This window comes from Chroicocephalus ridibundus, chromosome 1, assembly GCF_963924245.1.
Source record: "Chroicocephalus ridibundus chromosome 1, bChrRid1.1, whole genome shotgun sequence".
In the NCBI taxonomy this organism is placed as follows: Eukaryota; Metazoa; Chordata; class Aves; order Charadriiformes; family Laridae; genus Chroicocephalus; species Chroicocephalus ridibundus.
This window is the reverse complement of record NC_086284.1, coordinates 191,216,319-191,288,407: the sequence shown is the minus strand read 5'-3', so window position 1 is coordinate 191,288,407 and position 72,089 is coordinate 191,216,319. Positions and strand designations below refer to the sequence as shown.

General features: G+C 40.7%; 2 protein-coding genes across 5 annotated transcripts; both read left to right on the top strand.

Moving 5' to 3' along the window:
• The first annotated feature begins 33,151 nt into the window (after nucleotides 1-33,151).
• On the top strand, nucleotides 33,152-36,487 carry SMIM30 (small integral membrane protein 30). The gene is made up of 2 exons (XM_063323199.1): nucleotides 33,152-33,399; nucleotides 33,771-36,487. The coding sequence occupies exon 2, from the start codon at nucleotides 33,843-33,845 to the stop codon at nucleotides 34,026-34,028; it is 186 nt and encodes a 61-aa protein (XP_063179269.1). The 5' UTR covers nucleotides 33,152-33,399; nucleotides 33,771-33,842; the 3' UTR covers nucleotides 34,029-36,487.
• Nucleotides 36,488-53,384: 16,897 nt separating this feature from the next.
• On the top strand, nucleotides 53,385-66,106 carry GPR85 (G protein-coupled receptor 85). Of its 4 annotated transcripts, none has more exons than XM_063323197.1 (2): nucleotides 53,385-54,414; nucleotides 56,094-66,106. In XM_063323197.1, the coding sequence occupies exon 2, from the start codon at nucleotides 56,244-56,246 to the stop codon at nucleotides 57,354-57,356; it is 1,113 nt and encodes a 370-aa protein (XP_063179267.1). In that variant the 5' UTR covers nucleotides 53,385-54,414; nucleotides 56,094-56,243; the 3' UTR covers nucleotides 57,357-66,106. The 4 variants fall into 4 exon arrangements, with proteins under 4 accessions (XP_063179267.1, XP_063179265.1, XP_063179266.1 ...); XM_063323195.1 differs by having other exon boundaries at nucleotides 56,069-66,106; XM_063323196.1 differs by lacking the exon at nucleotides 53,385-54,414 and adding an exon at nucleotides 54,890-54,974 and having other exon boundaries at nucleotides 56,069-66,106.
• The last annotated feature ends 5,983 nt before the right edge of the window (nucleotides 66,107-72,089 follow it).

Sequence of the window (72,089 nt, the reverse complement as noted above, 5' to 3'; positions counted from 1 at the left end):
TGGAGGAGGAACGATGAGCACTCTCACCATTGGCTGGGTGACTGTTTTCCTCACAGGTGCACAAGTTAGGAGTTATGAATTGCGAATTAGGAATTAGGGATCTTGTGAGTTAGAAACCTCATGGATTAAGGAATGAATTAGTGAATTCATGTGTTAGACTAGTCTGTACAAAGGGGTTTGAGCCCTTGTTTGTTTTCTCTCCTAATGAGCTCATAAAATTAAGTTACAGAGTATGTTGTTCTGTAAGTTTGAGAGATCCAAATGGACCGTGACAATAGTCGTCCTCTGGGTTTTAACTGCTTATGCTCAAGGTCTGCGTTGAACTGGTGCAGCCACGTAAACTGGGATACAACCGCGCAGAAAGCAGCTAAGTTGTGACAAAGGGCCATGAAAAAATTCATCTGGGGCCTTCCCAAAAGTGAGCCCAGGCCCCCTCCTTTGGTGGTTGCTGGAGGCACCTTGCAGCTCTGCCTGTGTCCAGCCTTGTGCCCTGATGGTCTTGATCCTGACCCTGATTTGGCTCCTGGGCTTCCCAGTGGGGCCTCAGACCTACCTTGTGGCTACAGCTCCATGGGGCACTGGGCTTCCCCAACAGCAACCCCAGCCCCACTCACCCACCAGCCACCTCCTGCCCAGCCCTGGCATGACCCAGATCGAGAATATGTGTCCTGAGGCTGAAAGGCTGAAGGGTTGGGGTGAGGCAGGAGTAGGTGCACAGTCAGGAAGACAACGTTGTCAGGACTTTGTCATTGTCCTTCCATGGTCGTTTTCCCTGTGATGCCAGGCAAAGGCAGCATCTTTGTCATGTCACCCCCTGTTGTGAAGGAGTTGTGACAAAACACAAGAGCAGTAGCATCAGCCTTGGGAAAGGTCTAAACTCAGATGAAAAAGTTAATCCTATCCATCATAGGGTATAGGAAAAACACAGAGAGAGAGGATGGTGAGTCGATCTGCTAAATATCCTACATGTCTGCGTGTCATCGCCAGAACTGTGAAGCTAAATAAAAAGAGCCGGAAATCTTAATATATGATTAAGGATGTGACTAAATAGTCATAGCATATATTTTCTGGAAAGTCTCACACGATTCACTTGTCAATATTAAAGGATATAAGTTTTTCACTAAAAGTAGGCAAATAATGAGATATTACCCTATATACTCAGCACCAAGTTACCAGCTTGTAGACTCAGAATATGGAGAAAGTTGAACCAACTGAAGGAAGGTTTATTCAAGGTTAAGAAAATAAAAGGCCGCTGGTACAGTCATGGGGAGCAGTTGATTACAGACAAGGCAAATTACACTAAGGGAGTTTCTTATCTGCAGGAGGTACAAATATGGGCCCTTTAGGTAATGGGAAGTCTCAGCCTGCTGAATGTCTAGGGAAAGCAATCTAGCAGGACAGACTTGTCGTACTCAAGTTAGGGAAATAGGGTCTTGCTCAATCTCCAACTACATGATACAAAACTGGTTAGACAACCAGAGGCTAGATAGTAGCTGACAGTAGATAGCTGTCAAAAATAGATGGATGTATGGAAGCTCCACTGTAGTCTGTCCGGGTTTTAGTACTAAACAACATTTTCATTAAGAGTCTGAAGATTAAATAGAAAGGCTTCTTATGCTCTTTTTATTGCATTATTATAATTATTATATTTGTGAAATACAAAACTAAAAGGGGCTGCAAATATCTTGGCTAGCATCGTTAGAGTTCAAATATTCTAAGCAAACAAGAAATAATCTACTGAAGAACAGGAAACAATTCACCCTGAATAAATGCACGTTTCTATTCTTGGCAATAATTGACTGCACAAATGCAGGACGTACAATATCTGATTTAGGTAGTAGTTCTTCAAAAATTGGTCTTAGGGATTACAAACTGAACGTGAGTGAACAATGCCCTACTCCCAAGAAAAAGATAACCAGTCATGGCAGAATTTGTAATTCAGAATACATGAAGACAAGTGAAGTAGTCTTGCTCTGTCTAGCATGGATTAAGTTTCAGTTGGAATATGGGATCCATTTCTGGGCACAGGATTTCAACAAAGTTGTAGCAACCTGAGCATACAACATAAGGTATGAAGAAAAATGGAAAAGTGTGGTTATTTAATCAAATAATACATGACTAGTTTGGAAACGCGATAACAGTCTTCATGTACATTGAGAGTTGCTGCAGAAAGGAACGAAAGACTTTGTTCATGATGCACAGGACAAGAAGTAAATGGCTTAAGCTGCAGCAATAAATATTCGTGGTAGATTCTGGGAAAATAACAGTGGAGGAGCAAAGCTCCTAGACAGATTGCATGGGGATGTTCTGAAATCCTCCATACTGGAAGTATAGCAAAAAGGGTTGTATACATGCTTCTGTCAGAAAAGATATGATGCATGTTACAGAACCCATCTAGGAAGTGGCAGGTCATTCTAGCCTTTTCCTATGATTACAAATAAAGTACCGCAAGGCCGCAGGGGAAAAGATATATTTTTAATTATTCTTTTTCTCATTGTTGTAGCTCTTTATTTGGATTAGAAAAGCAGCATTCGTCATTATGATGTTTGTTCACTTTTCATCCATTTGCGATCTTTTTCTAAAGTCTATTTCTTCTTTAATGAAGCAGGTTTTTTTTTTAAAAAAGTTACATAGTCTAAACATTATCAGACAGATAATATATCTTGTAGTTAAGTAAGACATATCTTTACATGCAACAGGAAGATTTTTAAAAATACATTAATAAGCATATATGAGATTCAATATTTAATCTCCGAACAAGACCACAAGTATATTTTATATCCTTGTAGTCTTAAAGCTGTATATCATCAACATTATTAGGTTATATATTGTGTATATTCTCAGTATGGTTTCCTCAGCAACTATATTTTGGGTAGCTTTGCTATGGCAACCAAAGATGATTGCTTATTTTGCTGTTTCAATTAATAATCCGTGGCCTGAACCATAAAAGCAATAGTTAGATAATACATCTACAAAAGGCTAAATAAACATATGTTACACAAGTGCAAGCCTTCTGTAAGAGTTATTTCTCTGGTGTAGGAATAATACATAAGTACATCACTAATTAGACTCTGTATTTCAGTGCTTAAAATAGAAACACTGGGCTCAATGCTAGCCTTACATAGAGGAGGGCACAATAGTGGGTTTTGCAACATATGTGACAATCATCTATTATGTGAGAATCGCATTATGTCAGAATCAACTCCCTATTTGTGAAGGCAGGAGAATAAATTTCCGAGTATGCCCTCCTGCCCCAGTCTGGCCCTCAGTTACTTGGGAACAAATCTATTAAGTCAAAGGAGTCTCTCTGTAAAGCCGACAAAATTGGGCCTTTGTCGGTTTTGCTTGCAGAATTTCTAACCCCACTTAGCTGATCCACTGCTTTTGTTATATAATGGGCAATGTAAGTTTCTGTAAGACTTCATAAAACCGGTGACAAAATAATCAAAAGCATTTCAGATTTCAGGATGGTAAGCGCAAAAGCCAAACACATCTCTAAGTGAACATGATTTTCTGTCTTTAGTTTGGACAAATATAAAGAGTATACAGATGATCTTAACCCTTTTGCAATTTCCACTTATATAAGAATTATTATTTTTTTTTTGCAGCTCTCCACATTTCAGCACTTTGTCATCTGACTATGAAGAAGCTCCCAGATTTAATTATAAATGCAAGTCTAGAAGCCTGGTTTATGTTACCAGTCTGGATTTAAACATTGCTTTCATAAGCCATGTCTACACCATTTTTCCCTCATGTCAGCAATGCCCTTACATTGCATGCAGGTCACATCACCCACACTTTAGAAGTGCATTCTCGATCTGTGTAAATTAACTTATGCAATGTCTGGAAATTAAAATATAAATTTTGAGACTTGTGCAAGTCTTAGTATATGGTCTTACGATAATAATTCTGTCATCGTTTGATATGTATTATGTTATGTCATAGCTGTGCACTTGGTGAACAGGTAGCAAATGCATGCAATGCATAATTTCATTGCATGTAGAGAGCTAGGTTCTGAAGGCAGTACCCCATGGTAGACCATAGAAATCCAATGGAAAAAACACAAGGATCTATGCAACTATACAAATTTATTTTTTTTTAGGTCTTGGCCCCATCGTCCTGTCCCTCAATTTATCCACAGGAACCACTTTCCTACCTCAAAATAAGATTTTGAGCTAAACATGTGGTACAGTAGTATCGGAAGGTATGATGTGGTTACAAAAGTAGCTATATTATTCTCTATGTCATTCAATATTTGACTGTTCCAGCTCTCCCAACTGAGTTAGATGGGAACCCATGATCAACAAAATCACCCCTTTCCACATAAACCAGGGTTCCATAGTTTTAATTACCTTTCATGCTTGGATCCTAATGGAAATGCTTCAGTTATTCCGTTTACTTGGAAAACTGAATAATCCTAAACCAGCCACGCTCACCTAATCTTTTTTTTTTTTCTATAGCAACTTTGCTAGCTGATGCACTTTTCTACAATTACCCCATCTCTTTTTATAGGAGGTCAAACTGGAGCTGTCATTTTCTGAAGAGAACACAGGGATTTCTGAAAAGAACATTACCTCCTGAGTAATCTAAATGAAGGTGGAAATACAAATCAAAATCCTTATGTCTGGGTGCAGAAGTACCCATTGAATTTTCAAAATGCAACACCTATCTATACATTCCATGAATGAAAACAGAAGCTTTCACTGGTTCATAGCACCATCATGTTCAATGTCAAGATGACCTTATTGTTTATCATCAAATTTTCCAAGTGCTCTAAAATCCATATGCTGACCTAGATTGCCTTGAAAATCTCCAGACCTTAAGACATTCAGAAAAGAATGTCTGAGCAAGGCACAAAACAGACAAATACCACACTAAAAAAAAAAAAAACCAAATACACCACATTCATCTTTTTTTCTTCCATACCCCAAGAAACTATGTCTCTGATATGTCTCAAACAAGTATGTCAAGCTTTTTTGGGGAAAACAATCCTCACAATTTTTTTCATGGTGAAAATTTGAATTTCTGCAAACTCCAGGTGAAGCTGATAAGATTTTTCCATGAGCAAAGGGCTGTTTTAAAGGTAGCCTGGTGATGCTATAGCAGTGTGTCTCCCGTTAATGTGCATTAAGCACAGAATACCTGTCATATCCTATGAGTCTGAATCCCCAAAAGCCTGTTTGCTAGGACCACGTTATTCTCCATCTGTACTTTACAGCAGTAAATTTCTCCCAAGAGCAAAACTTCTGATTTAAGAGATGATGGGTAAGATTCATTTGCCCTAACTTAAGACATTTAAAAATTCGGACATCAACGTTTGAGTTACTCATCCAATGACCAACAGAGAGAAAAAGATAGTTAAAAAAGGTGTTGTCTAGTATTCCAAAAAAGCGTCTGAAAGAGGATAAATAACTTACAGAGATGCTCACTTCCTCACTTGTGAGTAATTGATGACAGAGTCAAGCTGATACATGATTGTGACACTGGGGGTGGTAAGAGGAAGAGGAAGACACAGAACAGAGGAAGGTGGAAGAAACCAGAAGTGGGAGCATCCATTATATAAGAAGTTATGCCCAGCAGGACAAAGCTGAAGTGTTGTCAAGTGAGATGCAGCTACAATAAATCTGGAGGTTCTTGCCTTAAAGAAACAGTATCGACCAGTGAATTTCCTTGTCCAGATACCGTTCTCCATTAAACAGCGCTCCAAGATTAGAACTTCTCCTGGACACCAGTTTTACATCCTGGCCTTTGCAGATACCAGCACAACAGTAGATACTGTTTTATACTTAAATTGTTTAATTTTATTTTCATGGCATTTTCCTTGGGATTTTACCAAGAATATTTTCCTTCTATTTCAAGATAAAATGCTTCCACTTTTACTTTGTAAATGCGTGTCATCTTTCATAATAAAAAACCTTTACCAAATTGTAAATGGTTGTTTTCACTGAAATTTCTGGACAGAATTACAATTAAATCACTGAAGACAAAAACAAAAGGAAATTCGTCCAAAAAATATGATAGCAGTATTAGTTATGAGAAGGGAAAGGGATAGGAAGCAATTTAGCAACAAATGTAGCTGATGAAGACCTCCTACACATACTGGTTACCTTATTTTGAAATCAATTTTAAGACTTTTTAGATGTTTCAGCGGTAGATATTACAAATTCTAATTTTATTTTTTGTGTTAAATAGCGCAACTCTGGCTTCTAGAATCCCTTCCAAGAGGAATGCATAACTGTAAATGTGGTTTGAGACTGAACTCCCTGCATAACGCATGTATTTATGTTGGTTTTCACACTCTAATAATTATCAAGCAACTTGCCAATGTTAAGCTTAATTCTTGCCAAAAGCCCCGTTCTTGTAGTAATCAATCAACACTTGCTTAACAGTAGTTTAAGTTCCACAGAAAGATTCAAAATACGCCACAAAATGTAGAATTACTTGTGAGGAAAATGCTGCAGACACTGTTTTCGTAGCTGACTGCATGATTCTTTTCCTGTTATGACCTCAGTAAATATGATAATGGTAAAAATACTGCTTTGAATTCTGCATTTAAAAGATATTGCAAAGTGTAATAGGTTGTAAGCAGGCAATTAAGCCTTTGAAATCAATTCCCTCATAGTGAGGAGGTAAAAACAAGGGTGAAAATCAGCAAATACTTTCCAGGCAACAAAAGAAGTGTTGCCAGCTGAACAATGACCTCTTTAGGGCTACGGAGATTTGGACTTACCAAAGGTAAAAGATCTGGCTCAGAGAGAAAATGCTGAGGAAGAAGCTACAAAAAAGGAGGTCACCGACTTCCAAATTAATTGTTGGACAAAGGAGCACTGAGCTGAACGTTGAGGAGTGTAGTTTCAAATAGGGATCCTATAGCTGGCAGCCTGGACTAAGCCATTTATGGCCTTGATACAAAATGCCAGTGCATGTTGTTTCTTGAGAATTATGAAGAAGGATGAGAATTTGAGATTGGGTTATGAATAGTGGGGATTTCTTCCTGATGATACATAATTATATAAAACCTACCAATTAAATGTTGGTTTATCGACAATTATGATCCTGGGGAAAAATAAATATAAGAAATAAATATAGGCTAGGAGGGATTTTTTTTTGTGATCTTATTGACAGTTAACGAACCACCACTAGGAAATTCAGAAAGGTTGACGTAACTTCTATAGGAGCTTATTTAAATGTGTTGATGATTTCTAGGTTATGCAGAGAAGTGACAGCTTGATGGTATTCAGAACTGGCTGAGCTTAATAAGCAAAACTTAAATTAAGGAAGAACAAGGTAGTTTCTATTCAATTTATTTGGCAACATGTAACACGAGGAGTACCATGGAGAAGTTCTCAAAAAAACCCTAAGAAATAGGGTACACATGAATATTCAAAAGCATACGTATACAAATTTCAGAGAATGAAGGAGAACAGGAAAGGAAATGCAGAAAGTCCCAGAAAGTTCAAGAGTTATTCCAAGCCAACTTGAAATGGACACAGTTCCCCCAAAGACTCAAGGCAGTAGGAGAAAATAAACAAACTTTAAAACTTTTTCAGTTTCTAAGAGAGCACACCGATAGTGGTGTCTATGTCAGAACTGCACGTCTGAGGCCCCCACCTTCAGCAGCTGTAAATTAGTCTGAAAAAATAGCCCTATTATTGCCTCTTTATGTGTTCTGAATTTAACAGCAACAATGAACAAGACTGAAAGAAGATCTCTGTAATGTTGTGATTGCTGAAATAAAACCTATTTCTTATACTCAGTCTTAAGCTATTACAAGCGCAGTGGGAGGAAATGAAGCTGTTCCATTGAGAAAATTGGTACTGAAGATCTGGGATCCCTTCAGTGCGAACAATGACACCCTTACAGGGTGAGGTGGCTCCTGGCCATGATACGCCTGAACTTCTGCTGCCAAAACGTATTTCTAGGAGCAGTTTGTCACTCTTATAATCTGCAGCTAAAGTGTGTGTGTGAGGCCCTGAGTGACAAGTGCAGATATATTGGCTTTTCCTAAAACATCTGCAGGTTGTGAGTTTTTTGGTGGGGCGTGGGCCTGCGGATGCCTGCAGGCATGTCCACACCTGACAGTGTGATGCTCTTGGTGTGCATTGCTGCTGTCCCTGCTACGTCTAGCATCACACTCGAGTCAAGCTGCCGCCTCTGGCATGCAGTGGTCCTTCTGGCACATACAATACGACCCCATACCCTTCTGTACAAAGCTCCGTAGCAAAGCCAGCGTTGTGTACAGGTGTGAACAACTGCGCCAGAATGTCTCAAAGATTCGCTGTCCCCTGTGAATGAAGAGGAGAATTTTTCTTTCTCATAAAAGACATTTCAGAAGGAAATAAAATATTTATCCGTCTTACTGCAACAGTGTTATATGCTCTTACTGCATCACTCAGGAAGCTAAAGAACAGCATGATATCTTTAACCATGTTAGATCAGGGGGGAAACAATCTTGCCTTTTAAAGCAAGAAACTTTGCTAATACATCCCCCAATACTTCTGCACCCCATCCCTGTCCCCACGGTCAGGTACAGCCACAACCACAGTAAATGTTCCCAAAGGTGATATCTGGAAAACAAGAGCACTGAGTTTTATGAGGGCTGCTTACACACAGCTGTCTTCACGTTGTGGATCATGAAGACTGTCTTCAGATTGCTCTTATTTGGCCTTACCTCCACCACGCAGTATTTACTGTGACTGAAGTAAAAAGTGCCTGCACAGCTTTGCTCTCTGCAATATGTCTTCATTCACGCTCAGCAAGGCACTGACGTGAAGACTGGTACTGCCAGGGAAAGCTTTACACCTCCCCTTCCCTCACGCAGGGGCTTACTCCCTGACACTTGCTGTCATCGATGTCCCCAGCCTGTACTGCCCCTACTGCCCCCTCCAGCCCGCACTGGCATGACGGGATGGACACAGGCAGGGTCTGAGGAAGACAGTCAGAAAAATAAAGGCAAATTTGCAAGGGCAAAGCCGACACAAGAGGGAAGAGAATCAGGCCTATATTTGTGCTTCTCCACTTGTCTAAAGACATACATTAGAAAATGCGTTTATAGCACTTTGAGAAGAGCAAATGCAAACTTCTACAGAAGTACAAAATATTATTATATCATTATTACTGTATTCTTTGAAAAGTAACATGAAAAATGTCACTTCTAATATCCTCCAAGAGGCCCTTACTTCTTAGGAAAATATTTAATTTAAGGTATCTTGAAAATAAGAATAGCGGCAATGAAAACATGCTCAGAGCATCGTCCCTGTGACAGACCTGCTAATGGACATAGAAAAGAAAGGATGTTGCCTTTGCAGGGAGATAGCTGTGACAGATTAGCTTCAGGAGATGCCTCTGCAGTTGCTGATGCAAGAGACCTACCTGTGAACCTTTAACAAGGAAATATACAGGAAGTGCAAATCCAAATTATTCAGTGTGTGCATTTGTATTACCGGAACCGAATTAGAACAGAGGAAAAGGCATCCCACCACCACACGGCTATTTAGTGCGTGGTGATGCCTTTGACATGCAATTTGTCTTTCAAAAGGGGGAAAGCACCATCTGCATTTTAAAACTGTTTAAAAGATTATCCAGCCTGACATACCTTTGTGTTTCCTCTCGGATCGGAGGTAGCGGAGTCGACAGTAATGTTCCTCGGTGTCACAATCAGGCTGCAGTCATCAAGCTGCCCACTTCCAGAGAGGCGAAAATTTACCATGTTGACATATTCTTACTGGCAGTGTAGCTGTTTCATCTCACGCGGAAGGAACATACTGCCGTGTTAGGTTTTGACAGGTCTCCAGAAAAAACATGCACGTAGCTGGCAACTTCTGTGCAGAGACACTGCGATATCTAACCCACTTTCACGAAGACCAACAGAAACATTTTCATTATTATTGACAATATAATCAGCATGATATGGATTTTCATTATAGCATTTTCTTGTTACTAGTTTTTTAGAGAAGCTTTGAGATTAAAAATATTGTTTTACTAGTATCTAATCTCTACCAAGAAATTAAGGCCATCAATTCCAAGCTCAAGACTAACATTTTCTCACAATCATGAGTTCCTTCCTCTATGCCAGTAGCTGACTGAACGCAGTTTTGACGTTGTTGCTAACTCTGTAGAAGACATTGAAATCTGAAGTTTAGCGTGTTGCTGTATATGACCCCTTGTTTATCTGAGAGAAGTTAAATAAATAAAACCTCCTTTGTCTTCATTCCAGCATCCGATTAGGATTGCTGCACTGTTAAAAAGCAATGATCATTTATTGTTAACACAAACATATTCTCTCTTGGAAAAGACACGCATCCTATTTTGGCGTGGGTCTTATAGTCACCAAACTAAACAGCATGTTGCTGTAATTGAGGGATAAATATTCTGCCCCGCTGTGTGGCCTTTTCTCACTTTGTTGTTTTTCATGATGGTTTTCTCTGGGTCCTGAGCCAATTGTTTGTCCTGAGTTATCCTTGGTGTGATCTCTAACAGAATTTGCTCCCTGCTTTACTCTACCGCCTGTGCTCCGCTTCTGGTTACTGAGCAAGTGTGACTCTTGGGGGTTGTAGATGAAAGAACATATTGGTTATAAAGAATAATAATAATAATACGTGGGCCACATCAAAAACGGTGAACAAACATTACTAATTAATTATCTAAAGCAATTGGAAAGGCTTATAGATAAATATTTTGAATAGTAACTGGGCACAATTATCATCACTTTACAGTGAAGAAGCAAGAACAACATTGGGGATACAGGGATCTGCCCCAGCATATCTAAAAACTTGGTGGTGCTGCCAGGACCAGAACTGCCCCAGAGACAGCCTGCAAGGCCAGAATGAGGTGTATATTTGCAGTACCTGAGGAGGAGTCTTGGACCATTCAAAGATCTCAACATAGCAGGGGTGAGATGGGATTTATGGAAATAACCCTGTTAAGCTGGTAACACCCAAATAGCTTTTTTCTTGCGCTAAAAATTCCTATTTGCTCAAATAGTGGTGGATGAATCTTTCCCATCAATGACTTTTTCTACTTGGTGCTGTTCCTACCATGCAGGCTCATAATTCCAGTAGGATAGAACTGAATCTGTGGTACTTTTGCAAGATTATGTACAAAAATAATCTTCATTTTTAGAACCATCCATACCGAGGAGGAACATTACATCTACATTACACTGTCAGCTAGAGCAGCTAGGCCTTGGTATACTTCACACCAGTTAAAGAACCTGGTTTGCCATGCCCCAGAATGAGAGCTGAAGAGCCCATGGTAGACTGTGTAGGTAGAGATGAGAGTACGTTGGTTTGCTAATCAGGAAAGAAAACTCTTGTTAATCTCTGTTTAGGCCCTGCACTATCATAAACCTTCAAGTCATCCTGACAAAGCAGTGAAGAGAAAGGAAATTAATTATTTGTGATTCTAAACTGCAGTTTCTTGGTTTGTAAATGCTGCCTGGCACGTTCGTGGTTCATGGTTCAAAGAAGGTTTGGAGTCAGATCCAAAAAAACCACAAAAAACCTTTAAGCTGGGCAGACCGGAGCACCGCAGCATTTTTTAACCAGTCGGAATTGAAACTCCTGAACCAATCCCCTAGGCTTCCTCTGCAGCGAGCAGGGAGACCTACAGCCCAAGGACAGGGCTCTTCGTGGGAAGCTGGCTGAGAAAGGACTACCCCAATGCCAGCCCTCCAGAAAAATCTGCGGATGGGCAGATTTCAACCCCTATTCCTGCCCAGGAATGAGGCATTTCTGTGCTAGAGGAAAGTGCTTCCCCACACCATACAGAGATGTGCAGTCCTCCACCTTTTCACATGGCCTGCGTTTAATTTGTTTAACCCAGGTGTAATACATAGACACGTTCTTGTGCGGGCTCTAGACCAAGCGCTGCCTGCAAGAAGCTGGTGGAGCGCAGTGAAGGCAGCCTGGCCGTCCCAGAGCGGCACTAAGCCAGGGCTACACAGGCAGAAGCGGGAGCGTGGTGCCGGATGGTGGCTGTGTACGCACGTTTCAGTCTTGCCTTAAAAACTAGATGCGGGGGAAAGCCAGATATGGGCAAAAGACAGTTGGAGAAATACTACCTTAACACAACTCAAATATAACCCCCCACTGAACTACACTTCACATCCTAGGACTCTCCTGTACGCTTTCAAAAAATAGTCTGTAGCAAATTTAAATTGCAAATGAAGCTACTCTAATCTTAGCTACTTTAAATACCTTACTACATGGATCCTTCAGGGTGACAGATGACTAGATTTAGATTTCTTTCGAGTTAGTCTCATGACAACCATTTGTGAGATAATACAATCTCTGTTTTCCTGCAACTCTGAGGTAGGTTTTGGCTGTTCCACACGCACTAAGGGTGCTTTTTTCCGGCTCCTTGATACCCTGCCCAAAGGAAAGCTTAGCTACCCCTTCGTTCTTCGTCCAGGGTCTGTGTAAGCCTCTGTCTGTCAACAAAAAAACCCTTCTAATCACCAACATTGTGCAAACTATTGCTGAGCATATAGCAACTACATCATCCACCTGGACAATTACAGCATTTCTAGTGTGTAAACCTTTCTGGCAGAGCGCTTTGAGATTTCTAACACAGGGAAAATGTGGTCTAAAACTAAAGCCTATTGCACGCTGTTTATTGGTTAATCACCAAACAGTAAAGTTATTGGGACAATTTCTCAGTAAAACTATATTAAACTCAACTGAAACAATTTAGAGAAAGAGATAATGCCTTGTGCTCTAATGGTTTTTAATTTGAGTGTTTACTATTGCTAAATTTTGTGTGGACATGTAATTTCAAGTGACATATTTCAAGCCCACAAATCTCATGCCAACATCGCTAAGAAAAAATGTCCTCTATTATTCCACGTCTTGGTAGCTGCGGTGGGATTAAATCGAGGAGCAGACATCTAAATCGAACCATTACTATTCTCGTTGATGTAAATAATACAGTACTTCAGAACTAAACCCACGCAGGGAAAAGTCAAAACCTGATTGTTTTTAGCTAGAGCACATCATAAAAAACTCCTATATCAATGTCAACATGCAGAAATTCAGAGTGAAGACATCTTTTCCTTTTAAATAGTCTGAAAAAAAATAATATTCATAGAGTAGAATTAATGACCTATGCACAAACCGCAGAACTGTTTCCATACGTTAGAAATGAATCTGATCTGATGACCACCTTTACTGAAATATCCATAGCTATGTTGTCACAGGGACATTTCAAAGAGGACATGAGACTGCTGCCTTAGGACAATTGTCATAAGAGTAAATTACTTTTATACCATTTCCTACTCCTTCTATAGGTTTTGTCGGGAGAATGAATATATCTTGCACTGCATTCTGTACGTGCTGTAGTCTGTCACAGGAATGAATTATCACCAAATTTTAATGCTTCAATACTGTGCATTTTTATTCTCATTATATTCTCCTTTTTTTCTCGATCTTGTGAGAAAAATTATAATAATAAAGAGAAAATAGCAGAACATTTATCCATTTATCCATTCCCTTGACACCCTTAAGATTGTAACCAGAACAGAAAATTATATGAAAATGATTTGTTCTTACACTAAATATAGACACAAGGAAAGAAATAAGTTTAAAATTAATCAGTCCCCTGAAGAATATGAATTCTTGGTCCATCTTCAGTGCCCTAAAATGTACTTCTACATCGAGCATTGTCATCAATTAAAGATATAGACAGTATTAAACATTGACATCTGCTACTGTGATGTGGACCGCTGTGAAGTAAGACTGCAATTGGAGATGATACCCCATTTTGGTACAACGAGGCACAGAGAAAAGAAAGGCAGAGCACTAGACCGCTGAAGTGTTTTACAAAAGCACAGATGTTAGGAAATCTGAACTCTGCAAGTCCTTGTCTCTAAACCAAAAAGGGTCACATTTCTGCTGAATATGCAGAATATGTTATATTTCATGCTTTTTGGTCCTATCTTCTTTTAAGACAGAATGAGATACAGGTGCATAAATTGACATTTTCTCAGTACATAACATTTTCATACCAAGGAATACAAAAAACACCAAACAGCTGTTTACGACAGTAACATTTTACGAACATTATCATAATCTTTCTCTCTTCAAAACTATATGTATGTATGTATATTCACATATGTGTATATCCATTACTATATCTATATACACATATCAGAACAATGATATTCTGAGAAACAATAGTTGAATAACTTTTTGCAGGTGAGCTTAGCTGCAAGCTAAGTATGCTGTTGTAACTGTCTGTTTGCATGTCTTTACCCAGGGATAAATGTAAAGAAAATTATCCAGCATTCCTGCAGAGTATGAGTATACTCAATAGCAGTGACCACGGTCAAGTTCAAATTGCACCTTTTTCTGATATGACTAGTTCACCTAATGCTCCCAGATCTGTGCTGTAAGGCACTCTACCATCATGTAGAGAATAGTAATTCCTGTCCCAAAGAGATTATAAACTGTATCAGTAAGAAACTGGAGAGGAAACTGAGGCACAAAGAGGTAAAATGACTTGCCAAGGGCATGGAAAAAAGTCAGCAATGAAGAATACGATCCGGGTTTCCCGACTGTCATGCCCGTATTCTTTCTCTTTCTAGGAGCCGTAACACAGAATCATAAAATCATAGAATCATAGAATAGTTTGGGTTGGAAGGGACTTTTTAAGGTCATCTAGTCCAAACTACCACCCCCCAGCCCCCTGCAATGAGCAGGGACATCGTCAACTAGATCAGGTTGCTGAGAGCCCTGTCCAGCCTGACCTTGAATGTTTCCAGGGGTGGGGCATCTACCACCTCTCTGGACAACCTCTTCCAGGGTTTCAGCACACCCACTGTATAAAATTGGTTCCTTATATCTAGTCTAAATCTCCCCTCTTTCAGTTTAAAACCATAATGCCTTGTCCTGTTGCAACAGGCCCTGCTAAAAAGCTTGTCCCCATCTTTCTTACCAACCCCCTTTAAGTATTGAAAGGACACAATAAGGTCTCCCCAGAGCCTTCTCTTCTCCAGGCTGTAGAACACCAACTCAGACCGTCTTCATGGGAGAGATGTTCCATCCCCCTTATTATTTTAGCAGCCCTCCTCTGAAGAGCTATTCACCAGCCTGAAAAGCAAGATAATTTAGTGACTGGAGCTGATGTGAAGACTATTTCTGTGATATTGATGGAGTGCGTCCAAATGCACGTGATATTTCAACAGCCTTTAGAAAATACTTTGTACTTCACAAAGTTCATCTAAAGAAGCCTAAACATTTTACAACCTACAAGTAGCTGCACTTAACTATCTATGAATTCAAATTCAGATTAGAAGCAGCGTGAATCGAGAGGCTGTGAATCAAATCGTGGGATAGAGAAAGTGAGATCCCTTGGGTGATGCTGGGGGGGATGCTACAGCCTGTTTCCCTGCCCTGGTAAATCTGTACATCTGTCCTGCCTCTGTACTCTGCTGGTAATATCACACCTTGTTTTCAAGGACTGCTACTTACTAGTAAAGTATATTAATTCTCTTGCCAGCAGTATCTTCCACTGGATTCTAAGAACATGAAAACATGTTCTCATAAATGACAGAATAACTAGTAAACTAGTTCTAGTTATTGTGTTAATAAACTCATATTGATGAGTTCACACTAAAACAAATGCATTCCCTGATTTTAAGGTAACACAATGCAGCATAAATGTGCTAGCTTGCTGTTTCACTTTGGTCAGATAGACCATGATTCTCATGGAAGACTCAAAATTAACCTTTGGTTTGAATCTTAGTAAGCACAAGGATTTCTCACATACCATATCTGGCATCCTCCCCACTTCAAATGAATTGTTTTTGCTTAAAGAGAAGTTTATCTCATTGAATTTAGTTTAAAAAGAGAAATCCTTTCCTGGCGCTAAATTTTATCATCTAATCCAGAATGTGTATTTAGGAAGGTCATAATAAATTCATTCATTATTTTTCTGAAATGAACTTTTGTGGATATACATCAAAAAATCTTCTTGTTGACAAGAAGCAATTAACTGCAAGTCTTAGCAGAGTCTTGTAGTAGTTAAAAGTTTACATTATCTGGAAAGCTAATAATGAAGTCTGTTAGCCATGTATCTGCATTGTAGGTAAGCTTTAATAATTTAAAAATCAAATAAGATCTCCATTATCCCCAGAAAGCAAGTAACTGATTTTCATATTAATAATACAGTGATATTATTATAGCACCATAGGCGAGGTCTTTTTCTAATTATGCACTCAATAATGAAAATAAAGGAAGTATAAATCTACCAGTATTCAGAAAGAAAATGGAATAGTATGGTCACAGTCCATGGCAGTTGCAAAAGATGTTACATCTTGTGGACCCAGAAAACATAGTTATCCTCAAAGATATAAATTATGGAAACATGGGTCACATGGCCTGAAACCATAGAGAAAGAAATCACAGTTCTAAGTTTCAAGTTCTCTTCTTCAAATTTGTCATGAGCAAACGGTAAACGATTTATTTCAGAAGGAATCCTTTTCCAGCTTTGGTCTAAACCATAGCAGAACAATTTCTGCCACAATAACTTCTCTTGAAATTTTAATAAATTTTGTGTATCAGACGTGTGGGTGATACACAAGAACAGCAGCTCTTGGAAATCTGAAAATGAAGGTCGACATAAATGAATGAAACTCAGTATCTAAATTAAAAACAGCAAACCTATGTATTTAAGATTTTCAAAAATGGAATATTTCCAAAAAATGGAATATTTCCAAAAATGGAAAATTAATGAATAAACCAAGACCAATGCAAAGAAGCAGCTTTGCATTCATCACAAAAAGTAAAAAGATGACTTAACGCCTTCTTAACTCTTAGAAAATGACAATAGACTTGAAAGAAGTGGCAATAATGAGACTTAAGATCAACAAAGGTAACACCAAATTTGTGCTTGCAAACTCACAAGAATAAGTTGATGAAGGTTATCTAATAGTCAATAACCAGGAATATCAACGTAAGCATCTTAAATACCTAGCAACATTGATTATTAGTAGCTATTGGTTGAGGAGGAATATTAAGACATGAGAATTTAATTTTTGTCCTCTCAGGTACTGTTTAATTCTAACAGCCACTGAAGAGAACCAATTTTAAGACAGCTATGCAAATCTCCAACAGGAGACCCTCCAGATGTAAGTACTTCTTTACAAGAAGTAACTAAATAAGCACTGGAATGAATTTTGGGGTCAGTAAGAAAGTCAGATTAAGAAAAAGATTTAATAAGAAAGACTTAGGGAAAACATCTGTAGCAAATACAGTGAAATTCTCTCATTCCTGATTAGTGAGCAGTACACTGAGTTAAGACATGATGCACATTCTCTACGAATATGAATTTCCCTCTGTTAGGACTGTTTAAATACCTACCTTTTATGTACCATTTAGAGACCCTCTGCGGCTACCACCATGTAAACTGAGACAGCACGGGTCAAGGTCTCTTGGAAGCACCTTCAGTTGGGCACAGTCTTTTCAAGCAGGATATACATGCTTAAAAGTAAAAAATAGTTCCATTATAATGCCTAGCTGTTAGGCATTAGCACGCTTACCAGCCCTAAAAAGTCTTTACAGGCTGGGAGGGCTCATCCTCTGCAGCTGTCTGGAGGGGATCCTCGGTGTTGCTGAGCTGCCATTCCCCACCACCAGCTCCATCAACACCGATAACAAAGATGACTCAATTCAATGACCCTATGATTCCTCACTAACCCTTGACCTTGGGTTTTTCCTTTAAGGTTTTACACTTTTCCATGCTGTGTTTTCCTCTTGAATGCTTCAACAGCTAATAATCCTGTCTCCACAATCCTATTTCTGTCCAAAATTTTACCTTTCTGACCTTTCTGCAGAGTTTCTCACAGGTCTCTCTCAGCAGTATGAGCCAAGGTCATGCAGCAGAGCTGTATCCGAGCTGAGACTTGAAGCCCTGGACACAGATGCAGGATCCCTGGGTTCATCTGGGTGCACAGGCTGTATACTCCTTGCTATTCTTTGTCAACTTCTGGGTCCCCCTTTGCTTAATACATATTCCTAGGAAAAGACTCTCTCCGTCTCTCCCAGAGCCGACATAATAACCTCAGGCAGACTGAAACAGAGTGCAGATCCCTGTCCATTACCAGGTCAAGCTCAGGGTCAATCATCCGAGATGACAAAGTCCTAACAGGCTGGGAATTTTTAGAAAAGAAAAGGTTGTTTCTTTCCAAGAACAAAGTGAGATCTACTGCTAGTTCTGGGGCTGGGACTGTGTCTTTTAAGGCCTGGATTCTTAGATGTGATATTTGATGGAGCTTCGATGTGATATTCAAAGCTTTTTTTTTTTTTTCCTCACAGCCTATTGTACTAAGGGACCGAAGTGCAGCCATATAACTAACATGATATAGGAAACATGGCAAGCTTTTAGTAATATGATGCTTCACAGCTGGTGTTTAATAGAGCCGCTTGTTCAATCAGCTGTGGCAGAACACATCACTGGCCAGATGCTGCCTTCTGCAGGACAGGGGGGACCTGAGTGGTCAGTTTTCTCTCTGTCCTACCAGAGATTTATACACTCCAGGGGTCTTGGCATGTGTGACTGGTTATGCACGTTCTTCAGTGGTCATGGGAGCTTCACTTTTTCATGCCTGACCGGGAGGCTACACATTAATCACTGACTTAAACATTATTTCAGGTACACATGATGGAGAGTTGTAATGTTTGTAGTAAAGCTGCATTTACCAGGCTCGGGTACTGTGCTGAAAAAGTGGTTTGAAACAAAGGAAGCACCTAAGCATCTCACTCCTATTATAACTATTGAGAGAGCGAGCGAGCAAGCAATCACTGATCACTCTAGTTACTTTTTGCTCAAGAAGTGCATAGTCAGCATGAGCCTTTTGACTACCAGCTGCGATAAAATCAGGCCATCGGATTTAGCATCACCACTGCCTACAGGTTATAATATCAGGGAATAGGGCTTATATTTTATCAAATTTATCAAATATATTTATCACATATTTTCTCTAAGGCATTCACATCTGCAAGGATCTGGCAAATTCCCTGAGAAATGTTGAATTCTGTTGCACAAGTGTTGGGTTGGAGTTTGGCACCCAAGGCTTTTCACCAGAAAATATAATGTATTTTTTTCTTATAAGGCCTGCATAAAGGACATTTTCAGCTGAGGAAAACTGTAAAAACTATTTAAACTGCTAAACAAAAGCAACATATAATTTTAATTCTGTGTTTTGGAATGAAAAGAAATTAATAATACAGAATGCAAGGGTGTTTCATAGTGATCTGAGGCTTTACCATTGTCCCTGCTTCAACAGACAAGGAGAGTCACAGAGATTTCTTCTAAGAGCCATCAGTGTTCCTCTTCTAGCTGTCTGTACTGGTAAGCTGAAATCACAACTACAGGAAGATACACAATGGGTATGACATAGTGGTATTAATAAAAAGTTTAAGTTACACAAGAAGTTACCTAAAAGAGTCATCTGTCCTGAAGTACAATGGCAATAAATATACAATTAAATACTGCATGAATATGTCCAGATGGAATACTGAAGAAGACCTGTTACCACCAAATGATCAAAACGAAAAGCCAGTGTTAATGCCATGATATGTAATTAGTTCAGATTTTTAGAATTTTTACACTGATTGGCAAAAATGAGGTATTCCTACTACATTTCCCCAAGATAGCTACAGCTACAGTTAAATGGGAAATTTTTCGTGTCAAATCCACTTTTGCCAGCCATGCTATATCTGACAGCAATGTCTGACAATGGGCTTATAGTTTGGAGACATGAATTTAAGCAATTTAAAATTATATCTGTGTCTACGTACATGATAATGAGTCCATGTTAACTCTGAATCCAGAATAAAAAATGTTAAAGCAATGAACAGGTACCCAGGTGGTCAGTCTGTCTTGAGTGATACAGAAGGTGAGGGATGCCAGCTACTGAGTCCTCATCCTGTCTCCTGAGCTCTTCTTAGGTTGGTGATGACATGCTGGTTTTGGCATTCTTTATGAAGGAAGTGTAATTCCTGTTCCTTCTCCGTTAGTTATGAAGAGCTACTCATTGGCTGTTGACTTCTGATCTAGGTGTCTTGAGAATCTGTACTTGGATGCACTGAGATCCCGGAGACCTGCTAATATAGGTATCATCAACACATGCCATTTTTCTGTTGTTTCTTCTGGTGCTTCTGCATTTCCATTCACTCTCCACTCATACCAGCCTTCATGGTTTGTTATAATTCCTTGCACAGATAATATAATCACAAAATGATAACAATGAATCATGTGCTGACAGCTCCCGACACTTTGCTAAACAAAAACAAAACACCTGCACAGTTATAAAACAATGTCAGAGTCACTGAAGAACTGAGAAAGGATGAGAAAGGGACAAATTTGGTTTAAAAAAGGCCTATCAGTATACTAGGAGCTGCCACCACTTCCTGAAAACAATGCTGTTCACCTCTGTAATGAGAAGCTACAGTCATCGATGGCTGTTTCTCAGGAGGTTGCCCCATGGATTCCCCAACATTGGGCACTTCTAAGATTCAGCTGGACAGGGTGCTGGGCCATATTGTCTAGACTGCCTTTGCCAAGAAAGGTGGGACCAGGTGATCCTTGAGGTCCCTTCCAACCTGGTATCCTAGGATTCTAGGACTTACACAAGAGTCGTTCTCAGCAGATGAATATGAGAGACAAACAAAGGTTTTTAGGAGACTGGGGAGGAGGAAGGACTGGGAAACATGCCTGAGAAGGCCACAGGCAGGGACTAAGCACAGCAAATTGGCCATGGCACAAACAGGTATCTGGACCTGCTGCCCCCAAAAGCAGCCATGCTAAGGGACCAGCAACTCATTCATCCAAGAGCAACTCAAAGATTACATGAACACGGTTAGCATAGTATTTACTTGGCTGTTTCTTAATGTATTTATGACGGCACAACATATTACTGCTATTTTTAATATTATTATTAATTCCCAGCAGGAAAGGGAAAAGATAACACTGGGCAACAGTGCTTTCAAAGACAGCTTCCCAGACAGAACATCTGCCTGCAGCACAGCAGAGCCCTTGAAGCTCCATCCTGTTGACTGGAGACAAACACGGACTAAGCCGGATGCCTGGCAGGATCCCCAGCACTGCACAGCCATAAGTGGAGGATACTACATGTTTCTTAGACAATGCCTAGCTCTGGGATGTTCTTGGTCATGCCTGGAAGCTGATTACCAGACATCTAAGCCCTCTGTCACTAGTGCCGGCTCATGTTGGAGCATAATTCCACCCTGACGTAGCGCAATACCAAGCCTCTCCTTGCCCCTGTGCTGTGCAGGGTGAGGAGATGCCAGAGACCCGTTCTATGAGACCCTCAGAAGCCATGTAAGATTTGATTGCACAGAAAAAAGGTTTGGGCTCAAGCAAAGCAGCTGACCTCTCCTGAGATACCCACTCATTTCTGCCTGGAACACCAAACTGTATGTCTTTCTGTATCTAAGGACACTTTGCCTTCCTAAGAGACAGAGCAGCTTGGGAGCCAGGACGCCCCTGTATTATGTGGAAAATGCAAGTTCAAGACCCTACTTTAAACCAGGCCCAAGTAAAGATTTGAAGATTAATTTTCTGGGCTCCATGTGGTACACTACTCTGTATGCACACTGGCATTTACGCACCTGGTCCCCGGGCTGTGGCAAAAGCTGCATCCAGCTGAAGCACACCTCAAGCACAGCCGGAGTCTGGGGATAGATAGGCTGACATGGTGGAGACCCTTTCAGCTGCATTGAGGATCCCATTTCTGGAGATGTCAGTTAACATCTCTTTTAAATGATTAATGGGCAGCTCTTAACCATGGAGTAGTGTCAAATCACAGATGGTTCTGTACGTGCCCGGTGGGAAGATTATAGACACTTATGGATTGAGACAACAAGGTAGGACCAATGACAGTGGTATTACATGGAGAAACATATAAGACCTAAGTCTGCTTGATGAATTTGACCTATATTTGCCAAGGGTATGGCTGCAGTACGTTCAAGGTTTGGACTTGATGATCTTAAAGGTCCCTTCCAACCTCAGCAATTCTATGATTCTATGATTCTGTAAGGTTTGATGTTTTGAATTGTCTAGTGCTTTTCCATCAATAAGTTGCTGTTGTTATTGATAAAGCTGTCAATACTTTAATTCAGATTCAGTTACACACAATCAGATGTCACAACCGAGACATTGAAAACAACACTCAGAGCTCAGTTCAGTAATTCATAGAAAAAGTAAGCATAAAGACAAAAAGGAGGTGCTATGCCAAATTTCCTTAGATGATCACAGGGAGGATTAAAGAACATTAATTCTATCATCACTCATCTCATCATAAGGTCAGCTTCATCTAAAGGCTAAGTAATACGCTTTTTTGTAATACTGAGATCTTCAGGGAAATAGGATTGCTGCATCCTGTATCAGCTGGGAAATGTCAATTGGAGGAAGTGAACTAAACAAGCCAATAAGGTTTATTCTGCTTTCAGAATTATACTGAAATATATTCAAAATTTAAAGCAGATACATAGAAAACTGTTAGAAAGAAAAATAATAATAAATGTGTTCCACTGCCAGGAATAAGTTACGGTTCTAGAATCAGCTAAGTGGGGGAAAAGACTTTGTATTGAACTTCTTCAACATATTAATCCCAGATGCAGCCCAAAGCACTGATCTCTCTATCAGACATTCACTAGGGTTTGTAATGCCAGCAGGTAGTAACACTTTTCCTACTTCAAACTGACATCAAGGGTTTATCATTCGTCCTTCGTGTAGACAGCAGGACAATTGACACTCCACAGAGACATTATGAATAAAGCCAAACACCATAGGATTATTAAATAGTCCAGGTAACTTTCCTCATCTTCCTAAGAGCAGATTTTGCACACTATAATGTTCTACAAATATATTACTGTCACAATGCCTTGCTGTTGAGATTTTTAGTCCAAGCGTAATGAAAAAAGTGATCCTGTGCAAATCGAGGGACTACAGCGTGAAGAACTTTCGGTAATAGTTGCTGACCTTTCACTGTAGAAAACTGTTAGAGCAGTGAGACCAGGAATGAGGATTTCTCAGCGGCTGCTGTGTACTAATTCAAATCCTGCCTGGACCAGCGTTCTTCTTGCAGCCACACTCAGCTGACAATTACCTTGCTAAAGCGAAATGATTGCCATCAGCTTGAGTGTGGGAAAAAATGTTAACTCTTAGTCTTTTTTTTTTTATTATTATCCAATATAATCCCAGTTCTGTGGTATTTCTTGAAACAGCCTCAGCATCATAGCATAAGGCACCTGGTCCAGTAGCAATGAAAGTTACAGAACCGATCAGAAATTATTGCTTTACAGCAATAAATTTAGAAGGCCTCCGTCTGGCTTCACATCTTAAAAGTCATCAAAACCAATTTTCTGTTTTCTTTTCCACAGTATGAAGAATACAACCGCTCTCTGCAGCTTGCAGTGTAATCTTCTAACCGTACTTTCTGCCAGGCACCTAAATGTCAATAGACCTTGACATAGCTTTCGCTTTAAATCAAAATCCAACCTTTTCACTCTATACCTAGTGTGAAAATACCAGTCCATGCTCCTGTCATCTCCCTCTTTGACCCATATAACCTTCTCCTTTATGGCCTCCCCATGACCTGCATAAATCTTTTGTTTCATCGAAAATAATAAAAAGGTATGAAACAGAAGGACAATGTTTGTAAGGAAAGCAATGTCTAAACCAATCTGCATACAGCTATTGTGTTCCAAAATCGGCAGCCTAATGGATATATGCTTTCTAATTGCCTGCAATCATGGGTAAATAAGAGGCTACATCACTACAGGCTGGTGAAGAGAAGGTGTGACTTATTATCTCTATTTGGACTGCAAGTCATAAAAGAGTCAGAATAAATTTTGAATCCCTCAGTGCTTGGCACTTCCAGAAGATGACAGATACTGGCAAAAGGAGTCCCCAGAGACTACGAATATGAGCAATTAGCACCACCTATTAAATATTTTCAAGATTTTCTGCAATGAGAACAGATAGACAATGTGTTTACAATTTAGTCAAAAGCACTAGAATGCAGATGCTCAGACAAAATTGGTTTCAAATTTAGTAATCTCCTGTCACCCCTTTTTTAGGAGTTTATTCTCTACGTCCTCCGAAGCATTACACATTAGGATCCATTTTCAAATGGTCTTTAATGTAGTTGCCTTTTCTACATGTTTGCATTTAATTACAAAGTTTGTCTGAACAGTCATTGCTGGTTTGTGTACAGAGGTCTGCGATGGCACATGACACTGAGGCATAAAACCTGGCTTCTACACGCTGAAAATCCAACCTTCGTACTTAGAATAGTTTTATCAAAAAGCAGGATGCCAACTGCAGGAACTTACTGCCTCCTCTGTTTGCCGGGATACATGTTTAGGGCTTTACCTGGCAGAGCCCTGAACGTGCTGCTCCTGACACCGTGAAGCAATCAAGCATGTGGATAAACTAAACCAGCTGGCTCCTCTCATTGAGCGCCCGGGCACCGCGTGTGAGCGTACAGGGCAGCACAAGATTAAGCGCTTCATGGGATGTCAGGCAAAATGTGCACTGTCACACAGCTCAGACTAAGGGGGAAGTGAAACGTTGAAATACTTCAAGAGTGTATTTGTGTTTATGCATATATATATACACACATACATACTTTTGTTTACATACATATAAATGCATGTTTGAGTGTGTGTCTGGTTTATGCATTTATATTATCATGGCTATTGGGTATTTTATCTAAATGACAAAGTTTGAGCCTTGCTCTGTTCTAATACTGATGACTTCACAGCCATAGATGAAACGACTGCAGACCATATTTATAGACACTTCTGAAAAGAAGTTACACTTCCCTAATGCATAAAATGTGTAATTTACTCTACCCCTGCTCTGGAGAAAGGACTGTGATTACACAAAACAGCAAATAGCCCTCTAAGGGAAGCAACCTCCACCCCATTTGAATTTGAGCATTGGTAAGATAAAATGTTTTGTGATCTAAGATGTTACCAATGAATTTTGAATATACTGACATAAGTATTTATCTATGTTGTACATTTCTTTACAGCTTCTATCACAGTCATCTTTGTATCGCTGCTGGAACATAAGGCCAGTCAGCACGGAAAAGGTTGAACTTTCCATTGCAAAAGACATCTCCCAGGACACTCACGGGCTGTGTGCTTTTGGCAGGAAATTCCATACATCTTGACAGAGACAGTGCATTTTCTCAAAAGGATTTTCCTTTTCTGTTTCTGCAGAAATCTGTGGAAGTTACTACCAGCTACAATGGGAACAGAAGTGGCAAGAATAAGAAGGCACAAGATCCTTTCCTGCCTTTGCTGTTGAACTTCTGCAAGAATTTCAGTAATTCGTTTCATATTTCCATGTCTTAATTATTCCAGCTGTAAAATGGGGATGACCATCCCTGCTGTCCTTCAGAACATGCCATGAAATCCGTGCGTGAAAACTAGTATTTAAACATCACCTATCACTAAATCTATGAAAAAAAAAATTCAATAACTTTTTGTGGGTGAGTTTGGATTGAGTTCTCTAATACTAACCTGGCTGTTAGTATTATTTTATTATTTATATCCATATTATTATTAAACATACACATAAAAAATATATAGCTTCCACGTTTCATGTGTCTTAGATTTTTACCACCATGGTCACTGGAGCCATTAAGGTGAGATATGTCGGTTTTAATTACATGTATTTACAACTGTATTGCTCAGTTTACACATCACGAGTGATATTTCTCACTGCATGAATTTTCAGACTGGTGACAGAAGCTAAATGCATTTTCCTTTAAAAGTTTGTGTAATCTGTGAAACACAAAGACATTAGGCAGTTATATTTTTCTGAATCACGGTGTCTTTTGTAATGACAGCTGTGTATTTAGTTCAACAGTGAAACTCAAACTGTTTTGCTAATGAAAAGGGAGCCAAATAACCAAGTGCTGGAATGAATTGCAGGCTATTGAAAGCGGACAGTTGGCTCATTAAATGTACCCCTCATGAGTGATGTCCCTTCCCTTTTAGACTGGCACTGAAATAATCCAGATCTACTTTGTATTCTACAAAGTATTTTTAGGGCCTTCTATGACCAAGATAAGATAAGATACAGGAAATGCATTCCACAAATAAAATGCAATTTGCTGGCTTGCAACAGCAAAACTTCAGCGTTTACCAAACAAATGCATGTAGCTTTTAGGATAAGTGACTGTAAGTGTAATTATTTATAGGATTTCCTGTGGGTTTGCCACTACCATTAGACTGCTACATATGCACTAGAAAATTTATGAAATTTTGGCAATATTGGGAAGAATAATTGCCCCTGTTTTTCAGATATAGGTGGAATCATGGCCTCACTGAAAGCAATGGAAAAATTCTACTACATATCAAGGAGACGATACTGTAGACAGGGAATTCAAGCTCAGAAATGCTAAATAAAGTTGTCCAAGATGAATTGAAACATTTTAATCAGTTCTCAGTAGAGTCAGCTGCAACTATGACACTTTCTTTTCCTTTGAGGAGTTTAGTTTTATTCTCTCTGTCTTCAGCAACTCTCACCGTGAGTTCTGCTTGGCGTCATGGAGATATTTTTACTTTTTCCTGTTTTCCTTCTCCAGGCTTTGTTCATTTTTTCATTATTTGTATAAATTTAATTGCTTCTTGCCTCGGATATGCTTCCATAAAAACCCGTAGTCATCTCAACCTCTTGCTCATTTTGTGGCAGGTCTGTTCACTCTTCACGAATAACAGCTGAGCAGCCTGGTCCCTTTGACACTGGTCCCTGACTAAAAGGTTCTGAAAGATCTGAGTCAGCCCAAAAAGTTCCTCTCGAGCAAGTGCTGAGTTGATGAAGAGAAATACTGAGCTGCCTTTTTAAGGCCCCGTTACACGGAATACACGAAAACATGTTCTAATTAGCGCCCCAGAACCACAGAGCATTTAATGAGTGTGATAACTTGAAGAGCTGTCAAGGGGTGTATAAATTACTCCAAAACCCCTCTACTCCGCAGTTCAGTGTAAAATTGGAAGAGCATAGCACCACTGTAGGGCCATACCATTCGCCGACAGCATCCCGGGCTGCACGAGGAGAAGTGTTGCCAGCAGAGTGAGGGAGGTGATCCTTCCCCTCTGCGCAGCACTGGTGAGACATGTCTGGAGTGCTGGGTCCAGCCCTTTGCCCCCTGGTACAAGAGTGACATGGATATACTGGGATGAGTCCAGCAAAGGGGCACAAAGGTGATCAAGGCTCTGGAGCATTTAGGATGTGAGAAGAGGTTGAGAGAACTGGAATGGGTTAGTTTGGAGAAGAGAAGGCTCAGGCAGGTTGTTAGCGATACATATACATGTCTGATGTGGGGTTAAAGACGGAGCCAGGCTTTTTACAGTGACCTCCAGTAACATTTGGTGAAGGACAAGAGGCAATGAGTTCAAATTGAAATAGACTCCATGGAAGCATATGAAAAAAATTTTTTCTGTGAGGGTGATCGAACACTGATACAGGTTGCCCAGAGAGGACATGGAGTCTCCATCCCTGGAGATATTCAAAGCCTGACTGGACACAGCTCAAAGCTGATCCTGCCTTGGGCAGGTGGTTGGACAAGGTGATCTCTTGTCACAAAGGTGCCTTCTAGCCTCAGCGATTCTGTGATTCTCCTCCCCAAGGCAGTGAGTTTTGGCATGTAGCCTGGCTCCTCCTTCTGAATTGTGCCCCTTCTTCTGCCAAAGGCACACCACCTTGAGCCAGACACTAACCTCCTGTTTTCCCAAATTACCTTCTAATCTCCGCAGCCTCCCTCTTTGGGCACCGATCTTGAACAAAACTGTATTTTCGGCATGCAAATGTAAGGAACAGTTTTTATAATACCAGTTTTCTCATTTATGACTAACACACTCAGATTTAGATGGCTAGAACTCCCTCCGTAAGTAGGCAAGCTTTATGTCTAATTAAATGCCTAAAGCTAGAAAAAAAGTAAAAAAGGCTATTGACATGTTACTATAGTTAAACAGGTATCCAAATATGGATTAGATCTAGATTTGAAACATATGATTATACAAATTTATTATGTTTAAATCAATTTTTATTTTCATGAAACTTCTCCAACTTATTACAGCCACATGCACAGAAGTCAAGAAAACATTTGACAGCATAGCTTGGAAAAAAAAGATGTACTATACAAAACAATGTGTGGATGACAGCTGCTACTCCCCCCTTAAATCTCATTCTGTCATTCTTGTGTTGAATAGTATCTACTTTTGCTTACCATTCAATACTGATGAAGGTGGCTCTGAAGCTGAACTGCTTGTGCTATATACGTTTTCCTTGCTAATATTGTACAATAGTTTATTTTTCTCAAAAAGAATCACAAAACCAATACACAATACTCAACCCACCTGTGGAAACACTGATGAACAATGTGAGAACATCTCAATAGCTTACATTAGTAAGGCTGGATTCAGACTTAACTTTCTCAAAGCTGGAGGGAGTCTGGATGCACCGTTCCAGCTGATACCTACCTCTACTTTAATATGCTTTTAAAAAACCCCGAGAGCCTGGTCCTCATAATCCAGAAAAAGCATGACAGCGCTCGCAATAATCACAGGGAATCCCCGGATTTGCCATTATTGATGGGTAGTGCTCACATTCCCCTGCAGAGTTTAGCGGGGAAGTCAATCAATGGGTGTTTAACTCTGGCTGGCATCCTCTGCACTCACTCCCGCGGTTTCACCGCTCCCGCCTCCTGCCAGCACCAACTCCAGAGCTTTTTTTCTGCAGGGCTGGCAGCTGCCTCCATGCCTCTCTGCTCCAGCCAGCGCTGCACAGAGACGTCTCTGAAGTGCTGGCAAGAGAATTTAAAGAGGTTCCAGCAGGCAGAGGAGATCCCCCACCAGGCTAAAGGAGCAAAGGACCGAGGGAAGAGGAATCAGTGGGCTATTTAATCCTTTATTTTCATGTCTGCCTAAAGGACAGCAGGAAGCATGTGGTACCAAAGGGAAGACTTTTCCATCAAAAAGTGGTGTGATCCTTTCTGTAAGCCTTTCCATGCTCTCAGAAAGAAGTAACTTTTGCTTCTCAGAGGGATCAAAAGGAGTCTGCCAGGGGTGACAAAAGAAAGGTAGAAGTTAACCTCCTGACATGGCAATAGGATAAGCCAGTGTGAAGGAAGATTATACTGCAAAGACCTTCCAGGACTGAGAAGAAAATTGTCTTTGGTTCAGCAAAAGAGGAAGTGTACCAGCGGAGGATTAAGAAGTGAGGGAACACAGTAAAAATGTCAAAACAGAGAGAGGCCCCTTCGCAGTAGCATTTTGAATAAACAAAGCTGCAGGGGTCACAGCAAGGGACAAGAATAACTGTCAGGACATGACTTTAGGTCATACAGTCAGAAGAGAACTGTTAGGCCTAGGAGCTGCTGGGCTACATGCGGTAAGACTTCAACACCATCAAGTGGGAATAAAAAGAGAAGGAAGACAAAGAAAACATGAGTTGAAATATGGTATCCAAAGCCGTATTTGTTGATAAGGGCAGCCAGGGAAAATATACAGAGTCAAGGAGAAAAAACACAGATGGAAACCTAGCACACTCTCAGCAGCAGAAAAGGAAGATTCAGCACTAAAGATTCAAGAAGGAGAAGTGAAGAATTGGGAAAGTCTTTTTTAAAGGAAGGGGTTTTTTTAAAGTTTTTACTAGATTTGGGAAGAGGAATGAAAGTTTCAAAAGCAGTCCATCGGTCAAGAGACAATGACGAAAGACAGGCCTTCATGTTTGAGATGCTAACTAGAGATACTAACGTGAGCAGCTCGAGATGACGGCAGAAGGAATGAGCCACAGAGAAGGAGGTGTAGGACATAATTAGAGCAGTTTTGGACAGCATTTTGGAGAGGTTAGATGTGACTGGAATGATAGTACAGGAAGGGAATCCAACTGGGTTTTCATGACAGGGAAGGTCAGTGACTACCTACATTTATTTGAGAGGAAACTTACGGACCTTGAGAAATAAATGGGAAAAAGAAGGCAGGATGAAGTAGACACACATGGTGGTAAGGGAGGGGATAATGAGAAAGGAAGGAAGAGAAAAGATGAAGTCAAAATTTCTCTGACAGCAGACTGAGAAGCAAATGGGGAAAAGGTTAATGATAGAAGTAATCATGCTGTATTTTAACTTGTTTTTTTCTGCAGAGGCAAATGAGGTGGTTGTGGTAGAATACTTTCTGATGGGAAGCTCAAAGAAAAACACCCAGAGAAGTACAAATAAAGCAACTCATGGGTTTTGTAGAAAACCTGGATGCATATCTGTGAGTGAAGAGATGAGGACACAGTGATAGACAGCGAAAACGTCAGATTAAGTATCATCAGGGAAAAGTAGCTCAAGGGTGAACATGTTGATGTGGAAGTGATAATCATTGCCCCGTAGTCAATGTCTTATCGGTAATCAGAGTTAGCATTTCTCATTACAGCAGTAAAACTGAAGTCCAAAAATTGATCAGAAAGCTTCTCAGATCAGTGCGGTCATGCAATAAACAAATGTCTCTCAAAAGAAGATGAACCAAATAGGAAGGAAAAAAAAAAACCACAAACTTGAATGCCCTCTTCAGGGCGTAGCCTTGCTCTGCTGATTATCTCATAACTCTTTCCACTCCAGAAAGTGCACTTTATGTTCAACTCCCAGTCTCGTGTATACCTCCTTAGCCTTGTGCTCAAAATTTACAAAGCTTTAGCTTGCCAGCTCTGGGAATTCTCCATCTTTCCTCTGAATATTAGTTACATAATAGCTTGAGCTAAGCAATCAAAGCAGTGATAGGTCAAAAGGAAGATTTGCCTGAGGTGATGCAGGAAGTTGATGGCAGACCTTGAAGCTGAATACACATTTCTCTGCTATTCAGACAGCACAAAAACCCGCTAGAGCCTCCTTCCCTGTTTAGCCCTGTTTTGGCTTTTTTTCAAAGCAGCGCTGTTTCTGAAGCCAAAGCTAAGAAATGCAATGGCATTGAAAGAACTAATAAGCCAAAGAAATATCCCCAAATGGCACTGCTTTCTAGCTCTCAGTGGCACTTCCATTATATTACTAATAAATTATATATCTTACAATCAATATTTTCCACATCCCTACTGTACTTATCAGTGTCATTTCAACTGCCTGTAAATTTCTACAGTTGTTGAGAAGAATAGCAAGGTGAGCATGTTAAGCCCAGTCTTCCCCTTGAATTTTACATGCCTCACCTTCAAAATACGCAAGTCCAAAGATTTGTCATTTCTAGATATAAAAGATAGCCTTGAAAGTCATCGTTCAACCCCCTCACATCTGTTTTGCAGGACTAAATGACAACTATTGAAAATTTTATTTGGTAAGTGCTGGCGACAGCAAACACAGCACTGAAATTTACAGGGATGATTTAAATATTTTTTGACATTGCAGAACAGTGTAACATTTACCTGTCGAGAGTGCAGGATGCAGTAAGTAGGCCAAGCAGGGAACTAAGAGGGACAGGACTCCAAGGCTCAGTCTCTGAGAGGATGGGGGTGATTAAGATGACATCTACCTCCTGTGCTTCAAATTGCCACTCTTCAGGTTCTGTAGGGGTTAAGATTTATCCGTGATTCATTAAAGAACTGGCCCAGCGTTGCACTATTACTCTCCTCCATGCCACGACAACTTTCTCAGAAGTTTCGGGATTTTTCTCCAGGGGGTTTATCTGGCATCAGCTTCTTGAGAAAATCCCTTCAGAACTGAACATGAAGCATTCAGTATTTCAGATCAGAAAAACTGTGAAATAGGTCTTTTCATTAATAAAAGGGATGTTTATCACTTCTACTGATATTTATTATTATTTGCGTTATCACAGAGTCTAGGCACTGCTGCTTATAAAGAAGCTTTGAAGCTACTTGGTGTAAAGACGGAGCAAAAAGACTTCCTATCCCTGGAAGTTTATAGCCTAAGATGATTGACAGCTGCTGGATCCAGACAGACAGGGAAAAGAAGGGCATTAATAAAAGAGTGAATAAAAGAAGATGGCAACATCCCACCTCAGACGTACAAAGTTCCTGTAAGCATAAAGAATGGTTACTCAGGGGCAATTACAGTGAAATTATATAAGGCAGAGCTATATGTATGTCAAACAATCCATCTGGATTTCCACTGCCTTTTAAGCGGAAAGTGTTTCTGTAAAGAAAAATGTTTACAAAAGCTGCTTGCTTGCACAAGTCCAGGGAAACATTGTGAGAAAATGAGTTATCGTGAATTAATGACTGAAGTCATGGAGTACAAATTCTGGGTTAATTTTGCCATTAGATTAGCATATTTTTTTCTGGTTATTTCTACAAGCATTCTGAAGACACGCGTACTTTGAATCTACAGTGATTGCTTACATGTCTTTTAAGCAAACTTAAGCACACACGTTTTCCACTGAAAAACAAAAACTGAGTTCTGACTAGGAACTGGCCAGTGTATGCCCCTGTGGCACTTAGACATTTTAACCCTGATCCTGTGTAACAGAACAGCATAACACAGTATTTCTACAAGCAGCTTTTTCCAAATAATAAGTAAGATAAAAATCAGGACAAGCTTGACTTAGGTTTTGGGGGTAACCTCAGGTAATTACCTGATAACACTTCTCTGTGTCCTTTTGTTTTACAAGGCACCGCGCTGCTCTCCACCCTATAAAACCGCTTTAACTGCTTTCCTCAGAGCAGGAGTTGGTTATCACGGCACTGATTAGCGCTTGTTATCACTGTTGCACAAGAACCTAAATCTGAAGTGAAGTAGGCACTGCCTGTAACTCAAACTAAAGGTGGTAACTTGTGCTCTTTTTAGGGGAAAGCGCAGACAACCGGCCCAAGTCGGTACATTTGTATGATTTTACTTCAATAAAGCCGCGGGGGGAGGCGCGGCCCCTGCTCCCTGCCCGGGCGCCCAGGTTCCCGTAAGGCCGCCCGGCCGCCACCGCGGCCCTGGCTGGAGTCCACTCTCGGCGGGGGCCCGGCGCCCCCAGGCCGGGGCTTGATGTCCGGCCGAGGGTTCCGGGGCTCCCCGCTGGCGCCCGGCCCCACCGATGGCGCTGGGCTCCGAGCCCGGGCCGACCTCCGCAGGGCCTCGGTGCCGCCCCGGCCGCTGGCAGCGCCTCTTCCCCCGAGCCGCCCAGGAGAACCCCAGGCGGGGGGCGGCGGAGGAGCCGCCCGGCGGCGGAGGGGCGAGAGCCGCTGGGCGGCGGTGCGCGCCGGGAGCGGGAGGCGGCCCGGCCGGGTCACGCCCGCCCCCGGCCGCGCCACCGCCTCTTCCTGTCATGGCCGCTGCGGGAGCGCGGCGAGGCGGCGCGGGCCGGCGCCCCTGAGAGCTGAGGGCCCCGCCGGGCAGCGCGGAGCGGGGACGTTCCCCCAGCCCGGAGCCGGCGGCAGGAGGTGACTGAGGGGCACCGTGCGGACAGGGCCGGCGCGCGGGGCTGCCCCGGGGAGCGGCCGGCCCACCGCCGCTGGGACGGGGCGCGGGCGAGAGGGGGACGGGGCCAGAGACCTGTCAGTGGCCACCGCCGGGGGAAAGGGCGGGAAAGCCGCTCGTCCCGGGCGGCCCAGGCGGCCTCGGCCACCGAGGAGTATCTCGGCGCGGTGATTCGGCTGGAGTGGAGTTTTCTTGAGGGAAAAACTATTGGGGAGCGGCCCGTCCGGGTCAGACCCGGTGGGCTCTTGCAGGGACATGCCCTGAGTTGGAGGAAAGACAATTCCAGGGGAGAAGGAAGGGAAATGCTGTCACGTTCCTTTTGTTTTCCTTGTAGATACTGCTCAAGAACCTGTTTTCCACCGCTTTCCTCGTTTTAACTTCCTCTTGGGGTCAGCTGGCTGGCAGCATGCCTTCTGCCGAGAGCACCTCAAAACTTTTCCTGGTCCTCGTTTCTTTGCTGCTGGTGCTGCCAGGAGTTGAAGCCCTGGACGCAGGAGACACCATCGCCTTCCTAGTAGGCCTGGCTGTCAGCGTCGTCGGATTCTGTGCCTGCCTTGGCTTGTACGCAAGGAGAAGGAATGGACAGCAGTGATTTCAAGAAGATGCTCAGATGAAGAGAATTTCCAAACACAGCTTGGGGTTGAGATCTGGGGTGTAAAACTGAGCTTCAGTTATGGATAATTTTCAAAAACCATGTAGTAGATATTTCTGCAAACCCCTCTTACTGTGCTTAGATATTGCCTTAGAGAAGGGCGAGGCCTATTTGAATGGTGAAGGAAAACCACAAGGTGGTTCACAGAAAATGGTTATAAATGCAACATGTGACGGAGACGATCAACAGGTTCCGCAATTTTGGTTTCAAGGGTTAATCAGGAGGAAGCAGCTATTAATCTTCCAGTCAGGGTGACAGAGCTTTGGAAGTACTCCTAACTAGATAAGTACTCCTAACTAGCTAGCTAGTGAGCAGACTGCTTTGACTCGTGTGTGTGTGCTCACATTCTTTGTAATGACAGTTAACACCTAACAGCTCACTACTGCTGTCACAGGGATGAGACTTCAGAGAACTAAGAAAACATGGAAAACGTTTTTTTTCTTATGTATTTTTATTTTAGAATGTGCCTCTCCTGTAGCCTGTGTTCTTCTTACCAAGTAGATACACTTCAGAATGGGACCACTATTTTTCTTTAGCGTGTATTTCACAGAAAAGTACATGTAAGGTTACGCAAATCAGATTAAGAATATTATTTTTTTTCTCTTGTTTATTTTTTGTACTCAGCTTTCCTTTAGGCACACCAGGTTGAAGGCTTATTTCATTTGGTGTTTGTATTTTTTTCCCAAAACGTTATGTCTTATTATGAGGAATTACATGTAGTATTTCTGCATTAGGGAATTGTTAGAATTATAACAAGATGGTTGTGCACGTTTCTTTTGCAATATGGAAAGAACATGTTTTGTTAAAGTCTTGGGTTTAGTCAACAGGTCCATTGTTCTCAAGTGTCTTCCTCATGACAAACTTACGTTGCTAGCTAAACATTTAGGCTTTTTACCGAATCGATGCATATGAGTTCCATAGAAGATTAGGACCACAACCAAAGTAAAAAATCCTGATGCAAAATGGGAGATGTAAATAGTCTTATTCTATTCATGCTCAGTCAGATTGTATGGTGTATGGTTGAAAGACTCTACTCAGCAGCATATCCAGGACCTGTTTCTTTCCTTAAGTACCAAAAGTGAAATGGCACAGCCAAGAATGTGTACTGCAGGTCCCTCTGGCTTAGGGTGTTCTAGCTGTCCGCTTGAGACAAGGAGCACAATCTGTAACAGCAGCAGAATAAGGAGCATAGAAAGGTGAGCTCTCCACAGCTCACAGAATTTTCTTCTGATCTTTTGCTGTGGACGCTGCCACTCTTGCTAGAAGTCTTGACTTTTATCTTTCAGAGCTGGGGAAAAAGGTTAAATGTGATGCAGAGCTATGCATTCTGATACTATTCCTCCCCTTCCTCTCTAAGTGTCTCTGTTCAGCAGAGCACAAAGCAAAGCAGGTCTTAGAGAAGTAATTGAGTGGGCAGATCATGTTCTCCCAGTTCGAAGATTTCTGTATTCTATATGCCATTTGTGGCTGGCTTGGCTTCTCTCTCCAACCTCTGAGGAGACAGAAGCCCTGGTTATTTCAGTCTTGCAATTTATTTCCCTCTGTCATGGTTGGTAGAGAGAGGAAGGTAAAAGGAAAGCTTCCAAAATTGCAATGGGGCTGAAACTGTAGGACTCAACCCAGCAAGCCACAAGAATGTAGGTTTCTGCTCTCAAGTTACAGGAATAATAATGGTCACAAAGTTACTCTGATGAGATCTACGTCTTGCCAGGTAGCTCTTCTTGAACCCTTTTTGTGGCTTCCAAAGTCAGAATGGGATATGGTGCACAATTACTATGTACAAATGACATTTGCAGGCTTAGAGGAACTTCAGACAGTAGTGTTGCCTTTGAAGGCTGCCCAGCAGCAGTAGGTGATCCTGTGTGTGATTACTCAACTGGGTCAATGGAAGCACACATCAGGTGTGATCTTCCATGTTCTACTTTGGCTAAACCATTACCCTTTTAAAAAAACAAACAAACAAACAAGAAAAACCCATCCTCAGTTGACTTTGTATTTCCCAGCATTCAAGTGGTTTGTCAATTTCTGATCAGAATATTAAATATTGCTCTTTGAATAGAATAGATGTTATCACAAGCAGTTTTCCACAGACTCCTTTATCTTCACTTTGGAAAAGATCCCTGGCAATAGTTTCACAGAATTGTGCAACAGTTTCACTGCATCAGAACAAAATTTTAGCAGAGTAATTAGCGTCAGGCATAGGGATATGAGGAAGCGCGTTTTTTGCCTGAAGCTGTATGTACTTCATGAAAGGTGTTTGCACAGCATAATGGTGTTGTTTCCTGGATTCTGACAGAAGCTTTATTGTTAAGAGACTTGCATTTGTCGATGACTTGAGTGTAAAATCGGATACCCCTGTTTTTCTTCTGTCTTAATAAACTTTCACGTATGATTTGTCATCAGTTGGATGAAGTAGTTCTTAGGAAAACAGGGATGACAGAAATGACTGAAACTGCTGAAATTCCTTATATTAAATATTATTTTCTTATATGCTTTGTTTATGTTAGGTGACCTTGCAAACTAATTTGGTGTAAGATGTGTTTTCAGTTGAACTTTTGTACAGTAAGTGTACTTCTCTTGGTCCTATTACTTGTATATGTAAAAATTACGTTGTTTCAATATCAGTTACTTCAGAGCACTTTGAAGGAGCTGGTCCTCTGACTTTGAAACTGCAGCTTGCAGTTGCAAAGAAGCCCGTTTCTCTGGTACAAGGGAAACTTGAAGCATTTCTTTTGACTGCGAATTTTCAACATACTATTATGTAGTTGCCTTTATACCAAAAAAGCCATTTATGGCAGTTTTCTACCTGGAGACCCAAAGATATAAAGGACCATTTTCTTTCTTTTCTGAAGAACAACTATGTTCTAGTGCTTTTTAGTTTTTTGAATGATACATTTTTATTATTTTTTTTTAGACTTCAAAAGAGCTTGTTTTATCCCAGCATTTTATGAAAACAGGGTTCTAGCTCTTTTGGGACTTCAGCTTAGTGCACAAAGCAGTTCACTTTGTGCACAAAGCTAATACCATTAGTGGCCGTCTTCTGAGCAGAAAGCAAAACCAGCCTGTCAATGCCCACCTCTTAACAACCAACCTACCCTCTAATTAGTGCAAGAAAGCTGCAAGTCAGGAACGAGTAGCTTTTGACTGCTATGATTTCCATGTGCTTTAATGATGGTGTAGCTCAAAACCTGCCACCCTATGAACATCAATCAGCGTATGGTCCCTTTGTGACCGGACAGAAGTCCTTTGCTCCTCATGGCATACCTTCAAGTGCTGCACACCAGCTAGGTGTTCTGCTGGGTACAGCAGTACCTGGGACTGGAATACACAAACTTGCCTCTCTGGGTGCATTTAAACTGATAAACCACTGCTGTGAACCCTTCTCCCACTCCTGCTGCTGCTGGTGATGCTGCTTTAATACTATCGTGAGACTTAGCAATTCTATGGCGTCTTCCATCTGAGAACCCTTATGTGCTTACAGGTATTAATGTTTGCATCCCCATCGTATCCTTTGACGAATGGGACAAGTGGAAGGAGAGTCAGTGACTTGTGGGAAGCAGGTGGTACCTCCAGGAGGCCTCACTGAGATTTCTGGAGGGTGTTGTGCATGTGGTTCTCAGCCATCCTGTCCCTGCCATGGGAGCTGTCCCCGCACTGGCCCAGGGACTCCCTGTACTGACTAGACGGCAGTCTGAAGCTCTGGTTCCTCTTCACACGAAGCTGTTTACATAAGCTTTGTTAGAAGGGAGTAGGGAGTTGAGTTCAGCATTGTTAATAAGGTAAAACACGACTAAATGGACGAACCGTCATAGGTCTGTTACCATGGTAAATGCTCTAGTTATTATACTACAAAAGTACCCTTTCCGTTCATTTTTACATTCAAGGAAAGGTTTGGCAGATCTAAACTGATGTAATGACAAGAGATTGTTAGGAGTGGTGGAAAGGAGGGCTTGGATCTGCTTGTCCTCCCAGTTTACACTTGAACAAATTGTTAGTAAATGATCTGAAGTCAACAGAAAGTGTGGGTTATTCATCAGATTAGAAAAATAACACGACTAATTCAGAACCAAATGCGAAAAAACCTATCAGGTGAGATTTGATGTCACGAAAGATGGACAGGGCCCAAAACACTTAATTCCTGCTGAAATCAATCTTCAAAACTTTTAAGGGACAAGTTTTTAATATATTAGATGCTGACAAAACCAAACTGCTAAGTGTTAAATTGTTAAAGAATGTAACCAGTTTTGAAATTATGAAGGTTTTCAGTTCCCATGAATACACAGTAGCAGCTAAATACTACAGTTCCAATAATCAGAAAGCAAGATTTCCAGCAAAGCAAGCTGCTAGAATGGTATGGTAAATACCATAAAAGCACGTCTATATTGAATTAAAAATTAAAGAGAAAAAAAATTATATAGGTATTAAAAACATTTCCAGGTGTTCTACTGGTCTCCTCAGCTCAGTTTGACCATAATGACATTTGAAAATACATGGGAGGCTCTGTCGCACCAAGGTGCAGGTGCACAAGGCAGTCAGCAGAGCCTTTTGTTTCTGGATCATTCATCTGATCAGATTGGAACAGAGATTTTAATCAGAAAAACAAAAGGTCCCTTTAGAGTGCTAAGCAAACGGTCCTGTATAAGCTCCCAATGTAAGTGAAGGCCTGAAAGTGGAGTGGCTTCCAGCAGACCTGGAGTTGCAACCGTTAGAGGCAGGGAGGAAAGAACTGTGTCCCCAGACACAGTACCGTAGAAAAGAGCTTGCTGCTGGGTTGGGTTAAAGTTTGTGTTCTGCTTGAGCCTTCCTGTATTGGCTCTGTTCCTCCTCGCTAGACTTTGTCTTGGAAATTTTAACTGGAACCAACACTACCGTCAGCTTTCCCAGCTGCCATTCATTCAAGGCACTAAAATGTTTGCACACATCTTCATACTGGTATTCTCCATTTTGCGAGCATAAAAGTGTCCTGGTTTGAGGTAGAACAGAATAAAAACTACCTTCTCTTGCTGAATGGAGCCAAAATGCTACAGAGCAACACGATTCCATAAAACTTACTAGAGAAGGGTCTGTCTTTTTCTTCTGTTCTGTTTGCACAGCTCTTTGCACGCATTGCAACGATACTAATAAATAATACAACTGCATGTCCCTTCCCTACTCTCTTACAGAAAAGCAGCAGTCCTAAAACACGACTAATTTTAATCCTGGCACAATTAAAGTGAAGAAAATTGTTACGTTTATCAAAATATGTTCCCTTTCCATTTCATGAATTACCTGTGAAACAAGAATATCTTTAATTAATTCTAGTTCAAGGTCATTTTCTGCTAACCTTTTCTGAACTCAGATGGCTATAGAAATTACATGGTCAATACCTGCACTTATTTCTGACTGTAACCTAACTGACTGTTCATAGGTCACATGGTAGCAGTTTTAAACTTTATTTGAATCTATTCAAATGATCTGGAGGATTAGCAGAAGTCATGTTGACTCGTTTTTCCTGGAAAGCACATATTTATTTCAGTGTCTGCGTGAATAGGAAGGAACAATTATGCCTTTTCGAAGTTTGATCTTTTCAGAAAGGCCATTTGTGGTCAATTTCCAAAAGTCTGTCTGAGATTGAGACCCCACCTGGAGTATTGCGTCCAGGTCTGGAGCCCTCAGCACAGGAAAGACATGGACCTGTTGGAGTGAGTCCAGAGGAGGGCCACAGAAATGATCAGAAGGATGGAGCACCTCTCCTGTGAGGGAAGGCTGAGAGAGTTGGGATTGCTCAGCCTGGGGAAGAGAAGGCTCCAGGGAGACCTTATAGCGGCCTTCCAGTACCTGAAGGGGGCCTACGGGAAAGACGAGGACAGACTTTTTAGCAGGGCCTGTTGCGACAGGACAAGGGGTAATGACTTTAAACTAAAGGAGGGTAGATTTAGACTAGATATAAGGAAGAAATTGTTTACAATGAGGGTGGTGAAACACTGGAACAGATTGCCCAGAGAGGTGGTAGAGGCCCCATCCCTGGAGACATTCAAGGCCAGGTTTGATGGGGCTCTCAGCAACCTGATCTAGTTGAAGATGCCCCTGCTCAGTGCAGTCTATATAGTCTATACACTATACTCCGTATCTACTAAAAAAAAAAAAGTCATCCTTTTTAATAAAAAGTAATATCACAACGGGTCCTACCTAAGTCACTTTTCATCTCTTCATAAAAATTAAAGATGTTGATCATATATCTGGAGCAGTTGCCAATAAGAAACCAGTATTCAGCACTAAATGTCACACAGTCATATTTTCCATTCTATTGTATTTGCAGAAAGAAAACATAAATCCCAGAAACAATTATACATTAAAAAAAGGCAAAAAGTGCTTTTCCAAGAAGAAGTTGGTGTTATCTAGTAATAATTACAGCCCTGGTGAAAATCTCAGTGAAGTCAGCTCAAAAAAATTTATTGTCCTAAAATAAAATCAAGCTCTCCTAAAGGGGTGACCAAACTGTGTCTTTTGAAGCCCACACGACTTTGCCACAACCATCTCCCATGCCAGGGTTACGGCAGCAGGCTCTCCTGGTGCAAGGGATGCTGGATAATCTTAAATCCTGCCTGGGGAGTGACAGACAGCTGGGTGTCTGTGGGTGCCAAATGCATGCCCAGGCCATTGCTACCCTCTCACACCACGGAGCCATCTCCAGCTGTGACAGAAGCCAGATAGCTGATCAAGTATTTGTTTAGACGTTCAGGAATAGCTGTGTGGCTTATCCATCTTTAACCTTCTTCCATGCCAGATTTCACATGGCAAAATTTAGTATTGTATGTTACACTTTATTTTTAAAAGACCTGTATATAATGTTTTAAAATATGGAATGTGTGTGGGCTGGGGTGTGTGCTTGCATTGAGAGAAGTAGGAAAGCAGAGGTCACTCTGTCAGCTGAAACATTATTTCTAAATTGTCGATCCACAAAAGGGGAAAAAAGAAATCATCTTTGGGAAAAGACTGAGCCAGGAAATGTTCGAGGTGACCTCCAGAGGTCCTTTCCAACCTAATTTACTGTATGATTTTATGAAATCCTAGTCATAAATGGGATGCATCAACAGCAGCTCAATTCACTCATATCTTTATGGCAAACAAGGATATATTTGTGGTGAACAAATCTAATCACAGTGTGAGCCCATAGGGAACCTGACCGCAAAAGCTGTGAGGCTGTTCAGTCATCATGTAAGACCACAGGGAAACCAGATGTACCAGGATTCTCCCACTGCGTCTAGTGAAACTCAGTCCCTGAGGCATTAAAAGGTTATGGAAAAAAGGGAGCAAATACAGCATATGTACAGTAATCCTCTTTTCAGAGTGGGATTTTTAGAGATGGGCTTATGGGGCTAGTACTATACTCCAAATGGAATTCAACTGCTTCAGTGCAAAGCCCCAAATGCAAATTATCTCAACTCCTGACCAAGTCAACCTTTTGAAAATATTAAGTTTTGACAGCCTGAATAAAAGACTGCGTCACACATGGAGTTCCCATTGGCATCAGTGGGAGTTTAGGACAAGGTCAAATACAAAATACAGGTTTGGATACAGTAGCTACATGGATAGGATGGAGGGGTCCCTGTCATTTGATCAGTAATGCACCTTGCACCAGATGGTGCTCATGGGGAACTGCAGCCACATTAGGCTCCATCCCTACCTTTTTTCCTAGGAAAATATTAGCTGAATTATTTACTGTGATAACTGAATGCCAAATTTTCATCTGGTTAAAAACCAGCCTGAAGTTGCTGAAATCAGTGCAGTCATCCTGATTTAAATTCATTTGGAACAGAAATCACAAGAGGCTTCATTCTGACCTTGCACCAGCCCTTACACTTCTGTGTAATGCAGCAGGATTATTCTTGATTTCCATTTATGTGAAAATCTAAATTGGTTCTTAAAATAGATGCTGTCTTTTTTTTTTCTCTCAGCCTGCTACCAGTAAATTATTTGACCTACATCTTAATAAATATTAGAAAAATCATTCTCCCCACTCTTATTGCACAAATACACTTCAGAACTTTTATATTCAACTTAGACTCCATTGTTCCCCCCCTCCCCCAAGAATATCAGCCAAGGCAAAAGGAAATTCATGAGACAGCCCACTATCAAGGACACCATACTAACATAAAATGGCTCATCACACACTTTTAATGTATGTGTGCTGTACATGTCTCATCTACATCAGTTTACCCTTCTGCCTTGTTGCTCTTATCGTTTCATTAATAAGAGCAATCTGTGTCTATCTCAAAGTGTTCCTCAAGAACTCTCTTCATCCAGTCTACATGAGGTTCTCTGTATTAAATGAGAAGCACTTTGTAAATTTTCTTTTCCTCTCCAGAAGTAACAATGAAATCCCAGTAAAAAGGATTATGTGCTCTCAGTTTCAGAAGGGCCAGCAAGGAAATTTATAGCTATAGATATAAATGTAAAGCACTCAAAATCTGAACTTCCATGAGCTCTGCCAAAGGTTTCTCTGCTTAACTCCCAATAGACTTAATAGGAATTAAGAATTAAAATCCCTTCTACTTTCAAAGGAATACTGACCTTTCAATAGCAAATACAGAGCATGTGATCACTTTATGCACACTACCAAAACAATCCGAAATTGGCTGTACATAATAGTTGTCAGACTGCTGCTTTAATATATCATTATGCCAACTGTCTTAACTCAGGACAATGAAAATTGCCTGATTTAGTCCAAAATACAGGCCTTGGGAAGGAAATGTCACAGAAACAGCGTGAAGAGGCACTGACAGACCTACTTAAATACATGCTCTTCTATGTGGTAGTGGCCAAGTCATTTGCTCAGTAAGAATTCCATGTCCTCTTACAGGACTGGGCTTTTGGGTTTTCGTTATCTGGTGTTGAAAACCCACTTTCCTTTTGTCCTGGGTTTGCAACAGCTGCACTCTGGTTTCTCAAGAAATAAATGCTAAGGAAGTAAACTTCATGAGTGAAAGATTGGGTTTTTTCATATTTGAACCAGCTTACAGTAACTATTTCTGTGAAGCTTATATGGAACTGGGACATCTGTAAAGAGTTTTTTAAGTACATATGTTTCTCTACACTTACCACAGAAATAATAAAAGCCCATAAACTACATTGGTTCAAAAAATTCCTTCTAGGATGCTCGCACTGAACACACCAGAACAAATCTTTCACCATCCCCTGGTAGTAGGAAACTTCAGAAATCCTTTCTTAAAACTGCTACATAATACAGTTTTATTCACATTACAGCACACCTAAGCCTTAAACCATAATGCTGAGTCAAAGTCTACTAGACTTGTATCTCTTTCTTCATTTTAGCACTAGGAAGCCCGATGTTGAGATCTCAACATATTCTTAGTACTAATAATTATTCATCCTCTTATTCTTTCTTATATTTTTCAATTGCAGAAAACTTCCAGACATGATTTAACATATAGGGGGTTTTACATTAAAAAGAAGCACTTAGCATTATTTTCTGTTTTGAAAGGTATCTTACTGTATCTATTCATTAGAAGCCATATTTGAATATCTGTATCCCAAATTTAGCAGATTCTTAAGTAAAAGTTAAAGGGTTTAAGGGTTGAACACCTACCTCACCTTAAAATAGTTTTAGTTAAAGTAGGTTCATAATTGTATTCCAAGACTGCCAAGTGAAGCAGAATTCTGAAAGTTTCATGATTAAGACTATTACTTTAGCTCTCTACAACTTCTCACTTTATCTACCAAAGGCTGTCCCAGCTCCATTACCTAACTAGGTTTGCCTAAATTGGTCAAAAGCGCATTTAAATCTAGTCTCGCAGTTACATTAATTCTATGTTCTCAGTTGCCTCTGGGTGCCTGTGACAGCAGAAAATAACTTCTTACGTTCTTGCAAGTTTTTTCTTCTGATTTCTTTGGTCTTACTCCAGAATGGCCATTAAGTTACTCTCCCTTTTTTAACTTTTACTTGTCTTTCAGCTTCATCAAGTTTTCCCAGGATGTGATCCCTGTTTTGGTAACTAAACCGCTTGGGCAAATAAATCATTCTGAGCAATTGGCAGCTCCTTTTGTCTGAAGGTCTTCCATTTGATTTCAGATTGGCAGCATCTCATTATGTCCCACGGTTGGCCTTGTGGCAATGTCCTTTGAAAATTCAATATACTAAAAAGGTTAGGAAAAAAGAAAGAAAAAACCTGCTTTCTTTTCAATATAGAGCATGCAGGTTGAAACAGATATATCTTGAGGACCCATGATATCAAAGAGAATTCATAACTTCTACATAAATTCCTCAAATTGCCACAGTTTTGTTATGCATGCATATTTATGAGGAGATATTATACATAATAGAGAGATACAGTATATCAACTAAATGTTCTGTTAGGTTTTGAAGCATTACATTAATACCAAATTTACAACGCATCACAGAATTACACAACAGGTACGTTTTACTTGGCTACTGCTGGTCCTCTACTGTGAGGAACTGGTGTGTTCACTCATCAAAAGAGTGCTTTTATGTCCAGATACATATCCTAGATTAGGAAAAACAGATTACTAGTATTTAGATCTCTTATTGACACATTTTATTTTAATAATGGAGAGCAAATAAGTTCACTGAGGCTTAATAAAATTATGCAGTGAGGAACTGCAAGAGCTTAAGAGGTGATTTAAATATCTAAAACATGACTTCAATGGAATGTAGGACATAAACCCTCCAAAAAGGGACCCAGAAATCCTCACTGCAGCAACAGCAAAACTTATCAGTGCTCACTTTTCAGTTGACATTTATACTTTGGACCCGAGGTTGCAAGCTTTCCATTCATGTGTAGAACTGCCCAAGAGCGTGCAGCACAGAATCTCTGTGATCCAGATGTGAGATGGAGCAAAACCTCAATGTCTCGCTCCCAGCAACGTCCCTAGAAGAGTCTGATCTGAGTGGTGCATTCCAGTAAGGTACATCAGCAGCAGTGCTGAGGCCAGTGAACGCACAAATGCTGCAGGAAGCTCACCTTTTCCATAACCACCGAGTAGTTCCATCACACAAAACAGGAGATCTGGAAATCAAGCCCAGGCTCCCACCTCCAAAAAAAGTTTCCTGGAGTACAAGGAGGTACAATCCTAGAAAGCATGCTCTCCTGTTTATCCTGGACCCTCTCTGCGTAAAAACACAAGAGCAATGGCACAGGGGCTGGGTTGGGATGTGGAAAAGACAGAGATTGACTCTCATATCTGCTAGTTAGGAAACTTGCCAGTTATGGCAAGATTTAGGTCCTGGTCCCAGGTCCATGGCCTGACATTATGCAGCCATTCAGAAAACAAAGCAAAACCAGCACTAAACAACCTAGGCAGCAGGCCCCAGATCCCACGTGTTTCTCCAGGCAGCTGAGTGTCTTATCTAGTACCGTGCGACATCCTGTCCCTGCTCAGTTTTTCACACTTTTCTTTAAATACCATACTCAAATATTGCCTAACTATATGCAAATACTAGTCCAATTAAGCAAAAGATATTGCCATTTGCTAACATTAAGCTTGGCTGGTTTTGTAGGTGACATTTCAATAAAACATTCATTCATTCATACCTCCATGAAATAAGCAATGCAGTAATAAATTTATATTTACAGTTGCATCACAGAGCTACATTCATGCAGTTCCTCCTACTGTGCCGTTGCACTGCTGCTCTGATAGTATCTGCAGAATTCACACTGTCGTGTTTCTTAGCAGATGACCTACCTTTATCCAGAGATAGACTGTTCTCTGCATCCTTTCAAGTATAAAATTTAAAATTGCTTCTCCTCGTTCTACATATAAATGAGAACATTTCATACTTAATATCCAACAAACTGACAAAATGGGACCATGGCATTAGGTTCTAGATATCAAATTAGTTGCAGTGAACGGGTAACAGCTGAGTTGACACAGGACTATCCCAGAGTATTTCCACTTTCTAGATCATAAGACCTGAAGCTCACTGTTAGAACATACACTCATGGTAGCTGCTTGCAAACCCAGTGTTCACTCTCCATCTCAGACGTTACAGACTTGACTCTCCATTGCCTCAATCTTAAGCATTCAAAGCAATTATCATTCAGTATACCTTTTTAAACCAATTTGTATTTTCTTTGCAGAGCTTTAAATCAATCCAGAGTCATTATACTGTACAGGTATGTATTATTTAAAATTAAAATTTAAACAATAAACTAGTAGGAAGTCTAATGCCTAGATGTGAAGATGTGAACCAGTCATATCAGCAAAAATAAATATTTCTAACATTGAAACTGTTAATTTTTGTCACTAAGCACAGCCTAAAAGTTCTCTGAAAGCTGACAGTGACAGTTATCCTATTTTATCCTATTATTTTTAAATCCCCCTCTCAGTATATTGCTAGAAATAGAAAATGCTATTGCCAAATAGTCTCTCTAATCCTACAACATACTGTCCATTCACGGCTCACCTCTAACCTAACCTTAAAGATGGAAGAGAAAGGAAGTATTTATACATCTCAGCTCTACAAAAGTGATTGATTTGACATGTATCCCCACACGCTAATAACAGTCATACAAATAGTTCCGTGCGCACTGGAAGAAACAAAGCAGTAGCTGCAACAGAAGCGAGGAGGAGCTCAGCAGCGGGACCGTTGATCTGTTTGTTACTGAACAATGAACAGGATGTGTGTAGTCTGTCACAGAACCAGCGTGGTCTTTGAGTCTAAAGCAATGCTGTGCTTCCTATTTGCCATTCTGCCCCTGGACACCGAAATCACGGGGACATATCCAGTGTCATCCATGCACAGCTGAGCACGGCCAAGCCTGGTCACAAAGAGTTCGAATTGGGAATGGACTGAAACTCCAGGCCATGGCCAGTTTTGACCAGTGGATGAATCACTGTATGCCGAAGCCTCAGGTATGGACCAGGGTCCCTGGGTAGTGGTGGCCAGCCTGAAAGTGGTGGTCAGCCTGAACGAACAGCAAGGGAAAAAGGTAAACTCTAGGACAAGCAGCAACACCTACGTTCACAGAATAGGAATCTCACCTGCCTCTGAGACCTCTCTGCTCATGTATCTGACTTGACTAAAATCAGCCTCCAGGTTTAAAAGACAGTGAAGGGGAGGAAACGTGCATAAATTCACTTAGTCATTATATAGCTTCATGACAGAAAGTATATGAAAAATAATGAACCATAATCACTCCTTTCATTAGGCCCCGACCATGTCCTAACAATCTCCAGTGAGCCAACAGAACAAAAAGAGATGGGAGCAATACCTGACAGCCTGACAGCCTGGCAGGGCCCCCAGTCAGCCAAAGAAGCATTACGCACATATTCACACATGCTGGAAAATTACGGAAGAGCCTGGGATAGAGGAAGTTTACATAACTGGTTTAGTTAATTGCATCACAGACATGAGGCTGTATAGACCTAATATCCGGAGCATAAAAACATTGGATGCAGCTCAGCTGGAAGAAGCCATCCTTCCCTTGTCTCTCAGGCAATTTCAGGTTCCTCTCTCAAGGCAAGCATTCCATTCTGTAATGTCACTAACCCCATTCATTTTGCTCCACAGTGTTCCACTGGCATCTGTAATGGTGATAGGAAAAAAGCGTTCTTGAATGCTGTGATTGGCACTGTTAATGACCATGACACTGCAGAGCTGCTGTGTGCTTCAGCAGTGGTTAGCTGATTTCAAGTCCTAGAATTTCTGTTTAGTAAGGTAAACCAGAAGGATTACATAGCCTGTGAGAAAGCATTTTATTGAAAACTCAAGTGTTAAAATAGCACAGACAAAAGGACTATCAAACATAATATCTGAGAAGGGGTGAGGTGCACAAGTAACATAAGCCAAACACTTCCTATGTTTAAAAAAGAAAATCTACAAGCTTTTGTCCATCCTCGTCTTTTAAAGCTAATAGACAACACTTCTAAAATCACAGTAGCAGATTGGACTTCTGGAGTAAATGAACTCAGGTTTCTGTGTTAGTGGTTCCAAGGTGCTGACTTGCATTGGCTGGAAATCTTCTCTCGTGTGGGGATGCTCCACTTTTACCCAAATGTGGTTGGTTGAGTGTCAGAAGATAAGATATGAGAACAACAGTCAAAGAGAAGAGAATCGAAGAGATCTTGGGGAAGAGGCCAAGACTGCTTAGCTATGCATCGGAGTCAGAAAATCATTAGCATGGCCCTGGGTCAGTGGTTCCAGTCCAGCTTCTAAATTCTGAGAGACTCTCTACCTGTTTCTCACCAGACTGTTTTCATATTATTGGTTAGACAAGCCTCATGCAAAAATCATGCCTTTCACCACAGGTGAATTAGTCATGAATTCCTAACTGTGCTCAGCATCGCTCCTTTCAAATATTTTGGTTGCTGAATTATACCACTATGATGTACTCACATTACCGTATGTCATATACAGAAAAACAAACCAGTGAATGGAATGTATTTACGGTAGTTGAAAGACATATCATAATGTAGCTTATACTAAAATATGTACAATTAATTGGATTAATTAAACTGCAGATGAAAATACATTAAATAAATGAATCACTACTTCTGTAAGACTATTCCCAGGGTCTGTGCACATGCTTCAATAAATTCCATCGATAAGATTTGTAAGGAATGGTATTTTATTCTTTGTAATAGAAAAAGAAGAAAGCCTTTTTCCTCTCGTTCTACATTCAGTTACCAAAACACCAACAGATTTTCTGGCATAGAAAGAGAGCGGAGAGACTGGATATAGCAGGAACTTCAGTAAGCTTGGTGCACATTCTCTTGATGTTCTGACAAGAGGTTCTTTCTCCTCCCTGGGAGTACAGGGAATAACAGCATGTGTCCTTCTGAGGTCAGCAGCTCAGGACCTCACTGTAGATCCTGCTGCTGAGGCATTTCTACACTGCTGCCCATATTAACTAAAAACTGTTGATGGAATAAGATTTTCAATACTTCCCACTAACAAGAGTACAAGTTCAGAATTATTCACATTAAAAGATTTGTGCTACAGACATATAAGGGAGTGCTTAGCCTCTGTTATTTAAAAAAAATACCAAAAAACACACACAGAAAAACCTGAGCTAAACAAATTGTTCAAAGATTAAATTTTGAATATTATGTTATTTATATAGACAATTTATGAGGGATCCAAGATGGCAGTATTATATTCTCAACCATGCAAAAATATTATCTCAACAAATGTATCTACTTGGAACTACTTCTCCAGATAATATAAAGTTTCTTTTTTTTTTTTTTTCCTTCTGTGGAGCTCAATCATTGGTCTGCATCACTGTGGAGGTGACTGGATCTATCTTTTTTAAGTTACATGTTATCACGCCACCTTGGCTGTGAAAACGAGCAATTTGGTAATTCTTCAGTACCGGACAACATACGTATGGGGCAGAACCAACAACAACCACATATAAACCTTTCTTTGCCTCTCTAACTCTCTCTTTTCTCTCTCTCTCTCTCTAAATCATATATATAAAAAGACCACTTGTGAAGTCCAGCAATTTAAAAATGTAGCTTATCTTTTTGCAGGCACAAGTAATTCGCAGTGCAATTTAACATTGGTAATTATTCATGGCCACAGTTAAGTTCATTTGCATTTCTAACTACCTGATATGCAAATGAAGTCAAGTAATTACATGTCCACACTACTTAAATTGCACAAAAAATAACTGAACTTAACACTGCAACACTGATTTAACAGTGTATCTACGAAACCTAGATGCAAAAGACGTGTCCAGTCTTTCAAATATAGTCCTAATGAATGAACTAGTAAAAGGTGCTTAGAAGCCTGAGGATACAGGTAAGTATCTAACGGGATTTTCAGAAGCATATTGGTGCTTCACTCCTATTAGAGTCGCACAGAGCAGAGGTTTTCCTCTGCAGGACAAAGCCTTTTTCATATGCTCAGCAGATAAGATTATGTGTATTTGCCCTTAAACCTTCGTTTATTCCTGTGTAAATGTGCAACATAGCTCAACTTTTAAGTACAAAAATTAAGTTTCAAAGGGCAGTTATGAAACATTTCTTAAAATAACTAATTAAATGTTTTTGAGAAACATTTATAAAACATTTCAGAATCTCACTAAAGATGGATAAAAAACAATTGCAGTTATCATCCATAGGAATTGTTATAGTCACATGAATTCAATTTTGTTGTAGGTGAAAACATGCATCACTGAGGCAGAGACCACTAGAGAGATTTTCAGTATGGGGTAAAATTTATGTCTGCGCTGAGAGCCAACCCGGGAGCCAGACACTATCAACAAATGTCTTTACTCCACAAATACTTTACAAAGCACAGGAACGAAATATATTGCAGGTGAAATTCTACATTGTGCAGGGGTCTTCCACAGGTCTCTGTATTACATAAGTCGTACTTAAATACTATTTTAAAGTTGCACAAATCTACTGCTCAGGCAAGAAATTTCCCTTGGAAGAATTCCTTGAGCCCTTTGAAAAGGATGTACTTTGATAGCATCTATCACAGTCTCTTAAGCAATACATAAATCTTGTGCTGGCCTCTGCACAGAGGTGGGTACACCTTCTAGAGTATCTCTCCTGTTTTGTAGAAATGTTGCAAAATCCTACAGTGCTTCAGAGTTTGCATTATGCAGACAGGGTAGACACTGCAAATATACAAATTTCAAGACAGCCAGTAAACACCTTAATTACCAAAATGATCAAGAGAATAGGGAAATGAGTATTTTACATGTTAGCTATTCAGAACTTCTGACCCTATGCTGAAATCCTCATTCCACTGAAATTGTTGAGATTTGTTACTGATCTTGGTGAAGCCAGTATCTCACCCCTTCTTTACAACTGACAGTTACTTGTCATCACTAGCCAGTCTTCTAGCCCTATCTCTACCTCAGACTCCATTAGTGAGATTTCTCAGTGTCAGACTTTTCTAAAAAACCTCTCCCATTCTGAGAAAAAAGCTCAAAACAATGAGAATCACCTACCCAGCATGCTCACCTGGCTCACAACTGTAGTACAGGATTCCAGGGAGGCACATATCCTCAACAGAAATTAGGTTCCAAGTACCCAAAACGCTCCTTACAGACCAACAAAGTTCCTCTGCAATAGCATTCAACTGTCCCCCACCCTGTGTTCCTCGTACCTTGGCCATGTGCTCCCAAGCATCGCCACCACCTCATGGGAATGAGCTGCTCAGATCTGCAGATGATGCCAAAGACCAAGAATATCAAAGGAGGATTCCCCAATAAGGTGATCCTGGTCTGGGAATGTACTTAGTGGAGCCAACTCACTGCACCCAGTCCCTTGATCATTCTTAAATGGTACCTAAATTGAAAAAAATTACAATCGGAATACAGCATCCTCAGTTACCAATAACAGAGCTGACTACTACACCAGTTACTTTCTATGCCATTAGTAAATAACTCCAAAAGGAGAAAATGAAAGAGCTCCATACCATAACTGTCAATAACTTTGCAGTGGGGTTGCCCAAACCTGGAGATGGTTCATGTCTTTGATCTAAATCAGAAAATCAGGGAAATAGTCTTGGCTTTCTCATTTTCTAGGGAAAGCTCTATCAGTCTGCTGCTAGCTCTAATATGGTACATGAATGCTCTTGCACTTACACTTCAGTTACACTCTCTCCCTTTATCCTTCCTTCTTGGGGAAAAGCAGACTTAAATACTTCAGTTTAAAAAAAGGCAGGGAGAGATATTTACTTTCCTGAGAGTAATCGCTTCTTTCCTCTGAGATGCTTATACAGCACACTGGTTCTCTGGCTTTTTCGAACCATCTTTCTGTCACCCTTAGTGTTGCCCCACTTACATTGTGGAGTGGGCAATTTATACAGGGCTCAGGATCCCTCCTTGTGGCAAAGCCCCAAGAAATTTTGTTTGGCTACCCCTATTCCGCTCATCTCGCGACAAAGGCTGCCTCACACTTTTTTTTCTGAACCTTTCATATCTCCAGCCCAGCTGTTCTGAAGAACCAGTCAGCACAGATACCTTCACCTGTCCTTCCATAGCTCTTCTCCTCCTCCCCTTCCCATTGGACATTCATTTCCTGCTTCATGCTTCTTGGAGCCGTCTTTGACTGACATCTGCCTTTAACTCCCAGATTCCCAATCCCATGACTCATGGATTTGCTTTCCCTCCATGGGGGATGTGACCTGCTCCCAGTACAACAGCTAAACACAGCATTATGTCACGTTCCACCAGAAATCTCTCCCTTTGTAACAGAGATTTCTCTTGCCTAACTCTGCCCTTACAATCAATAGAGCACAATCCATCCAACACATTTTAGACTTGCAATTCAGAATGAGATTATTTGCTCCTTAAAGCATCTTTTTGTCACTGCTGACCATGATGAGAAACCAGCTTAGTTACATTAGCTTCAGTATAGATTTCCAGGAAGATTTCCTTCCATTTTAACATTAAGAATTACTTCAAAATTCATTGTGTATGTCACTGTGGATACATATATTTAGCAATAGAAAAGGGATAGCTGGAGAGGTCTGCTTAGCTTAGCTGATTGTGACATGAAAAGCGCAGCTTGAAGTAGTAACTTTCATAACCACCCAAAATGTCAATTTTTAAAAGTGAGACTAATCCCAAAGATGACCACCAACACAAAGTCATCATAATTACATTCACAGAAAAGGAAGAAAAAAATGTGCGGTACCTGAGCTCTGGGTGAGTTTTCTGCTCAAGACTACATTTTATCTGAAGCAAGTCACATGCTCAAAACGCTGTGATTTTGGTTTTAAATAATTGCCTTTTCCAGTGGCTGTGGACCTTTGGGCTTGGCCGGGCTGTTACGGAAGCTAATTCTGTGGTTTGGCCACCAACTCCAACGACTGTCAGAAAGTGCCAACAAAAAGAAGAAACCGAACTTTGACAACAGCCTTAAAAAAAGGCCTGTAGCCTACAAACGGCCTCAAAGATGTGACACGCGTTATGAATCAACCCCATAAATCTGTCCCCCGGGAGGATTTATTCTGGCTCGAGCGGAAGCTCCCCCATGAAGGCGTTCCTCAGAACCCAAATCTCTCTACACGCTGTTCCTCAACCGCCTTTGCGGTCAAAACCAACCGCTTTTGGGACGAGCCTTTCTCCACGTTCCTGCTCCTCCTGGATAACCCTCCATAAAAACCCGAGGGCGGAGGGACACGTGCCCTTTCGAGCTTTATCCCAACGTTTCCCGCCTGGATTTACGGCGGCGGCCCCCCAGCAAGGCCCAGGCCACAGGCCGCCTCACGGCGCCGCCGCCGCCTCGGCCCACCGGCCCCCATGACATCATCGGGACGGCTCGGCCTCGCGCCCCAACCGTTTAACGGCTCGGCGCGCGCCGCCGCCGCCGCCGCTCTCGCCCCGAGGGGGGAACGCCGTCCCTGCGACGGGGGGAACGGGCTGGCATTAAACCCCAGCACCGCCGCCATGCAGCGCACTGACGGCTCGGCGCCGGCTCTGGGCTGAACGTTGGGAAGGCGCTTTGCTCGGCGGCGCAGCCGAGGCGAGGGGGAAGGTGCGGTGTTCTTACGGCCCCGCGGCAAAGGCGCCCGCCCCGAACCGCCGCGCTTTTTGAGGAGCCCTCCCCTGGCTCAGGGAAGAAGGAATTCGGCGGGTGGGAATCGGGAGGACGGAAAACGAGCCACAGGAGCAGGAGGATGCCAGCAGCGGCAGATGAAGAAACCGCCCGGTCCCTCTCCTGACGGGCTGCGACGTGCCAGCGCGGCGGCCGCTTCCTCGCCCCCCCATTTTAAGCGAAAGGGGCGGGGGGAGTTCAAAGGCATAAACAAGGAGCGCAGGACCTAATTCCTCCCCCTCCCTCTTCCTCAAACTGGCTTGCCAGGGCTCGCCAATAAACTCAGCTGGGCTATGCATCGCGATGGGAACGCGCTGCCTGCCCCTCACTGAGGAGACTGGTGCCCAGGCTGCCATCCCCTCACTGAGGGGGCTGAAGCCGCGGAGGCTGCCTGCCCACCGCTGAGGAGACAGCCGCCGCCGCCGCGGAGGTTGCCTTGCCCTCGCCGAGACAGCAGCGGCAGGAGCCGCCGCCGAGGCTGCCTTGCCCTCATTGAGCCGACCGCCGCCGCTGCGTTAGTGGTGGAGATTGTGCCGCTGCGACAGGGGAGGACGGGGCTCGGCGCGCAGGGAGGAGGCGCAGTGAGCATGCGCCGCCCCGACCGCTGACTGGGTTCTCCGGCAAGGTACCCAGGCAAAAAAAAAAAAAAAAAAAGGGGGAAAAAAAAAGGATTGAGAGAAAGAAGAATGAAAGACGGCAGAGGAAAATAAAAAAAAAAGGTTCTCGTAGAGGCCGCCAGGATAAAGCAGCTCTGGGTCGGCGGGAAGGAGCACCGCTGGCATGTGGGGATCTCCGGCACCAACAGGTAGGAGGAGAGGGGCTGGGGAGCCGGGGGGTGCCGGGGGCTGCCGCAGCTGCAGGTGCGTGTGGGGAGGGCTCCCCCCCACCCCCCTCAGGGAGTGGGGCTGGGGAGGGGGGGTGATTTCTAAAGAAGAGGCATGATGGAAGCGTTGGCAGACAATGCCTCTTCCGCTCTCCCGAGCTCCCCGCCGCGGGAGGCTCTCGCATGGCTCCGGCAGATGCGGCTGCCAGGCAGCGGCAGCCGGGCTGCCTTGCAGGCGCAGTCCAGCCCTGCATGTCTGTGCTTGAGGGGGGCGAGGTGGGGGGGGGGGGGGGGAGCGAGTGTCTTCGTGATTGTGTGTGTGTCGGTGTGAGTGTGTGTGATTGTGTGTGTGTGTGTGTGCGCGGAGGTAGGGCCGGCCGCGCGGCGGGGACAGCTCCACAGAGGAGGGGACGCGGCGCGGCTGGCGCGGGGGGGGGGGGGGGGGGGGGAGAGGGGGGGAGCCTGATTTCATGGTTTTAAAACGATGCCATGATCTGATCAGCCTCTGTTTACACAGCAGCAATCAGGCTCTTTTGTGGACGGTAAGAATGGAAGGATTTTGCTGGGATTCAGTGGGAATATCCTTTGTACACCCGAGGGTGGCATAGGAAACACTTCGTGCGAATAACGAAGGAGCCTGATCATGCCTGCTGTGGCTCCTGTCCCTGGCTCTGGAGGGAGGAAAAAAAAACAACAAAAAAACCAAAACCAGCAGCAGCAGCCAGTTCTTTAATTTATTTTATTTTATTGCATGAAATGTGTTCCGGTGCGACTCATTGGGAGGATTAGTGGGAATCACGGAGCCCTAATTATCTAAAAAAAAAAATACATCAATTTATTATATGTTTATTTAAGCATAACCAAAACCAGCCCTCCTGAAAGGATGGGCATTATATCTTGGGTGTGTTGCCTATTTTTGCTCAGTATTTACACTGACCGTTGCTTATTGTGAATTATGTTGAGGCTTTAAAGATTTGCATTAAGGCGAGGGGGGGGGACCCTAAAGCATAGTGCTATCGACTGTCTCGCATACCTGTTTATTTGAAAGCCTAAATGATAAAATTATGGTTTATAGGAGGAAGGGAGGGGGATAATGAATACTGTTTCTCTTACAATGTGCATGAACTAACACAGTGTGATTAATGTGCTTTGGTGACTTGGGTTAAAAAACATAAATTCTGCAGGGTTTCTTTGGGTGTGATCCGTATCAACACAGCAGCTGCCTCTAAAACATTGGCAAATACTGTAGCCATAAAATAAATGTAGGTAATGTCAAAATATCAGCAGTCTTTGGGGATTTTTTAAAAAAGATGTCAGTGATTAACTCTTGGGCTTGCAAACTGGGAATCTTTTGATTCATAAAATCTTGGAGGCTTTAACTGTAAAATTATATATGATATCAAATATAAGGGGCACCGGTCAGTTCTGAAACTATAAGAAGCTAAATCTGTGAAATGCCAATAATCGATCATGCTAAACAGTAAGTATAAAAAAAAAAGCCTCGTGATTTTCAAAAACAAACAATAGTACTCAAATTTACAACTTCATTTGGTTCTCCATAAATTAACATCTTTGTTAGCACTTTCTGACATCATTTCTTGTTAACTTAAGAACTGATAGCTCGATTTTTTTTCAGATATTTTGATGGCATGACAAATCAGAAAGAAGAGGATGTACTGTATGACTAGACACAAGATCAGTTCTGTTTGTGGATTACATTTTCAGTAAGATGTATGGATCTATTTTTTCCTTGTTCTTATATATAGATCATGAGACTTGACTGAGGCAATATACATATCATCCATCCATCTATGGCGAACTACAGCCATGCAGCTGACAACATTTTACAAAATCTCTCTCCTTTAACAGCTTTCCTGAAACTGACTTCACTGGGTTTCATAATAGGAGTCAGTGTGGTTGGTAACCTTCTGATCTCCATTTTGCTAGTCAAAGATAAGACCTTGCATAGAGCTCCTTACTACTTCCTGTTGGATCTGTGCTGCTCAGATATCCTCAGATCTGCAATTTGTTTCCCATTTGTTTTCACCTCTGTAAAAAATGGCTCTACTTGGACATATGGGACTCTTACTTGCAAAGTGATTGCCTTTTTGGGGGTTTTGTCCTGTTTTCACACTGCTTTCATGTTATTCTGCATAAGCGTCACCAGATACTTAGCTATTGCCCACCACCGTTTTTATACGAAAAGGCTGACCTTCTGGACTTGTTTGGCCGTTATCTGTATGGTGTGGACCCTCTCTGTAGCCATGGCTTTCCCCCCAGTTTTAGACGTGGGCACCTACTCGTTCATTAGGGAGGAAGACCAATGCACTTTCCAGCATCGTTCCTTCAGGGCTAACGATTCCTTGGGATTTATGCTTCTTCTTGCCCTTATCCTCCTAGCCACACAGCTTGTCTACCTCAAGCTGATATTTTTTGTTCACGATCGCAGGAAAATGAAGCCAGTCCAGTTTGTTGCAGCAGTGAGCCAGAACTGGACTTTTCATGGTCCTGGAGCGAGTGGTCAAGCAGCTGCTAATTGGCTGGCTGGATTTGGAAGGGGTCCCACACCTCCAACCTTGTTGGGAATCAGGCAAAACGCGAACACCACAGGCAGGAGAAGGCTACTGGTTTTAGATGAGTTCAAAATGGAGAAGAGAATCAGCAGAATGTTCTACATCATGACATTCCTCTTTCTGACCTTGTGGGGTCCCTATTTGGTAGCCTGTTACTGGAGAGTTTTTGCAAGAGGGCCTGTAGTACCAGGGGGATTTCTAACGGCCGCTGTCTGGATGAGTTTTGCCCAAGCTGGAATCAATCCTTTTGTCTGCATTTTCTCCAACAGGGAGCTGAGGCGCTGTTTCAGCACAACCCTTCTTTACTGCAGAAAATCCAGGTTACCAAGGGAACCTTACTGTGTTATATGAGGGAGCATCTGTAAATCTTTAGCCTTGTGAAACACTACCATTCTCTGCTAAGCAATTGTGGCCTGTAGCCATGTCTCGAGAAGAAAATCAAGAATGGGATGTCAGCAGTTGTAAGGATTTGGGCAACATTCTGCAGTCTTTGCAATAGCTCACCTCTAATCCTATTTTAAACCTAAACATGTTCCTGCTGACCACTGCTGAAGGTTTGTAATTAAGAACAAAGGACTGAACTACTGCCCTGAATTCCTTTATGTGGTTGAAATCTAGATTATGAAAGTAGCAGGTGCTAAGTATCAGTGCTAAATGCTGTGTATATCACTACATAAAATAAGACCATCAAAAAGATTAGCATTGGACATCTTAATAAATTAAGTTGATATGAGGTTAATGTGTTGATAAAACTAATTTTAGACATCTGAAGACCTTTAAAACATTTCATACAATTCTTGTTTTGCAAAGACTGAAAACTGGGGACTCAAGTACTGTAACTGATTAAAGATGTGCCATGCATTATTGGATTATCACACTTACAAATCTGTTTGCCTTGTGAGTAAGTTTTGGGGAGCATTCCAAAGCAGTATTTTTGTTCAGATTTAGACTTTACTTTTTTTTTTTTTTCCAAATATATTACTCTTTCTAAATACCATTTTCCTTAACAGTGAAATTACTAACATTTAACTGTAATCTGTGGTTTTTGCCGATTTGGTATAAAGTTTAATAGACTCTTATTTATATTTTTTAAAAAGCTAGATATCAGTCTGTTAGGCAACGTTAATGATAATATCCAGTCATAATTGAACAGTTATAATTATACAGAATAAACACATGTTGCCTTAAAGGGTTATCTAGTATCTTCCATTTTGTTTAGCATTGATGCAAATAAGCAAGGAAAATTGAATCAATAACTCTGGTCAGTCATTTGGGAGTGCATGAAAGATCACTTAGTCCTCTTTTTTCCTTTTTACTCCAATGGTTCCCAAAATCAGTATGCACATCACTGGGATGATATGATTTTTTTCTAGGTGTGTCGCCCTTTCTAGTTTGTTCTGAGAAACACAGGCAGTTGATGTATGTTTATATTTTAAGACAGCTGTCATGGGGAGACCGCAGCCTTAGTATGATATCTTGCACAATTTGTGAAGCATTTATTCTACTGAAGGCACAGTCTTGTTTATATTTTCTGCACATTTTGGTGTATTGGTTGTTTTAAATTATTTAAGTTTTAACTTGTGAAAGCATATAATATGATTTCTTAGTATTTTAGAAATACATTAGAGTCTGTGAGTCTTTCCTTCTTTAAGATACAGATGTGTGGATTTCAATATAAAGTTGCATTTGCCAAAATTTACCTGTGTAGCTTGTTAATTTTCTTGGAATAAAATTTTACATTTTTCCAGTTATACAATTAACCTTTTTTATTTTGTCTAGTGAGCTAGCATGAAGTACTGAGAATGTAGCCATTATGAATTATTATCCTTTCCAGTCACTGTATTCCCAAACTGTAAATGCATGAATGATGGGGACCACAGGATTGATAAATGATATTATCTACAGTAGCACTATTGTGTAGTTTATCATAATTACCCATCTATCTGTTCTAATATGTCAGTTATATTTAAAGTTACAACACAGTATTTGACATTAACTTCACAGTTTAATTTTGGAAAATGTGTATATTTGAAGCACAACATCATGAGTTGGTCAATCATAAAGAACACGGATTTTTCTTAATTTTTGGAGAGACAAGACTAGAGGTGTTAATTCAGTATTGGTATATCTTGTCCTTTGTTGTAGTTTTATGACCAGCAAGTTAATATATACATACACAAGCAGCAGTCAATAATGGAAATGCTTAAATTTGTATGATAACATTATACAACATATGCAACAATTCAGAGAGTTGTGTCTATATGTGATCAGACAACTTGATCAAAGATTTAGTGAGCAATCTGTTTGACCTCACTTACACTTTTATACTGAGGTTGATTGGTTGAGAGGCATGGCTTTATATACTGTGTTGAAACAGAAAAATTGCTAAAATAATGAGTCCTTATGAGTACAAGAATGTTTCAGAACGTAATTTGAAACAGGACCAATAAACCTCTACCAAAAGGACTTTCTTATTACACCGAAAAAGGCTTTGAAATTAAGGTAGTTAAGCAATTGTCAAAGATAGCAAGAGTGAATAAAAACTGAATCGTATGTTGAGAAAAATTCTGAAAGTTATCCCACTTAAGTTTATTAAAAGGTTGATTGGCAATAACTTCAGTCTAATTTCTATAAAATAGTAACCTTTACAAGGAACATTGATATTACATATTGTAATAAAGAAGTACATATAAATAAAGTTGTAAATAGTGTTATAGTTGTAGAAGTAGTCGGTTCTGAAGATTAGCCAGAAAATTTTCAACTATGAAATTACAAAAGCTGCAAATTTGGGGCCTGACCTAACTCCTAATAAAGTCAGTTGGTGTTTTCCCATTAACTTCATTTGGAGCAGAAGCAGGCCCTAACATTTCTATAGTACTATGCTTCTGAAATACTAAGAAGGCTGTATTTACTATGCAGTGGGAAAAGAAAAAAAAATTAAAAAAGAACAATTTAAAATTATTTCCCTGGAAGTTTTGCAAGCAGTAACTGATGTAAATTAAAATAATAAACAGTAAACAAGTCTGAAAGCAAATATTTTGCTAAATGTTTTTCTTTTGATATGAATACAATTCCTTTGTCTAACTGAAAAATATGCAATTGTATTACCACCTGACAGAGGAGGCGTACTTTTTTTAAGTGATTTTTTTATAATTGTTCCAGTAAGAAGTCTTGTGACAGAAGTATTTCCTTTTATTTTCTCCAGTGTTAAAAGAACAAGGGGATGTTCGGTGAAATTAAAAGGCAACATATGAAGTAGCATTTTATGCAAAGTTATTACTCAGTGAAACTCACTGGCACAGGGTGTCAAGTAGGTTAGAGAGATTCCTACACGAATTATATGTGTACATGAATTAAAGCAGAGCTTGCAGTTTTTGTCATCGATACCATTTTGATCCTAGTCAGTATATCAAACCTAATGTGTTAGGATATAAATTCAAAGGAGCAAGAAAGTGTATTCCAATTCAGTACACTGTTGTGTCACAGTATGGAAAGCCTTTTGCTTTCATTTAGTACAGGAGTTATGCTGTTGCCAAAGCTAGAATACAGGGCTGGTAGGTTACTCTTCTTTCACAATAGCAAAGAATATCACACTACTTTGTATCTGCATTGATCTTTACTGCTTATGGCTAATGTGAAGTTAGTAGTTTTAATTTTCCTCGTGGCAAAAAAAAAAAAAAGAGTAAGAACAGATTCTCTGGAGAAAAGGCTGTCTACTCATGTTGCTTTCCTGCCCTCTGTTGCCCCACTGGCTCTTTGGCAGCCTCTCCATTGGTCCTTCTTCAAGATTAAATGTTTCATGTACCAAGTTTTGTATTATTTCCCCTGCTCCTTAAGAAATGTCTCAGCCATCCCTCCTCCACAGTAGATTAGCTCCTGCAGCAGGTTCCCAAGGTTTGTCTGTGTCTGAGTTGCCTTCCTGAAGACAGAGACAGACTGCCAGTTCCTTCCAGCTGCCTTTGTGGCACATGGGGTTGTCATTCCATGACACTTGGCTGGTGCACTGGATATCTCTGGCTTTTGGCTTTGGTCATGAAGTAGGTGCTCTAGGTTATGTGGAGAAAAATGAGAATGGGGAGGGGGCAGCAGGAAACAATGGCCCCTCTCCCAACTCCTCCATAAAGAAACCACTGTTATTGCTGCATTGCCCAATAACATATGATTGTTTTAAAGCATATTTGGTGCTAATGACCCTGTAAATGAATAAAATGTACGGTTAGCAAATTAATGCAAGGTTTTTGGTATAGCCACTAAATATTATTACAAAATGGCTTTCCTTCAGTCTCTAGGCCTTGGGAGTCCGCTGTATCTATCTCCTTTTAGGTGCATTGGGTTTGTTCACTTGTATTGTCTTTGCTTTGCCTTTCAAGCTGTGAATATTTTACTTATATTAATAGAAGTCCAGCACTGCAGCAAGCTGTTATTACTCATGGGTTTGAAAAATAATATAAAAGGGAATTCTGATGATTTTTGAGGTGAATTAAAGAGGTATTTTGACAAACAATTGTTTTTTAGCAAATCTGGAATAAAATTATGGGTTGCTGAGCTCTTTCATAGTTACGCAGTCAGTTCTCATTTATTGAAAATAGAAATGGAGTAGACTAACCCGCATAAAGCTAAAACATAGGTAATGCAAAGCGTATGCACATTAGATACAAACTTCCTGTGTTTATTACATTTATCGAGGAATGAAGTTAAGCTGAAGTAAAAAGTGAGATCAGAAATTCAAAGAAAAAGGGTGGGTGTTTTTCCTTTTTTTCTGCTTTGTTTTAGCATAGCACTGCTAATCTGCAACCTGGGTTACACACCCACAGACAAGTGAGAGTTGACTGTACAATTCTGCATATCACATAGACAACTTCCTTCTAGTTTACATTCATTGAGAGCTGTATAGGTGCAGACTACTAATCTGATTAACTTTTCAGAGAAAAGAGAAGGCTCAGTCTGAGATACTGTTCTTCAGAACTAAAATTCAATATATGCTCTCTGCTTTTGTTTACTGAAGTGATTTTTTTTAGTGTGAATAAATCAGTGATCTAAATCAGTAATGATCATAAGCATTCTCTGGCCACGACCATTAACAACAGGACAAGAGCGCATATGCCAGCAACAAATCAAAGTTTGATATTAGACACCATGACTTTCCTTGAGTGGCCTGAAAATAGCTCATGCTTTATACTTAGAAAAAAATACGATGAGGCTGGCCATTTAAATGGATAAAATCTTTAACTAGCCAGCATGGAAAAAGAGGGGTGAATTTTAAAGATTGCTCATTATAAATAGTGAAGAGGTTTTATGATGTTTTTTATTTGGCTGAACTGTGTAAATACTTAAGTATATGATGATCAAAGGAGTGCCACAGTAAATAAGTTAGATTTTTTAGTAGTCTAAAAAGGAAATAAGTAACAATGATCTTCAGCAATTTGAAATAAAATAGTTGCGGTCATACACATGTTTCGTAAAATTTAGATAACAAAACAATTATTGACATTTTCAGTACTTAGTGGGTTTATGTACTTTAATGTATTTAAAGAACAATGTCTTTAGACAGTGAATTGGCTGATGCAGCCCACTGAGGGACTTGTTCTTCACATCACAGTTTTCATACTATGCTTTGTATTTAATAAGCACAAGAGATACAAAACCAAAGTTCATCTGATATAATCTTCAATGAACTCTGCATTAGCTACTACAAAACTTCTCCAAATATTAGGTAAATTACTGTCTCCAGACATTATTCAAAATTATCCCTGTGATAATTCATGGAAAGTCTACTTCACCTTTGTTAAAGAGCCATCTAGTTAAAGATGTGTATTTTTTTTCATCCTTGTATTGTTTGGCTAAGACAAATTCTGCCGTAATGTGGAGTTAAAAATTCCAAGTATGACATTTGAATTTCAATTATTATGCTACCTATATGTGACATTGTTGTAGTCACATTTTAAATCGACCCATAAAGTTTATGGTTTAAGAATGTAAATAATCACTTATGATGAAAAAAAAACCCCAACAGTCACATGCTTCCAGTTCATTCTTTGTCTTATTTCCGTGGAATGTTAAAGTTTTAATTTTAGGAATGCAAAAGCAAACTCTGAAAAACAAGTATGTTGGAGGGGAGAGAAAGAATAGCCAGAAATACATCCATTAATGTTATCTTTGAAATGAAGAAGGTTATCATATATGCATTGCATTTTTTGCATGGTTATAATCTATCAGCTTGCCTACTTTTCGCCAGTGTATATATGTGGTATAGATATGATTCTCATGCCACCATTAATTACAGCATTTCCTGAGCCCTTTTATTTTCATTCTGTACCATCAAGCTCAGACATGCGAACTTCCTTATGCAAATTGAAGAAATTGCTAAAAATAAAAAGTTTTGCACTATAATAATCTTGGCGGATCAGGTCCTTGAGGTAGTTTAGGACTGTGGCACAGATACTTGATAACTACTGTGGGCAGCATGTTGGAGGATATAACAAAGTTTTCACCCATGTTTATGAGACAGTTAAAATCCTGCTCTAGTCTTATAGTGACTAAAGTCCCACGTCTTGTGGAACTGGCTCACCATGGGCCTGTGACCCACTTCATCTTGAGTTTAAGTAGGATTTTGGTTGTGCGTACCCTGAGTACTAACGAGTGAAATTCAGCAGTAAGCAGAGATAAGAAGTGCCTAGACAACATTCATAGGCTACAGACAGTTGATACGTGCTTGTCTTCTCAAAATAGAAGAAGTACAGAAGAAGCAGAGGCCCAGAGGTAAAAGTTTTTTGTGTGCTGGTTATTATTTCATGCCCTGTTGGCCCCTCAGAAGTGACTGAGAAGATCAGTTTTATTCTTGATTTTGGTTTTTTTGGAAAAAATGCATGCCATCTCAGCTACTCCATTCCATCCCACCCATTACCAGTTGAGCATTTCATTTTATGCTTAACAAATTTTGTATATTTTTTAAAATACATATTTAATAGTAAAACATATTTGTAGCTTTGCACTGATTATGGAGATATATATCAGTGTATGTTCTTGCTCATTTCCATAAGCATTTCCTGTGTTACAGACACACAAATCCTATTTTTGAAATTAAGGCAGTCTACAATTATGTGTTTCCTGAATTCTCTGTGAAGGCCCTTAAGCTTTGGAAATTTCTCCAATTTGATCCAAAACACTCGATGCAGATTATTAGGGCACACCACAGGGAACAGTTGATTTCTGTGACTGCAGGACTGTTTGGACATCATGAAGACTGGAAATATATATTTAGCTCCTGTATAATAATTTATGGTCATGACTGGGCAATAGAATTGATAGTGGTGGGACTGCTAGAATAGGATATTTTGGTAACTGCAACTTTAAATTACATCGTAAGAAATCTAGCACAAAGGAGAAATGCTCCTTTTGTAAGATGATTATGTAAATTGAAAGTAAACACACACACAAATGAGTACAGTTCTATAGGATTTTGATTAACGTATTTAGTCATAGCTATAGCAAGATGGGCATAAAGCAGAAAAAGAGAAAGTAGCACACCATTTGATATGTAATCCTTGTAATTTTGGCTCGATTCCTGCAATTCCTACTCAAGGAAAATTTTCCTTCTCTTTTGTGGAAATGCGTCTCAATAAAGACTATAAGATCTTGATAATTTATATAAGTGTTTATGTTTTTTACTTGACCAGTTCTCAGTGAGAGCATGAGGTAGCAGGACTTTAAATGTAATTTCTGTCATAGTCTATGTGCAAAACCAATCTTTTGATTGGTTTCAAGAGGGAGTATATACACATATATAGAGAGACTTTTCTTAGACTCTCCAAAATAATGTAGTGTAGTTGATACCAAGTAGGTACAGCTTAAGCCCTGGTGGAGGGCATGGAATATCACACTTAAGAGTATGATAAGCGAGTGTAAAATCAGATGCAAGGAAGGCGAGGAAGCTATTTATTAATAGCTTCGTGTGCTAATAGTTGTAAAAAATGCTTTTGGACTCATTTGTAAACCTCCTTGTAAATTCGTAAGTGGTGGTAAGGGCATCTGCAGTAAGCTGGGGCGTAGTGCTGCAGCTGAGTCCTTATCCCCACTTCTTTACATGGGGGCAGACTGGAAGCAATACAGATTATAGGCTGGTTCCTGGCCCTAGCACCTTGTATGGTAGTAATATTCACTAAACTCAGCAGCCCAAGGATTTACTCCAGATGGATTATTTGGTCACAAATTTTTGAAACTTGTTTTTCATTCAGTGTTTTCTGTGTGTAGTTTTTGTACTTAGTAGGTGGAAAGAAGTGTATGTAAAGGGAATGAATGGGTTGAGCAAATCCGCTTCAGCCCAAACTTTGTATGAGGAATTTCATGAGGATGGAGATAGGTGTGTAAGCCCCTCACAGTTTTACCACATCTCTCAGACACTGTTGTACAACGGGCTCAAACGGTCTGCCCCAGTCAGCACTCAATACTCTTTCCAATGTAAATCTCCAGGAAGACAGGCACCAGTGTTTGTGGAGACTCTTCCATATAGATGACCTTCCTCTAAGAGACATATTGTCACAAAAGCTGAGATTTGTTGTATTCTTTTATATTGGAGAAAACTATTAATTTTGTATCTTTTGTATTAAAAGTTCATGTTAAATTTGCTTCTTAGCATACTAATTTAAAGGCCCGTTGTCCCCTCCCAACCAGGAGGACCACCAGTCTAACTAGTAAACACAGTATCGGTGAGAATATTATGATCCTTTGTCATCAGTTAAGTAAATGTTGATACAATAACAACTATTGCAATATTTGATTATATGAAACCCCTGAAGGGGTTAATTTCCTGCTTTGACATTTTCCTTATGCAAATATCCTCATTCCATTTCATGCAAGACAGGTTTGGCAAATGTGGATGCTTTGGGTGGTATTGACATCTAAGTTATGCCATCTAAGGACAAGTGCTGGCTGCTAAATAATTTATTCGTTTAAAGTTCAGAAGAGACTCTGTAAAACTAGCTACCACAAAAAAACAAGCAATGTTTTCTTAAGTCATATATGTGATCCATTAAACATTGTGTTTGGTACCTGGGTACTGTCAGACTTAGCGTTCAAACCTAATACAGAATTAGAAACCAAGCTGTCAAGATAATTTCTAGTCACTGAATATAACTATGAAATATTATTGTTGTATATATTCTACTTGACTGCTTCTTTGCAATTATTGAAAAAGTATGTATGGTAAGAGTCAGATGGAAAAGCCTTGACCATACTGAAATTAGTAATAAAATGCCTGTTGCTTTCAGTGAAGGCAGGATTCTATGTGTCAACCTTAATTTCTGAAGACAATGGATGTATGCCAGGCAACGGATGTATACATTACACTCATGTATGCTCAGCATGTCTAAGAAATGAGTTTTCAAGGCTGAGTTCACCGTCTTAAGCTTTTTAGTTCTGTTTTCTTTATGTCAAGGTCTTCGTATTATGCTTACAGCAAAGAAATCTGAACTCCTGTGGTAATTTGTAATTATATAACCATGTTGCTCAATAGCCTCTTTATAGACAAGTACCCCTTTGTATTAGGTTCTGTGAAAAAGCAGCCTCTGTCTAAAAGCAAACAATTAAAAGGTAACACAGGATGGATACAGACAAGTGAGATTCCAAAGAAATTATGAGATAGTGTTGGTAAGCATGATGGGCAAGGAGATCCCAGCATATTCAGGCTTTTTTTTTCTTTTTTCTTTTTTTTCTTTTTTTTTCTTTCTTTTCTGTTTTGGTTTTTTTTTTTTTTTTTTGAAAGGGAGAGAGACAATTGAAAAGTTTTAAAAGAATGGAAAAATAACAAGGGGATGGTTTCTCAGAAGAAAAGAGCAGCTTGGGAGAAAGTACGAAGGCTGTTTCCTGAAAATCTAATTGTCAGTGATAATTGTCAGTGATAGCCTGTCAACATGAGCAGATTGGAACCTCTTGATAAAGAAAGAAAGATGATAGGCCAAGAAGAGCAGAATGAAGTCACATCAAAGCTGAAGGAGGAACAGAAAATAAATACTCATTCACAGCATTAGGTAGAAAGAGGTCATTAGAGGTCATGTTGAAAGTAAGGTTCAATGAAAACAATTGGTGAAAGCCAAGGAGATTGACTCCAGATAGTGATTGCAGTCAGTGAGCTTAAAAAGGAGAGGTAGAATAAGATGGCAGAATAGTTGCCAAAATAAGTGGGATACAGGAATCCCACGCCCACCCCCTTTTTTTTTTCCAAATTAAGGAAGAGACAGCATAATACCTGAATTGTTGTGGGAGGAGACAGAGGACAGAAGAAGGTGATGAAACCACTGAAGGAGTGGTTGAGGGATAGGACTGGATATTGGAAAGAGTGGTGGGACATGAGGGTAGCTGAAGGGAAGGCTGGCAGAAAGACAAAATTTGGATAAGTGTCATTGGAGCAAAGTGTGGAGATGTGGATTTGAGATTCAGAGAGATGGAGGACTCTGGGAAAGATGGAAAGGATGATGATAACAAGAAAGGGGAATGACATCAGTCAGGGAAGGGGAGGGACAAAGAAGCGAAGAGCCACTGTGTTGCAGGAGGATGGCAAGAGCCAAAAGTGAGGGTCGCCCAGACAGGAACAAGTTGCTGTGGTCTAGTAGAGGTTCTGCTTCTCAATGACATTGTGCTAAGCCATGGCAAAAGGGAGCAATGCCAAGCAATTCCAACATTAGTGAGGTCTGGGCAACTGTGGTCTCAGTGCTCTTGGTGTCTTGTAGCCAGTATTACATATGAGTTCAGTAGGAGCTTGAAGAAAGACTGAATAGTATCCATTATTTACCATTCTTTCCTTTTTAGCATTTTAACAGGATTTTCTGTTCTACTTCCATATTTTTTTGTTGGTCTTTTTGTAATGTTACTCTACTAAGAAAAGCTACATGTTCTTTGTGACACTATGTATTTAGAGTATGTTGGCCCAGCAATTTTGATAACTTTCAGAGTGAATGATAGCTTTTCAAAACAGTGAAAGAGCAGTTTCTGTGCAATTTGAGAGCACTGCAGTGTTCTATTATCATTATCTCCCATAATGGTGATATCTTGGTCTGGTGAAGTGACCATTAGGATGAAAGCCAGTAACTTCCAGGTTCTTATTGCAGCTTTGCCACTAACATCATTGCGTGGGTGACCTTGGGTGATTTGTATAGACCAACTTTTCAGCTATCCACTAATTTTAAGTAATCCAAGGACTTTTTGGGTTCCCAGTTTACAACACCAGCGAATCAATTTCCAAGGGAATACAGCACCCATAAGTACAGATTATGTTAATGTAGTAGGTGTTCAGGTGGTAAAACTGATCAAAAATGTCCTATTTAGCTTGTTTTGCCAAGTCTTAGCAAGCCTTCTGCAGGAAATTTCAACTTCCCCTTCTCAGACTTTTCCTTTCTGAGCAACTGAAAATACTCTGAAGAAAAGTTCTATTTCCTGACTGCTCTTTAAGATTAGGGCCAACAGAGTTTCTGGATAGTCTTCCAAAAATAAGGTAACCAGATTAGTGGTCGGCTTGAAAATGTGGGTTGAAAACTTTTTTCTGCATAGTTTGCCAGTTGAATAAAATGGCTAATAATATAACTTAGTTGAAGGATGAGAGACTTAATTATGTAATGTTTCTAGATTTCTGAAACTCATTATAAATCAGGATTTACCCCCCGTAATTGACAAGGCCATGGTAAGATGCCTACAGCTGCCTTAGGCAAGCAAATAATTGTTAGAGTTTTTTCAGTTAAAGGTTGATGATACAGTGTGGTGGTCAGCTTTCATTGCTGACAGTAGGCTGCAGCCCAAAAGTTTGGAGACAACTGTGACAGACGATTTGGGATGTTCAGATAACCTCATCTTGCCAAGAGATATGTTCATTAACTTGTCAAAGAACTGAAATATATGCATTGCCCATCCATCTGGCATATAATTTAAATACAGCCGAATTCCTGACCTCAGATATGATATAAACATTTCTGAGTAGACATGACTGATAAATTTGCATAAACAGAGGCTCTTAGAATAAGAATGCATTCTAAAAGGAGAGTAAAAAAACACTTCCGAGATCTTGAGACTCGTGACAACATTGATAGATTAGTAACATACTCAAATAAAAAAATATTTTACTGAGTACTAAATAATATTTTTTAAATGTTTGCATAGGATTTTTAGTACAATTAATAAAGTCTCTCTGTAGCCTGAAGAAAGGTGTCAGCAGTTGAAGTGCCTGAAACTGAGATACTGAATTCATCACAATGAGTTTTCTGAGGGCTGAATAGATAATCTGCATGATTTTAAATATTAAAAGCCTTTGTCAGGGTAGATGTGCCTGCAAAAATGCAAGCTGGCAGTTACACATGATTAAGTCACAGTTGTCTGGGCAATTCCATATCTGGGTTACCACAAAATATTATAAATAAAAACAGGTATTGATACCTGATTTTTTAAAAAATCTTTACTGCTGTCAGGCAGCAATGCTGTCATGAGTTAGGTGGATTTTAGCAATGTTATTTTAACACCTTAATATTTGAAACCTGGTTATACCAATACAATGTTAGAACCCAAACCTGCAAAAGCCAGGTGATACGTAATGGCCTTATGGGAATAGTAGCACCATGGAGGCTAGTTGTGTCCCTTGGGGATCTGTATGAGCAACCTAGGTTCCCTTGACTGTTAACAAAGCTTCAGCAAACAGATGGATGGTTTGATTGATAGGTTTGGAAGGAGGTTCTCTGAATTCTGGAGGCTTTCAATGTAGGCACCTAAATCAGAGCCCGAGGCTTGATGGTGAACACTCTTTCAGTCTTTCTTCAGGTCTCTCTGTGAGAACTCACTCTCAAGACTGAATGTAATGAAAAGGGAAGACTCATTCTTCTTTATCTGTGCAGGAGAGCTGGTGCATGAATTTAAACTTCTACGCAAGCAGATGGCAATATTTTCTTTTCCACTCCCTTTTCTCGGCATGGAGCGCATCGCTGTCTTCAAGTCACGAATCTGGGGATATGTTTATCAAGAGAGCTAATAGCAAAGCCTCCCTCTGCTGTATGAACAGTTTAAAGAGTGATGTATTTCTCACAGACTCATGAGCATGTGGAAAACCTGCTTCACTTGTGGGCACTTCTGAACAGCCTGTCAATAGCTGTTCCTGCAAGCGAGGCTCTTGTGGATACCCATGGGACACCCATGTCACCAGTGTGGGTGCAAATGACCCTGCCTTCTGGTAAATCCACATGAAATTTAGTAGTTCCATAGGGCAAAGACTTCTGCCAGCACTCGTGAAGAATTTAAATGCAGACTCATAATGTTTTCATACTGAAGGTATAGGTATTAGGTATTTCTGTGGCGATTGTCCTATCACCACTTCCTCTGCACGAGTACTGTCCCTCTCTTTGTCAATTTTTTCTTTTCTCCTTTTCCAGTTGCTATAGCCTTGATACATTGTGTTCTTGGAGGGCAACAACTGCAGAACTCAACCATATTTGTCCCTATTCAACAAAAATTCAGCAAATACAAATTCATGGCCTGAGCTAGCTCAGTTTGATGCCCCCATGACAGCTTCCAAGTGTCTCATTGTAGGAGGGCAGAGTTCATTCCCAGGTGAAAACTTTGGTTTACCCTGTCAGGACTTCATAAATTTATAAATATTTGCAGCATCTGGTCTTTAGTCTATCTCTGTTGTTCAGTGGTATGGATGCTCAAGAACAACCTAAAGTGCAAAGTGCTCCATGGCCCTTGTTCTGTCCATCATAGGTCCTTGCTTCAGCTCACAATGACCATCCCATAGTACCTTCCTACACATATCATTTAGCAGAGAATCCAAACAGACTGGTATTCTGGGATACCTCTGGTGGGTTCAAGCCATGCTATGGTTATGCTTGTCCCATTGCTTCTGCTTGAAGGGCATGTTTAAAAAAGATGTCATGCCAGCTTTTGAAAGCCTCCTCCTGAATGCAGGCTTCCATCCAAGCAGTTCAAGCTATGGCTGTAAGCCACACACAGCTCACAAGGTGATTTCTGCAGTCTGAGGGAGTGAGCAAGTGCTTCTATATTCAGGAGCTGTGATGGCATGGTCAAGTCCTTAGCCAACTGGTTGACTAGTCAGGAAGCTCATACCTTTGTTGTCATTGCTCATGCTTCTAACCCAAGCAGCACACTGAGCAGCAAGAGTTGTCTCTGAAGACCAAGAAAAGGATAAACCATGGGCACTGCAGAGCGGGCAAAGAGAGGAACTGCAGCAGGAGGAAGGAGATGGATGTTGGATTTCAGTGTGAAAGAGGAGGACTTACAGAAGACAGAAATTACAGTGTCAGGAGGCAAGGTACCTGGCAGCAGTGTGAATGCTTGGGGAAAAGAGATGATGTGGACAGACTGCAAAGAGACATAGGGGCATGGGGCAAGGAGCAGAAGAAATGCATAGGCAGGTAGGTGCATGGGTCTGGGTGGGAGAGTATGGTGGTTTGAAAGGCTGCTGGAATGTAACCATTCATTAGTAGCCATTCTGTGTATTGTGAGATCAGTTTAGACACAGCCAAGCTGTCTTTGGTTTAGGGGACAATGTAAAATGCGCTTAAAAAATTAGATAAATGCAGCCAGAAAGTTCTCAAGGAGTATGGAGGTCAGTGGCAATTGGACCCGGTGATCCTGTTTTTTCCAGGCCAGGTAGCAATTCTGGTGCACACCCCAACAAGGGCAGGACAAGGCAGAGAGAAGGTATGGGAGGCCATACTTGAAGGAGATGTGTGATTTGATGCTTCCTCTGCAGCCTCTCTGTGTGCTCCTGCAAGGCCTTAATTGGAGCTGAAAATTGCAGAACTCCTGAGGGAAAAGGGGAACAGCATTGCCTTGCACCCTCGTGGGGATGATTTCTTTCCTCCTTTTCCTCCCCATGTAATACAAGCAGGGAAATTAATATTCCAACCTATTGAGCCTACTTGGTGAATCCAGCACAGCATTATTTATGATGACTGAGATTTTGATATTTTTTTTAATTGATTCCATCTAACTCAGCATTTGAAAAACCTTGAAGATCATATTATGTGCACAAAACCAGTTAATTTATTTGTTGCAAGGACCCCAGTCATAAAATGCGTATCTCTGAGGCCT

What these genes read in the sequence shown, in the direction of transcription:
- SMIM30 (XM_063323199.1), top strand. Translation starts at nt 33,843, where the DNA reads ATGCCTTCTGCCGAGAGCACCTCAAAACTTTTCCTGGTCCTCGTTTCT.
- GPR85 (XM_063323197.1), top strand. Translation starts at nt 56,244, where the DNA reads ATGGCGAACTACAGCCATGCAGCTGACAACATTTTACAAAATCTCTCT.